At 45.6% G+C, this 72,089-nt stretch overlaps 1 protein-coding gene across 1 annotated transcript; it reads right to left on the bottom strand.

The window, feature by feature from the left end:
* Positions 1–12,929: 12,929 nt before the first annotated feature.
* On the bottom strand, positions 12,930–22,137 carry LOC105059350 (probable 6-phosphogluconolactonase 4, chloroplastic). The gene is made up of 3 exons (XM_010942615.3): positions 21,614–22,137; positions 21,395–21,530; positions 12,930–13,632 (listed from the first exon to the last, which is right to left on the bottom strand). The coding sequence occupies exons 1-3, from the start codon at positions 21,988–21,990 to the stop codon at positions 13,144–13,146; spliced, it is 1,002 nt and encodes a 333-aa protein (XP_010940917.1). The 5' UTR covers positions 21,991–22,137; the 3' UTR covers positions 12,930–13,143.
* Between the last annotated feature and the right edge of the window lie 49,952 nt (positions 22,138–72,089).

The following is a 72,089-nucleotide window of genomic DNA, read 5'->3' as shown; positions in this document are numbered from 1 at the left end:
TAGTATGTATGTATGTATGTATGTATGAATATATATATTATATATGTATGTATGTATATATATATGTTTGTATATATATGTATGTATATATGTATGTATGTATATATGTATGTATGTATGTGTATGTGTATATATATATATATATATATATATATATATATATATATATATATATATATATATATATATATATTATATATATATATGTATGTATGTATGTATGTATATTTAATATTTAAAATATTTTTCTGTGACGTGTGTAAAATAATATATTGATGTGATAAATAAAAAAAATAGAACCCGACTAAGAAAGCAGTTAAATCATTGTCCTAAAGAAGATTTCAGCTCCTTCTCATGTGAAGATTTGGGCCGCACATCCTTCTCCAAGGTACAATCCAAAAGTTAAGTACTCCAACATCTGTCGGTGGCATGATCTCGATTGGACGCCGATCAAATTCGTCCTCAGCCCAAATGATCAAATAAAGAAAGAAAAAACAATGAGAGAGAGTATGTATTTGATAGAATTTAGAAAGAGAAAGGAAGAACTCTCGACTGTATAAAAGGAGAACTCTCAGGTTGGATAAAAAGAGAACTAAGAAAAGGTTCTTTTATAGGCTTAAACCGGCCGCTTGCAAATGAAACGCTTATGGAACGTCCGTCTGCATACGGAGTGCTTGCAAAACGGCAGCGGAATGACTGCGCAAGCGGAGCTCATGCGGAATAGCCACGGAGCAGTCACTCGAGTCTCGAAAAGGAGTATTTGAAACTCTCAAAAAATCAACAAAAATTAACCATCAAAAAAAGAATAAGTAAAGATATACCAACCAAATCATATTTATATATATGATTTGATTTAAAATAATAACAAAGTATGAAGCACCCTAATTGACATTCTCTTTTTTTCTTTCTTAAATTTTTTTTATAATTTTAAAATAATTATTTAAAAATTTAAATATATCTACCTCTTCTTTCTCCTTTCAATTTCAGATATAATCTGAATCGGATATGAGTTAAAATAGGTCATAGTTGGATAGACCGGTATCTGTATCTGTTGTGTATTTGCCTGGGCAGGATGGGGCAGATCAAAGTTTTGGAGCAAGATTGTACGGATAGAGTTAAACCGGGATGGAAATGATTGTCGGCTGTGTGTTTGTCAAAGTAATAAACCAAACATTGACCTCTTCCGTCGGTCTCCCCCTTCCCCTTCCAGTAAAATAAAATCCTAAATGGTTAGGTTTCGTGTGTATCATTTTGTGTGGGCACCGAGTGACCAACCTCCTGCTCTTTTTTGGATTGGGACCATCGTCCTTCTCTGGACCTGAAAAAAGGGCCTTGGAAGTTGGAATTCTACTTGTTGGGAATACAGCGCGCCAAATGTACTCTGATGACTGGGGAATTGTTGGAAACGATATGATGGTCTCCATAGGTGAAGTTGGTGGGCCTACCTGGCTACGGCCATAGATTTGGCCGGACCCACCCACCCGCCGACCATCAGAAACCATACAACTGGATCTCCACCAGCATGCCAGAGTGTGCACGTCTGAAGGCTTCCATGTGCAAGCCTTCCTTTGATTTCTCATTTAATTCCACAATTTCCTGCCAAAATGGTTTAATTTGGCTGCATCCTAAAGCTGCTATGCACATGGGATTTGATTTAGTTTGGGCAATCGTTTGACAGGTGAAAGATTAACTACCACCAACTACTTAATTATGTTGGCGAGTTTTTATTGAAAATTTGAAAAATATCTTCAGCACGACAACGAATTGAAAGCAAGGATCATCATCAATAAGATTTTTTTGTATTAATTTGATTTGAAATGACAACAAAATGACGTATATTGTTGAAAAAGGGACCATATGACAATGCCAATTGTTGGGGGATACCGACCGACCGACCGACCGACTATCGGAGACCCGACCGGCTGGCGGCCCGACCACCGACCGGCTGGCGGCCCGATCGCCGACCGGACATCGACCGACCGGCTGGCGGCCACCGACCCCGACTAACCGACGGCCCGACGAACGACTCTGACTGGCCGATCGTAGTCGGGCGACAGGCCGACGACGCCATCAGCGGCTAACCGCGGCCATTCCACGGTCCATTCCCGACCGACTGAACCCAGAGGTCCGGTAGCCGACCCACTTGAAGCTCGCCGACCGACGGAGGAGTCCGACGCCACTCTGCTGGCCACCGACCTTGGGTCGGCCGACTCCACCAACCGCCGTACGGCCGCCAGACGTTGTCAGCTCTGACACGGACATGCGGCACAGTTACCTAGGGGCATTGTCCCGCCGAGAGCCGGGTCAACCCTGGTGATTAGACGGCTACACGGCGACATGACGTTTTCACGGCGGCTCTGACAGCCTACAGTGAGTTGACAGTTCCTCACTTGTCCGCGCCATTAATGATGGCGCCATACCGCGCTCCACTATATATACCGGGGAAGGCAACAGTGCAAAGGGTCGATCCGCCCGTCTCTCCCACATACGCAGGCTCGCTCCTTCTCTCTCTCTCTCTCTTCTCAGAGCTCTCTGTCTGCATTTCACTGTTGCCCAGTCACCTCTCTGACTTGACCGTCGGAGGGTCCCCGCCGGAGCCGCCTCCGGTCAGTGCGGACTTCCTTTTGCAGGTGCACGCTTCCCGGCGATCGGGCGACGAGGCGATTGGCCGCAACAGATTGGCGCGCCAGGTAGGGGAAGCATGACAAAGACAAGAGCTCAACGATCGAGAGTCACTGGGTCGGCAAGGCGCTCTTCCCGCCGGGAAGAGGCCTCTCCACCACCACCGACGGCGGAGCCTAGCTCTCCGCATCCTGCAGTGACCACGGAGGCCCAGATTGCGGCCATCGTACGGCAGATGACCGTACTGACCGACGCAGTCAAAAGCCTCCAGCAACAACCGGCGGCCCGACCTATGCCTTCCAGGAGCAGCCGCCGACGGCCGCGCCGACCCCTGTCGCCTCCAAGCGAGCGCTCTCAACAGCGCTCCCACGGAGAGGAGGAGGGGCGACCACGGCGCGACGACCGACGTCTCAACGGCCCTCTCCTTCCCCGTTGGAAACGGGCGAGGAAGGAAAAGCGGCCGCGCACACCGTCGGCCTCTCTTTCAGAATCCTCCGGAGGCTCCACTCCTGGGGTCTCCCAGCATCGACGAGCGGACGACTACGAGCGACGGTTCGAGGAGATCGACCGCCGGCTCGCCCAACTGCAGATGGACGGCCAGAAGTCTTCGAACGACGTCGACTTCCAGACCGCCCAGCCTCTCTCTCGACTGGTCCTCGATGAGCCGATTCCCAGTCGGTTCAAAATGCCGAACGTGGAGCCATACGACGGCTCCACCGACCCAGTCGACCACCTCGAGAGCTATAAAGCTCTCATGACAATTCAAGGGGCAACCGACGCTCTTTTTTGCATCGGCTTCCCCGCCACACTTCGCAAGGCTGCCAGGGCTTGGTACTCCGGTCTTCGATCGGGCAGTATCCATTCCTTCGCGCAGCTCGAGCACTCGTTCGTGGCCCATTTCAGCACCAGCCGAAAGCCGCCGCGAACGTCGGATAGCCTTTTCTCCCTCAAGCAGGGGGAAAACGAGACGCTCCGACACTTCGTGGCGCGATTCAACGCGGCCACGCTCGAGGTCCGGGACCTCAACGAAGACATGGCGGTTTCAGCCATGAAGCGGGGCCTGAGGTCGTCCCGATTTACTTATTCTCTGGACAAGACCCTCCCCCGAACGTACGCCGAGCTACTGGAGCGCGCATACAAGTATATGCGCGCGGACGAAGGAGCGTCCGACCGACGCTGGTCGAGCCCAGGGGTCCGAAGGAGAAGCGAAGAAAAGGTCGGGAGCCCGCCGAACCAAGCAGGCCCCCGGCCGATAGTCGGCTTTCTCCACCCCGACAGATCCAAAAATCACCCCGCCGACAGACTCCGAGGTCGGTGCGTCCCAGGTATGACTCCTACACTCCTCTCTCCGCTCCCCGTGCGCAGATCTTGATGGAGATCGAAGGGAAGAATACCTGCGACGGCCTCCGCCTCTGAAGGCAAAGGGCCTCGACCATCGGAAGTACTGCCGGTTCCATCGGAGCCACGGCCACGACACCGAGCGATGCATCCAGTTGAAGGATGAGATCGAAAATCTCATCCGCCGGGGGTATCTCGGCAAGTTTCGAAAGGGTCCGCCGACCCGACCGACTGCCGATCGACGCCCCCAGCCGACTGAAGAGGCACCGACTAACCAGCCGACGGCTGGAGTCATCAACATGATCTCCAAGCGGCTGGGCCGGGGACGTCTGCAGGAGGGGAGCCGACGAAAAAGCCACGCCCGGACGACGTGATTACCTTCTCGGAAGACGACGTTCGGGGCATCCAGACTCCCCACGACGACGCTGTTGTTGTGTCGGCGACAATAGCCAATTATGATGTAAAATGAATTTTTGTTGATAATGGAAGTTCGACAAATGTTTTGTTTTACTCGACCTTCTCCCGAATGCGACTACCGACTGATCGACTTAGTGGGGTCTCCACGCCCTTGATCGGCTTTGCCGGAGACACCGTCACGACAGAAGGAGAAATCACCCTGCCCGTGACGGTCGGTACCGAACCACGGCAAAGCACGGTCTCCCTCATTTTCGCGGTCGTCCAAGTTCCTTCAGCCTACAATGCCATACTCGGGCGACCCGGACTGAACGCCCTCAGGGCGATCGTCTCGACGTACCATCTCCTTGTTCGATTCCCGACCAAAAACGGAGTCGGGAAGATGCGCGGAGATCAACAGCTCGCCCGACGATGCTTCCAAATCTCCGCCCAAAGCGACGAGACGAAGGATCCCCTGACAATCGACAAACTGGATCAACGGGAGGAGGAAGAGCGGGGTTCGCCGGCCGAGCAGCTCGAGGCGATCCCGATAGGAGAAAATCCCGACAGAAAAGTTTGGATCGGGTCTCAATTGCCCGACACCGAACGCCACCGACTGGCGGAGTTGCTGACGGCCAATGCCGAGTATTCGCATGGTCGGCAGCGGATATGTCGGGCATCCCTCCAGAAACAATTACTCACCGACTCAACATCGACCCGACAATGAAGCCGGTGAGGCAGAAGAAAAGGTCCTTCGCCCCAGAAAGGCAGAAGGCCATTGATGAAGAAGTGGACAAGCTGCTCGAAGCAGGCTTCATTCGGGAATCCACATATCCCGATTGGCTCGCCAATGTCGTCATGGTCAAGAAAGCCAACGGGAAATGGAGGATCTGCATCGACTATACCGACCTCAACCGAGCATGCCCGAAGGATAGCTTTCCACTCCCGAAGATCGACCAGCTGGTGGATGCGACGTCCGGATTTCGACTGCTCAGCTTCATGGACGCCTTCGCCGGGTACAATCAGATCCGGATGGCGCCTGAAGACGAGGAGCACACCGCGTTCGTGACCCCCAAGGGCCTCTACTGTTATCGAGTGATGCCCTTCGGATTGAAGAATGCCGGTGCCACCTACCAGCGACTCGTCAATAAGGTCTTCAAAGACCAGATCGGGCGTAACATGGAGGTGTACGTGGACGACATGCTGGTAAAGAGCACGCAGATCCCGGACCATGTTCAGGATCTCGAGGAGACCTTCCGCACCCTTCGACGACACCGAATGAAGCTCAACCCGACCAAATGCGCCTTCGGGGTGACCTCGGGGAAGTTCCTCGGATTCCTCGTTTCTCAGAGAGGGATCGAGGCCAACCCCGAGAAGATTAAGGCGATCCTCGACATGCGTCATCCGAACACCAAGAAGGAGGTCCAACAGCTGAACGGAAGAATCGTCGCTCTTAGCCGATTCATTTCCCGATCAGCTGAAAGGTCCCTCCCGTTCTTCAAGACCCTGCGCCAGGCGAATGGTTTCTCTTGGTCGGATGAGTGCGAACAGGCCTTTAAAGACCTGAAAAGGTACTTGGCTTCCCCGCCGCTGCTCGTGAAGCCGCAGGTCGGGGAGACCTTGTATCTCTACTTGGCCACATCTTCTGAGGCGATCAGCTCGGTGCTCGTTCAGGGAAAACGAGTGCCGAACCCATCAGCCCATCTACTACACCAGCAAAGTGCTCCACGGCGCCGAAGCAAGATACTCGGAGACGGAAAAGATGGTTTTCGCCCTGACCGTCTCCGCGCAACGGCTCCGACCATACTTCCAGGCCCACGCCATCGTGGTACTCACCAACCAGCCCCTGAGGGCCGTACTGCGCCGACCCGACACATCCGGACGACTCGCTAAGTGGGCAATGAAGCTTAGCGAGTTCGACATTCAGTACCGACCGAGGCCTGCCTTGAAGGCTCAGGTCTTGGCCGACTTCATCGCCGAATGCCCGACGACCGACCAAAGGTCGGGAGCTGAAGGCCCGGGACGAGATTCGGTCTCTGAGCCGGACCCGATCTCCACCTGGGTACTTCACATCGACGGAGCCTCCAACGCTCAGGGAAGCGGGGCCGGGCTCCTGCTCACGAATTCGGATGGGGTAGTCACCGAATACGCCCTCCGGTTCGACTTCAAGGCCTCCAACAATCAAGCCGAATACGAGGCACTCCTCGCGGGCTTGAGGATGGCGAGGGAACTGGGCGTCGACAGCCTCCGGGCATTCTCCGACTCTCAGCTGATCGTGGGGCAGGTCAAGGGCGACTTCGAGGCGCGAGATCCGACCATGATCAAGTATCTTCAGAAGGTAAAGGATCTCGTGGCCCGCCTCGGGCATTTCGAGATCTCCCACATCCCCAGGACGGAGAACGCCCGTGCCGACGCTCTCTCCAGATTGGCAACGTCGGCCTATGATTCTTTGGGTCGGACGTTTGTCGAAAACCTCCAGCAGCCGAGCATCGATCGGGTCGAAGAAGTGCAGCAGCTAACGTCCGACCCAAGTTGGATGGACCCGATCGTCCGGTACTTGTCCGACGGGACCAGTCCCGAAGACCCCACGGAGGCCAAGCGACTTCGATGGTCGGCGTCGCAATATGTGATCATGGACGGCCGACTCTACAAGAGGTCGTTCTCCCTCCCTCTGCTCAGGTGCTTGGGACCGACCGACGCTGACTACGCCCTCCGAGAGGTTCACGAAGGAATTTGTGGGAATCACTTGGGGGGCAAGTCCTTAGCCTTCAAGGTCTTACGACAGGGCTACTACTGGCCGACCATGAGGAAGGATGCGGCAGAGTTGGTCCGAAGGTGCGAGCCATGTCAGAAGTATGCCAATATTCAGCACCAACCGGCCAGCCAAATCACTCCCATTGTCGCTCCATGGCCCTTCGCTCAGTGGGGAGTCGATATTCTCGGCCCCTTCCCACCGGCGTCGGGCCAAAGGAAGTTCATCGTTGTCGCCATCGACTGCTTCACAAAGTGGGTCGAGGCCGAGCCCTTGGCACAGATTACCGAGCGGAAGATGGAGGACTTCGTCCAAAAGTCCATCATCTTCAGGTTCGGATTGCCGCACACCATCATCACCGACAATGGACGGCAATTCGACAACCAAGACTTCAAGGACTTCTGCGCCAGGTTCCACATTCGTCATCGACTAACTTCAGTCGGGCACCCACAATCCAACGGCGAGGTTGAGGTGACGAACCGAACCCTGCTCCATGGACTCAAGACCCGACTGAACGAAGCCAAAGGCCTCTGGGTCGACGAGCTGGGCTCCGTCCTGTGGGCTTACCGAACGACCCCCCGCGTCCCAACCGGAGAGTTGCCGTTCAGTTTGGCCTACGGGACAGAAGCCATGATCCCGCTCGAGATTGGCCTGCCATCTTCAAGGGTCGAGCAGTATCGCGAGCCGGACAACTCCGAAAGCCGGAGAGCCGACCTAGATCTTCTCCCCGAACTGCGAGATGAGGCTCAAATTCGAATGGCCTCCTACCGACAGAGGGTCGCCCGGTACTACAACGCCAAGGTCAGACCGAAGCTCTTTAAACCTGGCGACCTAGTCTTAAGGAAGGCGGAGGTGTCAAAGCCCTTGGACCAAGGGAAGTTGGCTCCCAACTGGGAAGGACCCTACAAGGTTGCTGACACCTTCGGGCCGAGGGCCTACCGACTGGAGACCCTTGAGGGGAAACCCATTCCCTGGACTTGGAACGCCGACAACTTGAAGCTGTATTACCAGTGAATTCTGTAATTCAATCGTTGGAATACAAGTTCAGTTTGAAAAATCGGAGTTCTAACCCTTCGACTACTGATCGGCGCTCAGCCCCGACGCATCGACGCGGACCTGGCACCGACGACACATCGGCCCCTTACACGGACCGATGCATCTACGATGACGGGGGTTCATACTCCTTCTACGGTCGAATTTTCGGGCAGAATCCATCGACCGACTGGCCGATCGGGCCCCGACCGAAGAAAGGCTAAAAGCCCACGCGGCTGTTGCCGCGACTTCCGACCAGGCTACGGCCGGTCGAGGGATATTCGGCTTACCACCGTCTATCATATGACGCGACCTTAGTCGCACCTACTACTCGCCGACCGACCTACGGGCGGCTGAACGACACTCGGCTTGCCACCGTCTGTCAAAAGACACGAAACCCGACACAAGAGCATGGGGACCCGACTTACTATCATGCCCCCGACACTGCACCGGATGATGACCGACTAAGTGCATCTACGGAGGTCCGGCCGCCGAACCTTCACTAGGTTCGGTCGGCTCCCTACTTGACAGATGCGCCCGAATGGCGACTACAATTATTGGAAACCGACCTAAAGTCGGGACACAAGCTACTTCGGAGCTGTGCAAGCCGGTTGAGTCCTACCGACTTACCCGAGTTGGCGACTTCTCTAAGTTGGCAACTAGGGTTCGACATTACAGCGATAAGAAACATTGCAAACAAGAAGCAAAAGAGAAGACAATTTCATTCATTGATCAAAAAACATTACAAAGTCGGGCCGAAGCCCGAGTACATGTATTTTCAAGAAGAGACAAAAGGAAGACGGTCGGCTGGACCGATCATTCGTCCTGATTAATCTCTTCGACCGACGGAGGATCGGGAAGGATCGGCGTCTCGACCATGAGCGGCGCTGGGTCGACGGCAGAAGGATGTCCTTCAGTCAGCAAGGGACCTCCGGTCGGCTCCTGCTCCGGGACGGCTTCCTCCGTTGGGATGATGCCTCCCGACAGATGGTCGGCCTCCTCTTCGGTTCCCTCCTCTTCGGCGAGTAGCGGGGCGACTCGGCTGACGTCCACCTCCGGGTACAAGGCATGGACGGCATCCCGACCGTCCTCAAACCCGACCCGGTAGGAGGCGAAGCCCGACTCGAGCATCTCCTCCTTGTACCGATCGGAGGCCCGGAAGTCCTCAACCGCACGATCGGCCGACTCCCTCGCCGACCGTACTTCGTCCTCAGTATGGGCCAGCTCCTCCCTCGCCAACTCCGCCTCGGCCCTGGCAATTTCGGCGTCGATTTGGGCGATGGACAAATCCTCTTCGGTTTCCGCGAGCTTCCCCAAGCTGGCCCGAAGTTGCTCGCGTTCCCCTTGGAGTTCGGAGGTGGCACCGTCCCGTTCGCGTCGAAGACGACGCACGACCCGACCTTTGTGCTTGGCCTCCTTCTTGGCCGACTTCAGTTCGGCCATGAGCCGGGAGACCTCGTCCGTCAACTTGGCCTCCCGGTCGACCGACTCCTGCAGTTGGTCGACTAGCATCGTTCTTTCGGCCTCGGCCGCCGCCGACCTTTCCTTGAAGGCTGCCCGAATGTCGCCGAACCTTCGGTATCCGGCCTCCAACTCGGACATGGTGAAGATCAACTGCCGACGGGAAAAAGCTTTGTCAGAATTATGTGGCAAGCGAAAATTCTTCTAAGGAAAAAGGTGACGCGAAGCTTACCTCCACCATCGACGGGTAGAACCGCGACAGCATCTCGGTCACCTGCCGAGACCGCAACGACTGAACGTCGGTAGGGAGGAGGATCCCCTGGCACAACCTCCTCGCAAGGTTGTGGTCGGCCAAGGCCGACGCACCCTCAGGGTAGTATGCACTGGGGGGCATTGATCTCTCCTCCTCCGAGGGCTCCATCGGGGCTTTCCCCCGATCAGCTGCCCCGACCGACGGGGCTGGCAGCGATGGGACGCTGGAGTTCGACCCGGCGCCCCCCGTTGCGCCAGCGGACGCCTCCGGACGCTGTTCGGCTTCCCGAACGACATCCGGCTCCACCCGCGGCGGCGAAACCGCCGACACTCCTTCGGCCACTTCCTCGGTCGGCCTCTCCTCGACTCGGACGGTCGGAGCCGCGAGGGCTATGATCGGCTCCGACCCCTCGGTCGCCGACGCCTCCACGGTCGGCGGGACTGGGGCTGGTCTCTTGGAAGGGCGCGAAGGGCCAGCCCCCGACGCTGGCCTCTTCCTCGCGGCGGCAAACTGACGAATTTCGGCGTCGGTCGGCCTCATTCTCGGCGGTGTCCCTGCAAAACCCACCAATGTCAAAGGCCGGACCGAAACTACCCTAAAGCCGAACAAAAAGAAAAGCTGGGGGATCGGGCGATACCTATTCGGGGGACCAGACTCAGGCCGGCATCATAGAGAGCTTGCTCGGTAACAAGCTCCCTCTGCTTCGGGACCGACATGTCTTTGAGTCGGTGGAAGTCCTCCCGGTCGTCCACGTCGACCCGACTGTTGTCGTTGGCCTCAGTTCGGGGTACACCCCAGCGAGAAGGAAAGCCCCAAGAGGAGGAAGTGGAAACAAAGAAGAACTGGTTCTTCCATCCATGAATGGACGATGGAAGACCGGTTATGAAGGCAAGACCCTTCCGGGGGTTGAAGAGCCACCACCCTCGGGCTTTAGGGTGGGGTCGGAGCACAAAGAAGGCCCGGAAGAGGGAAACGCGAGGGTTGGTCGGCAAGAGCTGACACAACAGCGCGAAAGAAATGATTAGCCGGACAGAGTTCGGCGCCAGTTGCGCCGGACAGAGTCCGTAGTAATCAAGCAGATTCCGGACGAACTCCGGAATCGGAAGTCGAAGACCCGCACGAAGGTCCTCAACATACAGCGCCAGGTCGCCAGGCGGAGGGTTGTTGACCCGACCGCCGGCCCCTGGAGCAGAGAGCCGAAACTGCTCCGGGATGCGATAGTGCTCCCGAAGCTGATCGACGTTCGGCCCCGAAAGCGAGGAGGCCTCATCTTCCGGAGCCGATCGGGTGTCGTCGGTCGGGTTCCCCGACCGAGCTCCCTGAGTCGGTTTCCTGGTCATTGTGCAGGAACCGAAAGAAGAGAAAGAAGAGAAAGAAGAGAAGAAAGCAAGAAGGGGAAGGAGGACCACGAACCCGATGGACCCTCCGGAAGTAGAGAAGAGCTCTGCCCGCGACGACCGAGAAATCGCCCGGACAGAGTTTCCCCAGCAAATGGCAAATGTGGGTCAGGGTCCGGGAGGTCCTATATATATAGGGCCGACCGACGGCCGAGATGCTCCCGCGCCGACCAAGGTCCTCCAGATGCGCGACGCGTGGCGCCCGCCGGTTGGCTAAGGATTCGGCGCGCTTCGTCCCGGGACGCCCGCACCGCCCGCATTAAATGCCGGAGCGGGCGCCAGCCAACCACCTTGACACGCGGCGCGCGGGGATTGGCTCCGCAGTCGGCCGCCCGCGCCGGTCCGCGTTCCCGATGGGACGCCTCACCCGCGATCGGCGCCGAATACCCGATCGACTGGCGCCGTATCGTCCGGCGCCCGATCTTCTGACGCCAACGTGACGACTGACGACGACAAGACGCGGCGTCTGACACCGGACGCCGGCGCGACTTCTGGCATCGACTAGACGTTCGGATCACTTGGGATTCGTGAGGTGTCAGACAACGGATCAGACGGCGGTACGGTCGGATCTGCACATGCGACAAATCCACTCCCAGTCGCCCGGTCTTGCTACCCGAATGAAGGCATCGGCCAGCTCTCCACCCGACTTAGGAGTGGAGGGGGGCAACTGTTGGGGGATACCCACCGACCGACCGACCGACTATCGGAGGGCCCGACCGGCTGGCGGCCCGACCAACCGACCGACTATCGGAGGGCCCGACCGGCTGGCGGCCCGACCGACCGACCGACTGACGGCCCGACGAACGACTCTGACTGGCCGATCGTGAGTCGGGCGACAGGCCAACGGACGTTGGCAGCGGCTAACTGCGGCCATTCCACGGTCCATTCCCGACCGACTAAACCCAGAGGTCCGGTAGCCGACCCACACGAAGCTCGCCGACCGACGGAGGAGTCCGACGCCACTCTGCTGGCCACCGACCTTGGGTCGGCCGGCTCCACCAACCGCCGTACGGCCGCCAGACGTTGTCAGTTCTGACACGGACATGCGGCACAGTTACCTAGGGGCATTGTCCCGCCGAGAGCCGGGTCAACCCTGGTGATTAGACGGCTACACGGCGACATGACGTTTTCACGGCGGCTCTGACAGCCTACAGTGAGTTGACAGTTCCTCACTTGTCCGCGCCATTAATGACGGCGCCATACCGTGCTCCACTATATATACCGGGGAAGGCAACAGTGCAAAGGATCGATCCGCCCGTCTCTCCCACATACGCAGGCTCGCTCCTCTCTCTCTCTCTCTCTCCCTCTCAGAGCTCTCTGTCTGCATTTCACTGTTGCCCAGTCACCTCTCTGACTTGACCGTCGGAGGGTCCCCACCGGAGCCGCCTCCGGTCAGTGCGGACTTCCTTTTGCAGGTGCACGCTTCCCGGCGATCGGGCGACGAGGCGATTGGCCGCAACACATCTACTTAAATCCACATTTATATTTATACTTTCAAAATCCTATATGCATCAATACCAAATATGCATTTGTAATTTATATCCATTTAAAACAAATATTTTGTATAAATTTTTGCATCCAGTTGTATCCATATCAGTGTCTGTATTTGCCTAATATAAACAAATACAAAAAGGGAATACTGATATCCAATTCACATTCAATCCATTTCGACCCTGCTAACTAGCCATAAGTGCAAATTGTGGTTTCTTATGCAGAGAATGCCAAATAAACATCATTTGAAACAAAACAAGGCAAAGTTAAACATTTATATTCTCCGCACATGAACTACAGTCGTAATATGCCAAGGCATATTTCAGAGCATTTGAATAAAACTGGCCTGCAGAAATTTTACTGAGTATAACTACTATCATAGAACTTATCCTTGATTGACATAATCACAGACTCGCTCTATCCTGCAACAATGAAACAGCAGCTTTGTCTGTAAACCAACTGAATTTACCATCCTTAAGTGAAACCATCTCAACAGGCAGCATATCTGATGAACTTTGTCCACTCCCTAGAGCCTTATGTACCGCACCAGCTTTACCAGCTCCAGTGACCACAAGTGCAACATATGCCGATGAGTTAATTACTGGGAAAGTGAAGGTTATTCTCTCTGGCGGTGGCTTCGGGGAGTGTTTTATGAAAGTAACCCATCGCTGGTTCTCATTAAGAAGAGGGTGCCCCGGAAAAAGAGAAGCTACATGACCATCAGGGCCCATCCCCAACAACATGAGATCAAATTTCGGAAACCCAGTTGTTGAGGATACTGCAACTACCCCCGTCTTAACCAGTTGCTTCAGACAGGTCTCGTAGTCACCAGCAGCACCCTCAGCTGATAAGGAGTCATTGATAGCATAAACCTGACCTGGTGGAATTGGGACCTATCATTTGAGAAATAAAACAGTGAATCACAATGCAGTTCTCAACTACCATTTTGTAGAAACACAAAAAGTGAAATGACGCACTGAGAAAAATTTAAAATTGCAGATTTGTAAATTGAATGTATCCCTCATCACTTTGGTATTCGCCACGCAATAGAAAATGATTTCAAATCACAACTAAAAAATAAAGTAGAAAAACTGGAATAAAGAAGTCGAAACTATACAAGCTAGCTAAATCAACAAAATATTGAACCAATAGATGAAATTTATCAGCAGATCAATCAACTTCATATGAATACTGAATTTCAAATCAATAATTATTTTCACCAATCTAAGATTCTAAATATTCGATTTATGACCATCTTCTAAAACTTCATCAGAAATTCTACCTCTATTTCATACCTCAGCTGATGGAATAAACCAGTAATTGAACTGATCGAGGCAAAAAGCACAAAATATAAATATGAAATGTAACATGGTGAACAAAGTCTGATAAACTTCTGACACTACTTATCATCTTTATTTTCCATTTCTATTTGAATCAGTCAAGTTATCAAATGGAGTAGTATGTTTCAGTTGTTTGGTGAACCAAATAGTTTTGATCTGAATTCAGCAGGGTCAGATGGTTCTGAGTATTCTCAAAGGGTCCTTAAGGGGTTTCACTTGGATCTGTTAAGAATTTGAATGACTTCACCTGGTAGAAATTGAGCCAAAGCAGAAGTATATAGGGTAATGTTGTTAAGAAAAGGGAATGGGCTATTTATTTGTATGTAACCACTGTTCAGTATGGGACTACCCCAAGGTGAGAAGTTAACTTAATTTCCTGTTGTTCATCTAGCAACACTATTTCACTTTATATGGGACCTGGATGCTTCAAGCTTAAACTGAAAATAAAGCTATTGTGAAGGATGATACTTGGCAGCACCAAACTGAGAGGATGGAAGCCAAGATCAAGTAGATTCAAGAAACAGCTGAATAGGACCGTCAAATGGGTGCACCATTCATGAGTAGCTTGTGTTCAGCTTCTATTCAACATCAGCTCACTTGGATTTGGAGCTTGATATACCTCGAACTATAAACTAAAAGAAATGATTATATTACTAATCTTCAAAAATAAATTTTTTAACATTATTGAAGCTTTGCCTGAAAAGGATGAACTCGGCCAATAGACAAATATCTACTGGCTCAAGCAATGAATTTAGGGGAAAGACATAAGTTGAATATATGTACAAGCCCTCTCCATTATCCTCTCTTGCTCTCTCAGCAATGGCAGTGCCATCATCTTCTACTCTTTTTCCTCTGCCTCTCTCTAGGTCTCATTTCTAGTGGCTGTCGAGAAAGGCATACCATCTCCAAACAACAACTGGCTTGATTTAGAAAGGATGAAACACCAGCAAGAAAGGATGGATATGGTGTCTGGAAGAGGAAGCACGCATTCTTGCAAACTAGTCATTGGCTCAATAACCTACTATGCCTTCTCTCTCCTTCCTACTTCCTGGAAGTCTGATGAAAATCTTACATCCTCTTAATTATTTTTTATTGGTGATTGAGAATCACATAAAGCCATCGGCCCTTGCCCAACAGTTGCCCCTTCCCCTTTTCTCCGATCTTTTAATGCCTCCACTACTCCTCACAGTGCATCTGACCCTAGATGGAAGCAAGTTAAGCATGCACAAGCACATTTAACATGAAAGTTTGAACATAGGAAAGCAAGCTTGAGTTGGCTCAGGATTAAATGAGCATAGTTCAAGCCAAGTATTTCTAGCTTGTCTCAATCTCAATCTGTGTATAGTTTAATTTTGAGCCAAACAGAGCTAGGCCCAACTCGCTCATGTTTAGCTAGTTTATACCCTTCAGTCAAGCAGTATTTTGAGGTCCTACAATACAATCCAGCTGATGCCTGAAGCAGGTTTGAAACATGATAAAATTTTAAACACATTTGCTGATCTGTGTAATGACATGCCATTATTCATAGCATGGACAGCTACTCAAAATACCTGGTATGTAAGGTGGAATCCTATGTTTAAAAAAGAAAGATTAGCAAGGGTAAGCAAGGGTAGCAGTTCTTCACCTCTAACCAAAATTTAGAGGAACCTACCATTCTCTTGGCATCCTTGCGCATGGACAAGAATGCTCTTTCATGATAACATTGAGAAGTCTCATGGTTTATTTGTTGTGAAAAGAGTTCGCTAAAGGTTGTGATTTAGTTCTAAAATAGAATCTACCCAGGGTCTGGACCAAATTCCATCAATCAGTTTTAGCGAACAACTATGAAAAGAGATCTTAAACTCTTAGCAAGCAAAACTAATGGATTGGATCGCCTTTTTTGGAGTTGATGTCCCTTGGCCTAAGGATGAGATCAAGGCCAGGTTATAAATCTCTTAATTGTCCATAATGCCAAAAGTTATTAAGCTACTAAGTGCTACAAGGAGAACAAGTTGACATGTTGGCAAACAGAGTTAAAAGTGGCACCTTCATATCTACAATGTCAAGTATAGTTGCCACCAAATCTTCATATGAAACCAATATATTAACAATATAGTAGTTGACACAACAGTGATGATGAAATGACACAATCAGGTCATTTGTTATTACCATCACTCGAAGCCTACACATTTGGTCACATTTGCTACCACCATCACAAGAAATATTCCAGTTCAATGATAAGCCTGAGAACATTGCCCTCCGGAAATGGAGAATTTCTCAAAGCCTATACACCCCAAAATTTGTTCATGATTTGATTGTATTGAAGAAATCAAGGATATGCTAAACACAGGCTTGTGCTTTCTTGACAGATTCAAAATGGATAGTCCAATAGTAGCTAAAACTCAAGATGTATAATTTGCAGGTAAAGGAAATGGCAAGTCACAGTGGACAAAAGGTGCCAAGGTTATGATGAGTGCTATGGTGTGTAGGGACCTCTGTTGGCATTACTATAGAACACCATTACAGGCTTGTTAGGATGTCTGGAAATCCCAATGGTAGGATCTCCTTCCTGTTGAAGAAAGCTAATAAAGGAGGGAAGCTATCAAAGGGGTTTAAGGTTGTGGGATACAATGGATTATTATCCCTAAACTAGAGAAATAAGAAAAATCACCTTTCTGATTGAATGGGATATTCAAGGTTAATCGATTCCCAGCATCACACCTACTCTAGGAACTTTGAAGAGGGGATATGTCATCACTGGATAACATGATCCCACATCCAACAGGACCCTAAAGGTTTACTTTAGCCTATTCAGATAGCAGTTAAATATTGATATATTTAACAGCATGATTGGTGCACTGTAGGTGGTTGGAAGTAAAGGTTATGAGTTGCCAAAAGTGACTTTTGGACCACCCTTAGCAAACTCACTGTGACGCTTGGGAAATCCAGGCATAAATTATGCATTTTGCAGACCACTTCCACCAAACCAAACACACGGAAGTTATTTTTCTGATTTGACTTTCTTTCACTTTTGGCCACCTACAGCAAGCCATATATGCCCTAAAAGATTGCAATAATTTACTTACTCATGCTGCTAGTCTATAAGCCTATAGATTGTAATTGCCCCTGATCCCAAACTATCAGCAAAATTTGCTTGAGCATTTCTGTAGTTTTGGAGGTTTGATAGCCTCAAAGTAGTTGATTTTTCCTTTGGCTATGGCAACACAGTGTCATGAATTAGTTTAGAAGTCTATAAGGAATAAATATGCGTTCTTCCCTGGAGTGAAAGAAGAGGGAACAAACTTTGCTTTTGAAGCAAAGCATTGTTGTGTGGGGAATTCCCCAAAGAAGAGGAAAATTTACTTAGCTTATTGCTGTTCGTCTACCAAGACTGTTTCAAGATCACAATAAATCAAATGCTGATAGGATGGTAGCAAATCTATACTATATTACAAAAAAGCACAAAGTATTCTGTAATTAATCAACCGCAACCATGGGAATAACTCAAATCAGTTTCCATCAAGAACCATATTAACTAGATCATAACAGCACGACCTCCTTATCTGGCATGGAAATATGACCAAATGCTACCTGACGTGTATTTAGATTTCCCACAATGCTATAAAATTTGTCCATCACAAGTTCCAATGAATTTTCCACAATGTGCATCTAAATTTTCCACAAGTCCCTCTCACATCAAATATCTTTCTCTAAGAACTATGATGGAAGAAATCTCAGCCAAAATCCAGGGAAGGACAAGGCTCAAGCTTGAGTCTTTGGTATCAACATCCAAAGACCTTACCATTTGAACCAGATAGCATCCTCTTTCCCCTTCTATATCAACTCCTTTTTTTTTCCCACATTTGAAATTCCACATAAATTTATGTCATCCTCATCATTATCGACATTTAATATCTTATCCATATCTGTTTGTAATGAACAGTCTTATCCCTTTGAAATGAACAAATCTTAAAACCTATTACTCTTGGTTTCCCTTGGTTTTCCTAGGTGGTCACGGTTGTCTTGTTGGCCTCTTCTTAAAACACATGTATGCCTTTCATACAAAACTTTCCACCCCCGATCCACAATTTTTCAGCATCACAATGGTTAAGGGTGATAGAGATTTTGGACCCCACCTAAAACCAAACTAGATGATTTGGACTCTAATTGTTCCACAGCATTGACAATTTAGTCCATCCAAGGTAAGTGTTCATTTCAAGGTCCATCTAAGGTGCTTGATATACCCATTCTTTTGACATTTTAACTTGCTGGATTCTACTCAATTTAAGGACAATTGTCGAGTCTGACAGCAAGTCAAAGACAAGCTTGTCAGGTATAAACTTGTTAAGCTCCATCAGGGACTTCATGAGCTTCACTTCCGATACCATCCTTCCCTCCCTTACCAACCCAGTAACCTGTCTTCACCACAACCTTGCCTGAACTCTGAAGTGCCATGCATGAGCTAATAATATGATTTTTAGAGGGACAACATGTACACCATATTTGATTTTAGGAGGAACCAAACATAGATTACTAAATGCATAATTCATAGCTCAGATTCCAATTGAAATTACATAAGTAACAAAAGCTTCATTGGAACAACTTGCATTTTTGGGGAAAGGAAAATCTTCACAAGATTCCAACATCCAATCTCTAGGTTTCAGAAGCAAGTGCAACTCTTGATGAATTTAAGCCCAATTATTTCACATAATAGCTTATAGCATGACTTTGAATCATTTTAGCATGATTTGTATATGTTATAATGAGTATGTTTGAGTTGGGTCCAAGTTCTAGAATCAAAGTACAAATCTCGTCTTAATCAAATTGGGTGTTTTGTTAAGTCTAAATCTTACTTAACCTACTAATGCAGCCACAACAAAAAAATTCAAACAAAATCATAATTCTCGACACACATGTGCGCATCTTTTCTACTAATTCTGATGGAATAAATGACCGTATTTAAACATTGGGCTGGCCCATTTGACGACAAGCCCAAAATGGGCCCAATAGAACCGCTAGTTTCATGTAGGATAAGCTGGTGTAGTGGAATAGTTCCTCAGAAAACAAGGATGCAGTTTCCTAAAAAACAATGATAAAATGGTTAGCGGAGGATAGGAACGGTCATTAGCTTTTGGTTTGAAAAGATATGGCCTTTGGTCAAAGCGGTGCATGCTTGCCTTTATAAAGCATAAATGGCCCATTACTCTTGTCAAACAAGACAAAAGTAATAGCAACCCCTTCAAACCTTTTTTTGTGGTTACTCTATTTAGGAAGTAATTTGCAGTACTTAAAGCCTCTCTTCGAAAATTAAGAGATAAATCTGCATAAGCCATCATAGATCTAGTCATATCCATATATATTCTATTTCTTCTTTCCTCCACGCCATTTTGTTCCCAAGTATATCGCATAGTATTTAAATAGTGAATCCCATTTCTTTTTGCTTCCATGTACTGACCAATTCTATCATTGTTAATTCCCTCTATAGGTCTCCTTAATTGGGTCTCAACTTCTTTCTTGTATTCCTTGAACTTTTCTAGTGCTTCAAACTAATGTCTAATTAAACATATATATCCAAATCTTGAAAAGTCATCAACAAAGGCAATGAAATATTGCATTCCCTTGTGTCTTAACCCTCATAAATCCACACCCATCGGAATGGATAACTTCTAACAATTCTTTAGCATGCCAATTTTTCTTACACGGCCTCTTAGTCATTTTACCAAGAATGCAAGGTTCACATATGCCATAGTCCACTTTTCCAAGGTTAGGCAATAATCCTATATACTCATTCTTAACATTTTATTCTTATAAACATATTCTAATCTTAAATGCCATGTATAAGGACCAATAAAAGTAGACTCAAACAAGTAAGAAGAAATACATGCGTTGTTATTATTAATCATAGTTAGATACAGGCCATCGACCTTCTTCGCTCTTATAATAACATGACCATCCTTCCTAATGGTCACACAATTGAAGGCAAACCTCACTTCACATCCCTTCTCATCAAGTACATCCACTGATATGAAGTTCCTTCTAATACTAGGTGCACACAAAACATCAGGAAGAATAAAACTAACACCATCACATGATTCTACAATCACCAACCCCAAGTACATCACAGTAGGTGTTATCACCCATAAACAATCTATGCTCTCCTAGGATAATGAATATATGTTAACAAAATTGTCCCGTGACTTGCACGTGTACCTTGTTGCCAGGGAGTTGATCCACCAATCAACTATGGCTTTTGACATAGTGAGTACCATTTCCTTAGAGTCATCCTTCAGATTTTACTGTGTCATCCTAGTTCTTTTCGTGTTTTGGAGAAACCGCCTAGTTCTCACGACAACTGAAGCATGCTCCTTTCATGTCCTTTTTCTTTCCATACTTGAATTGCTGTCCTTTGCCTTTCTATGGCTTTTTTGGTTTCTTATTGTGTCCCCCACTTTCTTCTACAACCATAGGGTTTATGCGCTTGCAACACTTCTTTCTTTCCTCAAGTGCTAGCACAACTGGTAAAGTGTCTATGGTCAAATTTTGACCAGAACAATTTATCATCGTGACAATGGAATCCCAAGATAGAGGAAGATTGTTAAGTATAGTGGACACTTGCATTTTGTCAGACATAGGATTTGCTACAGTCAATAAATCCTTAGCAACAAGGGCCATATGATTCACATGATCCACCACACTTGAGTCTCCGACATGGTTAGGCCATTAGATTTTTTCAAGTAAAAGTTGTATATAAGTTTCAGGTTTTCCTCCATACTTCTTCTCCAAGGCACTAGGAATTTCCTTAGCCATCTTTGTGTCTTCAAAGAAGAGAATTAAAGCATCCTGCATGTGGCTCCAAAGAACAGCCTTAGCAAACTCATTGTTCTCCTCTCATTTTTCAATTTGTTTCTTGGGGATTTCATCTGAAGGTTCTTCAATGACAATGACATAATATGTTTTATCATGTATTGGTAAATAAGACACTCTTCTTTTCCAAATGAAATAGCTAACCCCATTTAGTTCCTCTACTTTAGAACCATCAACAGAAACTACTTTTGTGGCCATTGCACAAAAATAGACTTCTCAAAATTAAATGAACTGATCGGAATAAAAGAATGCAATTTGATGTGCACTATCTTCTTCCAGCCCCACTTTGATACCAATGCTGGTCCTAGTTGTATTTGGGGTCAGGCAGAACCCTTGCCGTGAGACTGGTGATCACGCAGGATATGTTTATGGTTGGTGCCTTTCAAATACCATCATAAGCTAGCAATTCAAAATACATCCTTTGAAAAGAACAGGGGAAAAGAAAAAATCAAAATTGTAGGGTTTTATATACCTTACAAAGAAACCCATCGTAAGCTAGTTTATAGTTGCTATCAGCATGGTCCTTCGGCACCACCCTCTCATCCACCCAGAAGACATGCCACTTTGTCCAATCCACCGATTCCAGATACGGAGGCTCAACCAATTTCCTATAATTTCAGAGGTTTTTCACATACCAGATCGAAGAAAACCCTAAAAATTTCCCAAGAAAACGACGATCCAAGCTCGATACCTGAGGGATTTGATGAGAGACCCACCGGAAAGGACGACGGTGAAGGCCCCTCTCTCCCGGGCGAACTTCTCCGACAGCTCCGCCGTGTACTTCGCCAGAGACACGGCGAGCTCCTCCTCGCTCTCGAAGACCAGAAGCTCCTGCTTCCCCTTCGCCACCGCGGTTGTGGAGATGGCTTCGGACGCCATGGCCGAGATCGGTCTCCGGCAGGGTCGGAGGGGTTTCGGAGCGAGGAGGGAGATCTTTCTCACCGCCAAAAGGGACCTCGCCGGAACCAGCGGCCGGAGGATCGCCGGAAGGCGACGGGCTGGCGGCAGGCGCGGCCAGCGGTGGGAGGGGAGAACAGCGGGACAGGGGGAGACGGCGGAAGAGCGCATGCTACAGGGTGCTGTTGGATGCTGTTATATTTATATCCGTTGCGATCTTGATCGACGGCAGGTGACGCGGCTCTGACGGGAAAACTAGAGACAGCTTATCGCTGGTGAAGGACGAGCAGGTAGCCGTCCACACACCAGTGCAGTAAGTACGCGATTGGCTGCTGATTCTATACAAACAGGATATCCCAGGCGTCAAAAACTCAGCTAATAAAATAAACAAATAAATAAATCATTTAATTTTAAATTTATATTAATTAAAAATAATTTAAAATTATGAGGGATATTTGAAGGCCTTAGCCAATAAATTGGGTTGTACCACTCAAAATCACGGGATATATTGGCTTAGCATGAAGGCTTAAAAATTTAGTATTTGAAGCCGGTGTTTGGGTAGGGTCATCCTAGTTAGATCAGTACTTAGTTTGATTTCTATCTATATAATGTCTAACATCATTATTCTGAAAATAGTGACGATGAAGATAAGCAATAATTCAGGTACTTTCTATGAAGATCACACTAGTATGGTGGTAGAATCCACCTTCCAATATGGAATGTGGTCTGCGAGTTGATTGGAGAGGAGGGGATTGGGCATTCAATCTCTTGTGGCAAGACGTAAGTCTTTGATTGTTTGGCATGTGATCTTCAGTTGATTTACATTTAGAGTGAGGTGATCAAAGCTTAGTATGGCTCCTAGAGTACTGACATTGATACCCATGCTAGTCAAAAAGACTCCTTTATATGGAAGGAGATTTATCTGTGGGTCCTGACGATTTATGATTGTGTCAAATAAATTATGAGGGATGGGTGAGATATCAACCTTACTCATAATCCTTAGATTACTGACATGTCCATTGATTGCTAGCCAATTTACATCAATATGGAGACTTTAGACTTGATGCAGGTAGTGGATCTCCTCCAGTTGGGGGGATATGCATGGCGGGTTGATGTGGTATCTCAGCTCTTTAGGTCGGCACCTGCGAAGAGAGTATTGACCATTGCTGTCCTGTCTTCGGTGGTTTATATATTAGAGTCTAGAGTTCTGCTTGCACATCAAGGATAGTGACAAGAGACCTCTATGAGATGTTCAAAGGAAAGACAGTCAGAAGGATGGATGGAGCATGTATCTGAAGGCTTCGTGTCCACCCGAGGGTCCATCTCCTTCTTTGAAAAGTGGCCTAGCACCGACTTCCAACCAAGGCAATTTTGCATAATAGAGTATGGACATTCCTTTGTCTTGCTCGAGCGGCTATAGTGATGATGAGATGGTGGACCATGTTTTATTTTTGTGCCCCAAGGCCTGGCATGTATAGACATTAGTGGGGCTCTCCCAGGTGGCGAGTGCTTTTACGAAGCCAGCCTAGCTTTTTTGGAGGGACTGCGATGGAGCTTGCAGAGTGACTCATCCAGAGGATTGGAAATTAGAGTGACGTACATCGCTTATCACATTTGGTTTATTAGGAATATGGGCACCTTTGAGGTGTTTTGGTAGCCTGCGAGATTTAGCTGGGAGAAGGCATTGGTGCAAGTTGGGGAGATTATAGATGTATTATTGATAGATTTGACCTCTGTTACTTGGGACTTTTTGGCTACTCAGACAGCGACCCATGTGATGTCTGTTACTCGGAAGCCCCCACTCCCGAGTTTCTCTAAGGTCAACTTCAATGGCAGTGTCAGAGGCTCTGAGGTGGTGTAAGTTTCATCATTGATGGTCCTGACTCCAGACTTGTGATAGCCGATGGATGTCACCTCCTTGACAATACCGTCCCTGCAGCGGAGTTGCGGGCTGCATGGGCTGGTATATCATTTGCAAGGCAGCGGCTACAGATAAAGAGGCAGGTTGTGGAGGTCGATTTGGCTACCATTATTGGTTGGTTGCAAAAGTAGCAGAGGGTCGGTGCTGCTCACCCCCTCCTTAGTAATACTTGGCACCTCATTTGGAGATGCTTCTCAATCGAGATTAGATATGTCTATTGTGAGGCTAATAGTGCGGTCAATTGGATAGTCTCTTTTGCTGTCGAGCATGTCGGAGGGGTTGTATGGACTGAGATGATCGAAATGTCACATATATTTGGGGATGTTCTTCTTTTTGACTTTTTTGGCTATGTTCATATTTGCTATGCATGAGTACTTTGTCTGTCCAAAAAAAAAGTAAAAAATGAAATGGGTGTTTGATATCAATATAGACTAGATTAGATGCTAATATAGATTAAATTCAATTTCATTAATAGTATAAGTCCAAAATTATTGCTTTAAATAGTACATGCTTGAACTATTAAACTGTGGTGAATGGGTCAAGTTTGTAAAATTGTAGTTCTCCATGTATTATAAGTAGCTCATATCAACATGTACTTTATCTGTTATTGTAAATTTTGAAAAGTATTTCAAACTATAGAAAGCCTAAGTACATTGCAATAATAGAAAACATGTGACTCTTTATATGCTGCCATATAGCGGTGTCTTTTTAACCATCCTACTTCATATACTGCACTTCTCTTAAAGGATATAATAGCATTTCGATTATATTAAACACATCTTTAAACCTTTTTAATTTGAAAACTAAAATAGTTATGGTAGTATACTTTTAGTAGTGTGAAGATAAGCTGGCAAGGGGAAATAAGGAAAAAAATCATTTCCTAAAAATATCAAGTTTCTAACAATCAAGTTAACTCAAATAATAGAAAAAAAGATATTCATCACTCGGAAGACAACATAAGAGACTAAATGCACAAAAAGTTCCTGATGTCAGTACGGTGCCGACATGCCATAATAATTCAGTATCATTTTATAAACAAAAAAAAAAATTTATGTGTGCATCATTCTCATTCTCCTCCTTTTTGTCCTCCTCAAGTTTGGAATCCCAGGTCACCATAATTAGATAGCAGAAATTTCAGTTCAATTGACTTGTTCTTCTCCCGCTTGAAAGCTCCAGCGTACTGTTCTCTTGGAAGATGTACTCTGCCTAAATAACTTTTTCGCCATAAACTCTTCCTTTTCATATCTTCTTTCGTTTTTTCCCAAATCACTCTGCATAAAATCTTAATTTTGTTGGTCCGAAATTCCACTCTTATTTTGTTGAAGCTTCACCTTCCATTTCCCCATGTTTTCTTTATTCTATATTACTACTAAGCTCCATCTGGCCCTCATTCCAATGTGGATGTGCTGAGACATTATTTAGATGATTATTGAACAATGGATAAAGTAAAAATATTGAATATTGGACTAAGTGTTTAGATCATATCTAGATCATTGCTTAAATGGATGAGCAAATTAGAAAGTTTGGATGATTAAGATGATGTTTAAAAAACTAAGATAGATTACACGGCTGCTCAGCATGATTTAGACATATACTATGTAAACAATATTATTTGTATCCACATCGAAACCTAATAAACTAATGGTACATATTGCAGTAAATTTCCAACTCTGATCGAAATTACTGGAGCGAGGTGAAGTCCGACAAGGATGACAGCAACTAAACCTACAAAATAAGTCTCTGATCGGAAGTAGTTCCAACGAGACCCTCCGATGCTCAAATCAAAAATCTTGAACAGATGAAGAGAGCATACAAGAGTGTTGTATACCTTTGAGGTCTGTTGGTTATCCCTATTTATAGGACAAGGTTGGGATCATAAGGGGGAAAAGCAATGGGAGACCTCTCTGTCTCCATCGAGCACATCCTCAAAATTCTCATTCTGATTTTTAGGGATTTAGTGGATGGCATCACCTCATCCAATATGTGACCAGCTGCTTCTATTAATAATCGCAGTCAGAGTCTCTGGGACCTGATGGTTGATGTGACTTAGAATTTGGCTTGAGTACCTGGAATTTGGAGATTGATATGATCTTTTTTTGTACGTGGCCAGCTGCTTTCTTTAATGACTATGATTTGAGTGCCTAGGATTCAGAGATTAACGTGACCTTTTTTGACGCATAGCCAGTTGCTTTTCTTAATAGCTTAATTTGAAAGGGCCGTGTGGAAGCTTGCTTCCGACTTTTTCGAGCTTGATGACCTAAGTAGTTAGCAGAGGGAGTGTGGCTTGACAGCTTGCCATATATCCTATTGGAGGTGCGGTGGATGCCAAGGTCGAAGCTGATATAGGGGTCGGCACTCAAAAATCTGGATCAATGTCCGATGTTCGGATATCACTCTAATGATGAATGAGATGTTAGATACGTAGATCGACAATTTGACATGCCTGAAGATGAGTTTGGCTATCGATGCTGGGGCTGGCGACTCAAGTGCAGATCGGTGGCTTATGAATGAACGAAAATACTAGTGAGAAGTTGGAAACCCATGTACAGGTTGGTAGTTGATATGAGGGTCGGTGGCTGATGCATAAATCGATGGTCGATGCATGGGTCGGCCACGACTAGAGTTCGTCTGTATCTTCGAATCAGGTACTAGAGTTCTATTCATAATATATGACCTCCTACTCCCTAGTGTGAGTTGGGATCAGGCGTAGGGTGTATGAATTACTGTGTACACCAAAGACACATGTCAAGCCTCCATTTTTTGGGCAGAATGGTGCATTTGTAGCCCTCGAACTGTCACGTCTGGAAGTTAGTAGGATTTGTGAAGAGATATCAAGTAAAAGGATGTCAGTCGGTAGTTATTAAAGATTTGGCTAGATTCAAGACATCACATATGCCTTTAAAAATGTGCCCATAAAAATGCCTCCAGGAGAAATCATTCTAGCTGATTCGATTTCGCTATGTGGTGGTCATCTAGCAGTTTGAGTCCAATCAATGTGGGATCAAGGGATGTCCGTAGCTTTTATAAATAGAGGTGTCCTCTTCATCCTTCTCTTTTCTTTATTGTTCTTCTTGTGTCTTCTTCTTCCTTGGGATGACAATGCTCTTCCAAGAGAGTCCAAAGCTCCATTAGCAAGTCTACTCCCGGACATGCAGGTTAGTTTCTTAAAGTCCTTCCTCAGCCATTTTTTAGCCTATCCTTGCGTTCTTCATGCTCGCTCACCCTTTAGCGTTAAGGTAGGTAAACCAGGGACAGAAATAGTGGTTATGTATGTTGGAAAATATATCCCAAAGTCAATCGTTAGCTTGTTGACGGTTGTACTATTTGATGTAATTATATATAAATTAATTAATAAAATTTTTATTTGATAATTTTCACCATAAGCTTGTACATCTTCAACATCGAATTTCTGTGTTATGATGAAAGTTCTTAGGACTATTTTAAATCGATAAAGGAGGATTTATCGTTTAGTCCTTAAATGAGTTCATGATCAAATAATATGCTATTACTAGGATGATAGATATATCAAGTGTAAATCGTTGTGTGCCATATAGGTTGGTTGGCCTCTTAAATAAGGAGCATGAAGATACTGGTATGGCATGTAGGTAAAATATAGGAGTATATTTTACTAAACGTGATCAATTTTGGAGCACTCTGCTGTCAAGAGTCACTTCAAAAGGATATGGATATAAGTGTTCCTCCGATCTGAGATCACCATGGAGACTTGCAAGCAACTCACCGTGCTTTGGTGCCGGATTACCTGAATTTCTAATTCAGGATCGGAAGATTTCTGGGCATAGTCAAGTACTTGTGAAGTCGGTGTGTGAGTTAAGATAAAATTGACCACTTCAAGAGATTGGAGAGAATGCTTTATGTTTCAATTTAGTAAGATCTTGATCAGAGCAATCTTTGTGAGGAGTCACAAGATTTATCAGGTTGAAAAACATAATGGATGTACTGTTAAGAGTTGACAGTTTAAACTCTAAGTCATTTTGGCATCAAGGGTCAAAGGGATGAATTATATGGTAACTATATTCAAATAGGTTCTTGAGTGTTGCTTTGCATACATTCGACCTATCTGGACGTCGGATACTATTGCTAGATGGTTACTCCGATTGGTACAGGAATCAGTTTTTGTGCTACCGGCTTAGGTTCGAACTTATGGAGTCACACACATTAGAAGTTTTTCTTCGATCACATGACTAATCTGAAGAGTCTCAATGGATAGAGACTCTAGTGAAGAGTCTCACTGGATGGAGACTCTGCTGAAGAGTCCTACTGGACGGAGACTCTAGAGAAGAGTCCCACTAGACTTGGACTTTATCATTAATGGAGGATTAATTAGTGATTAGATCACTAATTAGCTTAATTTAATTGAGCATTAAAGTTTAGATCAAGTTTGATTGAATTAGATTCAATCAGATTAAGTCTGATTAGGTTATGAGATGACTTAATCGATAAGAGAGAAATGATCCTGATTTGATCGGATCTATAGCTCAATTAATTTATTGATTTGATCAAATTTAATTAAAGTTATAGGAACCTAATTAGACTAGATTTATTATATTTTATTTGGATCTAATTGAATTAGGTTTGAAAGAAATCTAATTGGTTAAACCTTAGGGTCCCAAATGAGTGGGATTCTCTCCCTTGCGCTACCCAAATTGTCTCACACCTTTTCTTACCGCACAAAATTAGTTTGTATGTGAAAAAATTAAAAAATAATCTTTATTTTGTTGTCCATTAATGATAAAAATTTATTAGTTTTGATTTAAATTCAAATTGATTTGAATTTCAACTTAAAATCTTATCCATATCCTTCTACACGTTGGCAGCTTCTGAAGGTGCCCATTGTGTATGAGAAAAAAAATCTTTTCAATTGATTTTTATGCCCAATTTTTTTTGATAAATTCTTCTTTAAGTTAGATAAGGGTGATAAAAAGTTAGAGTTAAATTAAAATTTAAAATAATTTGAATTGCAATAAACTCCAGCCCTTATCCTGTCTTATCTGGTTTGTGCGACAATTATAAAAAGGCCATATTTTTATGTGCCAAACTAAGAGAGTTTTTTACTATAAGATACTAGAGAGAAAGTGGGGTGAAAATCCTTCTTTGGGATATGAGCTTTGGATGGGTTTCATTCTTGCTTGGCATGAACAAAAGAGGAGACCGTTCTCCTCTCGAGTGAAGATCTAGAACTGTTCTAGATTTTTGGGTGAAAAAAAAATTAAAGAGAACAGAGTTTTCATCTAATTTTTTTTCACCATCCAGTATTATCCTCTGATCCATCTTTAACATCAAAAAGATTTGAGGCAATCGAAGAAGGAGATCAAGTTAGATTTACCATTAGAAGCCGACTGCGCGAGCTAGCACTCCCGTAGAGGACTGATCGATTCGAGGGGCTTCGTGTGGATCATCCATAGAGGTTGGATGCTTGTACGATTGCGAACGACCAGAGAAGACTTTCAAATCTATATTTTTGATCGTAGAGTTTGACTACCTATGCTCAGGTATTGGGTTCAGAATCATAGAAGTGGTAGATTAGATCTATTACTAAATACTGTTTTTGGTTCACATGCTGGTCATTTTAGATTCAAATTTTTATGCATATAAATTTATATCATCGATCTATTTGTAGGAGCTTTAAGATCAGATCTTATATATATATATATTTATAGATTAAATAGTTTAATGTAATATTTTTTCACTGAAAATTTTTTGAAATGCATGTATGAAACCCCTGTGCATCCCATATCAAAGCCATGGTTCGATATGACATGATATTATATATATTTAGATCTATAATTTAATTTTAATTAGATCTAATATATAATATTTAGATCTAAAATTAGTTATAGATCTGATCGCACAAATTGATATAAGGTTATCCTGCTGTAAGGTTTACCCCTTACAGTGTAATGTTTATCCTAATTTGTGCTGATCTTCATAAAGTTTGATTTTAATTTAAAGTATATAAAATTTATTTATGATAATTATTATCTAATTTTGATATGATCAAAATATAATAATCAGATTTAAAATAATTTAGATTAGATCTAAATTATTTAAATTAGATGATCTGAGTAGCAAAGTAATCAGATCAGGTTTATCACCAGACCGTCCGATCATAAGAGATAATAGAGATTAGATTTCTCTTTTTTCATTCAATTAGGTCCTCTTATGATGTGTAGGAGTGCCATTGTGACTATATCCCATGAAGATGAATACAAAAAAAAACTTTACTTTTCTTAAAATCCTAAGATTGTGTATATGATACATTGTATGAAAAGTAGTTGCATCTAATCTTTGCAAATAAAATCTAGAATCATGAACATGTTTAGAATAGTTCTAAAATAATTTATGATTGATTTTATTACTATTTATATAAAATTTTTTTGATATAAAATTAATGTAATTGTTGTAGTTCGCCTGTTGAGTCGACTCAGTATTATTTGGATCGATCTAGAATCCTGATTCCTCAGCTCAATTTCTATTGAGCTGACTCATTATTACAGACTAAAAATTATGATTAATAATTTATCGTCAATAAGTCAACTAAGTCTCAAAACTTAGTCGATCCATTGTGATGAGTAGGCTCAATCCAAGGGTGAGCCGATTCAAGTTTCAGATCTAAATAATTATGCATAAAATTAATTATAAAAATATTTTATAAAATTTGAAATTATTTTCAAATGTCGAACTCCTACTCATAGTCTCAAACTTAATTAAGAATTAAGTTAAATCTATTAGATCTAGAATTATGAATTAAAGATCTGATGTCATTCGCATAAAATATGGGTGATGGGTTTATGGGTTAGCTTGATCAGTTTCTCCTAATTGGGTTAGACCTAGGGTTAGAATCAAAGATCAAATAAACTAAGAAGAAAAATTACATTAAATCAAATTTTCTCTAGAGCCAACATAATTATTATAGTTGGTCGAGTCCATGTCTTTGATTAGACCCAAATGGACTTTGATCTTGAGCTCAGCAGTCGAACCCAAATCCATAAGTAGATCTAATTGAAATTGATTAACCAGTTAGTGTCTAAGATAAATTTGACAGTCTTGATCGGTGGTCATTAATTGAGAGCTACTCATATAGATTGAGTCTATGATGAGTTAATAGCATATCCCTCTCACCGATCTCACTTACCTGACCAACATGGTGAATCAAATTTTGATCAGATTGCTTAATGATTAGGGTTGACCCATGTTTACTAAAAAATCAATTTGACTGATTTAGGTGCCCCTAGTTTGACTTGTCTTTATCCTCGACATAACTTGATGAAGTCAGTGGAAGGATTGATGACTTGTCAGTTGGATCGATTTGTTTCTAGTCCACCCTGATCTGACTTGGTGAAGTCAGTGGGAAGATTGAGATTAGTTGGTCTACGTATTTAATTCTGATAAATTATGTTAACCAAATCTTCTAAATTATTAGATCCATAAAATGAGCTAGTTATGGTGATAACTAGGTCATAGCCTCCCATTAAGATGAATGATAATGGGTCCATTATTTCTGATTGACATTGTAGACGCCATCTGTCTGGTGTTTCTCTGAATGATGAAATTATTATTCATCATATAATGACTCTATTATACTATCTGATGAATGGTTGGGTTGGCCGAGCCATACTCGGATCCGATTATTCATTAGTTAGAATCATTGAATAGATTCATGTTAATGGTTGGACCTAACCAGGACTTTCAGTAGAGGCCCATCGCCTACTGAAACAAAATCTAGAGCAAAACTAATTACTAAAAATTATTTAAAAAAATAATTAGTTGAGAACCTACCCATAGATTCATATAAGTTGGTCGAGCCATACTCGAATCTGTATGCAGTCTGTGTGGATTTTAGTATCCGCTAAGGAATTAGGGTAATTCTTCGAATTAGAGATAGAGGCTACCAATTCGTATAAAATAATGAGAAAATCTTTAGACTAAAGTCTATATCTTTAGGTTTGATTAATTCATATACTAATTAGGTCTGTGTTTTTCTTTCTTTTCAGAAATGGCTAGTAATTTATCGCTCCACTCACTGTTTGACAGTGATGAGCTTATTGGACCCAACTTCAATAGCTAGTATCGGAAGTTGAATAATGGTCTTGAGTCCAATCTAGCTAAAATGTTTAGAGCTGAATTGAGTCAAGCAGATTATGACCCAAATAGGCTAAAGAGAAATGAGCAATTAGTTGCTGATCAAGGTACTTATATGATAATACCTTATAATTTCTTCATATATGACACTACTACCTGGATATTGGATATCGAAAATTCAGTTCACATATGCAATTCATTGCAAGGATTTTAAGTTAGTAAAAAATTTAAGAATGACGAGAGATTCCTAAATATGGGAGATGAAAGTCAAATTTCAATCCGGACTTTAGGAGTCGTCGAGCTTATTTTCAAGTCTAATAGTATCATTTTAAGTGATTGTCACTATTATCGATCTTTCTTGATGAATATAATCTCTGTTGGTTTTTTGACCAAAGATGGTTATAATTTATCAATAAAGAATTATTATTGTAATATTACTATGAATGATGTTACAATAATGCGAGAACAATTAAAAAATGGCATCTATATATTGTCACAGCCTATGAGTGTAATGTACACTCCAAATAAATATTCAAAGTTAGATAATGTCACTGATGCCTACCTTTGGTATTGTAGGCTTGGTCATATTAACAAAAGTAGGATAAGTAGGTTAGCACAAGAGGGTATCCTCAATATCAATGATTGTAAATCATTGCCGACCTGTGAGTCTTATCTTCTTGAAAAGATGACTAAGTCACATTTTACTGAAAAAGATGAATGAGCTAGTGAAGTTCTAGGTCTAATACATAGTGATGTTTGTGGACCTATGAATATTAATGCCAAAGGAGGATATAGCTATTTCATTCCATTCACAGACGACTTATCTAGGTATGGGTATGTCTACTTGATGAAACATAAGTTTGAATCATTTAAAATGTTCAAATGATTTCGTAATGAAGTAGAGAAACAAACTAAAAAATATATTAAGACTCTTCGATCTGACTGAGGGGATGAATACCTTTCCAGTGAGTTTCTGACATATCTTAGAAAGAATGAAATTCTCTCACAATGGACTCCTCCAAGGACACCACAGCATAATAATGTCTAAGAAAGAAGGAATCAAACCTTGTTGGATACGGTTCAGTCCATGATGGGATTTGCAAGTCTACCGATCTTCTTTTGGGGATATGCACTTGAGACAGCATGTTTTGTACTCAATAATGTTTCGAGCAAGTCAGTTAGTAAAACACCATATGAGATATGGTTAGGGCGTAGGTCGAACCTCACTTACCTTAAGGTCTGGGGGTGTCCGATTTATGTCAAATGATTACAAATCGACAAGCTCGGACCTAGATCCAATAAGTGTAATTTTGTAGGGTACCCCAAGAAAACGAGTGGATACTACTTTTACCTCTCCGTTGAACAAAAGGTATTTGTCAGTAGTAAGACATACTTTTTGAAAAAAGAGTTTCTTAGTGAAGGAACAAGTGTCTCTAAAGTCGAGCTTGACGAAGTTCGATAGGTAGAAGAACCGATACCAGTAACTGAATCTGAACCAAATTTGATAAGATCAAATCCGGAGCCCAATATACAAACATCCTTAAAGCGATCCGGTAGAGTACCACATCAGTCGGACAGATACCTAAGTTTCTTGGTCTGGGATGGAGATCCTATTGAGCTCGATGAGAACAATGAGGATCCAGTCACCTATATGGATGCAATACAGAGGTCCAACTCTGAGAAATAACTTAAAGCCATAAAATCCAAAATAAAATCTATGAAGATCAACAATGTGTGGATATTGGTTGATCCACCTGAAGGGATAAAATCCATAGAGTATAAGTGGATCTTCAAAAGAAAAAGAGATGCAGATGGGAAGGTTGAGACCTATAAAGTCTGTCTGGTTGCCAAGAAATATCGTCAATATTATGGTATTGACTATGACGAGACGTTCTCTCCTATGGCAATGCTCAAGTCTATTCGGATCATGCTTGCGATAGCGGCATACTTGGACTATGAAGTCTAGCAAATGGATGTGAAGATAGCTTTTCTAAATGGAGAGTTGAATGAAGAGGTGCATATGATGCAACCTGAAGGGATCACATCTACAGACGAGTCCAAAGTGTGCAAGCTTCAAAGATCCATTTATGGATTGAAGCAAGCATCTCAGAGTTAGAACATATATTTTGATAAGGTGATCAAAACGTATGGCTTCGTTAAGAATGGACAGGAACCCTGTATATATAAGTGGGCTAATTATTCAGTAATTATATTTTTTGTTTTGTATGTGGACGATATTCTCTTAATCGAGAATGATGTCCCTGCATTACAGAAAATAAAAGTGTGGCTGTCGTCATAATTCTCTATGAAAGATCTGGAAGAAGCAGCTTACATCCTAGGGATGAAGATCTATAGAGATAGATCTAAGAGGCTACTCGGACTCTCCCAATCAACGTACATAGATACCATGGTGAAATGGTTTAGTATGGAGAATTTTAAGAAAGGCTATCTTTCGATAGGTCATGAAATTTCTCTCTCGAAGAAAGATTATCCAACAACCCTTCAAGAGAGAGAGCGTATGAGTAGAATTTCATATGCCTCGACAGTGGATTTTATAATATACATCATGACATGTACAAAATTGGATATGGCATGCTCACTAAGAGTAGTGAGCATATACCAATCAGATCCAGGTGAGAACTATTGGACGGTTGCAAAAATCATCCTTAAGTATTTGAGAAATACTAAGGATCAGTGGCTCATTTATGGAGAATCTGATTTGAAACTCATGGGATACACTAATTTCAATTTTCAGTTAGATTGTGATGATAGCAAAAGCATGTCTGGATACATCTTTACCCTTAATAGTGGAGCTGTCTACTGAAAAAGTTTCAAGCAATACATTGTAGCCGATTCTGTTTGTGAGGCAGAGTACATCACGACATCCGATGCAGCAAAGAAAGCTGTATGGCTAAGAAAGTTCATCACCGAGCTTGGAGTGGCACCTTCTATCGATAGTCCAGTTCTGCTTTATTACAATAGTACTAGAGCCATAGCTCAGGCAAAGGAGCTGAAGATACATCAGCAGACAAAGCATATTTTGCATCGCTACCATCTTGTCCTAGAGATCATGGATCGAGGTGACGTCGACCTTCAGAAGATCGATGGAAAGGATAATCTGACCGATCCATTAATTAAAGTCTTTACGATAAAGAAGTTCGAAGATCACAAAATGAAGATGGATATACGATATTGTATCGATTGGCTTTAATATAAGTGGAAGTTGTTGAAAAATATGTCCCAAAGCCAATTGTTAGCCTGTTGATGGTTGTACTATTTGATATAATTATATATAAATTAATTAATAAAATATTTATTTGATAATATTTGTCATAAGCTTGTACATCTTTTACATCGAACTTCTGTATTATGATGAAAGTCCTTAGGACTATTTTAAATCGATAAAGGAAGATTTATTATTTAGTTCTTAAATGAGTTTACGACCAAATGATATGCTATTACTAGGACGATAGACATATCAAGTGTAAGTCATTGTGTGCCATATAGGTTGGTTGGCCTCTTAACCAAGAAGCATGGAGACACTGGTATGGCATGCAGATGAAATATAGGAGTACATTTTACTGAACATGACCAACTTCGAAGTACTCTGCTGTCAAGAGTCACTCCAAAAAGATATAGGTATAAGTATCCCTCCCACCTGAGATCACCATGGTGACTTGCAAGCAACTCACTGTACTTTGGTGCTGGACTACCTGAATTTTTAATTTAGGATTGAAAGATTTCTGAGCACAGTCAAGTACTTGTGAAGTCGATGCATGAGTCAAGATGGAATTGATCACTCCAAGAGATTGAAGAGAATGCTTTGTGTTTCAATTTAGTAAGACCTTGGTTAGGGCAATCTTTGTGAGGAGTCACAGGACTTATCAGGTTGAGATACATAATGGATGTACTGTTAAGAGTTGACAGTTTAAACTCTAAGTCATCCTGACATCAAGGGTCAAAGGGATGAATTATATGGTAACTATATCTAAATAGATTTTTGAGTGTTGCTTTGCATACATTCGACCTATCCAGATATTAGGTACCATTGCTAGATGGTTACTCCAATTGGTACAGAAATCAGTTCATGTGCTACCAGCTTAGGTTCGAACTTATAAGGTCACACACATTAAAAATTTTTCTTCGATCATATGGCTAATCTAAAGAGTCCTAGTGGATGGAGACTCTGGTGAAGAGTCCTACTAGATGAAGACTCTGTTGAAGAGTCCCACTGGACGGGAACTCTAGAGAAGAGTCTCACTAGACTTGGACTCTATCATTAATAGAGGATTAATTAGTGATTAGATAATTAATTAGCTCAATTTGATTGAGCATTAAAGTTTGAATCAAGTTTGATTGAATTAGATTCAATCTGATCAAGTCTGATTAGGTTATGAGATGACCTAATCAGTAAGGGAGAAATGATCATGATTTGATCGGATCTATGGCTAAATTAATTTATTGATTTAATCAAATTTAATTGAGATTGTAGGAATCTAATTAGATTAGGTTCTTCATATTTTATTTGGATCTAATTGGATTGAGTTTGAAAGAAATTCAATTGGTTAAACCCTAGAGTCCCAAATGAGTGAGATTCTCTCTCTTGCGCCACACAAATTATCTCACACCTTTTCTCACTACACAAAATCAGTTTGTATGTAAAAAAATTAGAAAATAATCTTTCTTTTATCTTTCATTAAGGATAGGAATTGGTTAGTTTTGATTTGAATTTAAATTAGTTTAAATTTCAACTTAAAACCTTATCCATATCTTTCCACACGTTGGTAGCTTCTGAAGGTGCCCATTGTGTACAAGAAAAGGAAGTCTTTCCAATTGATTTTCAAGCCTAATTTTTTTTTGGTTAGTCCTTCTTTAAGTTAGATAAGGGTGATAAAAAGTTAGAGTTAAATTAAAATTTAAAATAATTTGAATTGCAGCAAACTCTAGCCCTTATCCTATCTTATTTGGTTTTTGTGACAATCATAAAAAAGCCATATTTTTGTGTGCCAAACTAAGAAAGATTTTTACTGTGAGATATCAGAGAGAAAGTGGGGTAAAAATTCTTCTTTGAGACATGAGCTTTGGATGGGTTTCATTCTTCCTTGGCATGAACAAAAGAGGAGACTGTTCTCCTCTCGGGTGAGAGATCTAGAACTGTTCTAGGTTTTTGGATGAGAAAAAAATCAAAGAAAAAAAAATCTTCATCTAATTTTTCTCTACCATCCAACATCTTTCTCTGATCCATCTTCGATATCAGAAAGATTCAAGATAACCAAAGAAGGAGATCAAGTCAGATCTGCCATCAGAAGCCGACTGCACGAGCTAGCACTCCTATGGAGGGCTGATCGGTTCGAGGAGATTCATGTAGACCATCCGTAAAGATTGGATGCTTGTACGGTTGTGAACGACTAGAGAGGACTTTCATATCTATATTTTTGATCATGAAGTTTGACTATCTATGCTCAGATATTGGGTTCGGAGTCTTAGAAGTGGTAGATTAGATCTATTACTAACTGTTTTTGGTTCACATGCTTGTCATTTTAGATTCAGATTTTTATGCATATAAATTTATATCATCAATCTATTTATTGAAGTTTTAAGATTAGATCTTATACATATATTTATAGATTAAATAGTTTAATCTAATATTCTTTCACTGAAAATTTTTTGAAATGCATGCATGAAATCCCTGTGCATCCCAACAATGTAGCCTTCCAATCCTTCTTCGGGAGGTGACACTAGGGGCCTGTTCTTTTGCAGATAAAAGATTTATCTAAGAATCCATACTTTTTTAGGTAAATATTTTTCAAAAAATATTTAGATAGAAAAATAATTTATCTATATTTTTGAAAGTCCATGGTTGGGGTTGGGGCTAAAGCCACTTTCCTATGTATAAAAAGACATAGATAAATTATTTTTCTATCTAAATATTTTTTGAAAAATATTTATTTAGAAAAGTATGGATTCTCAGGTAAATCTTTTACCTGCAAAAGAATGGGCCCCTAGTGTCACCTCCCGAAGGAGAATTGGAAGGCTACATAACCACTATTTCTTTCCCTAGTCTACCTATCTTAAGGCGAAAGGATGAGCGAGCATGAAGAATGCAAGGATAGGCAAAAAAATGGTTGAGGAAGGACTTTAAGAAACTAACCTGCACATCTAGGAGTAGACTTGTTAATGGAGCTTTGGACTCTCTTGAAAGAGCATTGTTATCCCAAGGAAGAAGAAAACACAAGAAGAATAGTAAAGAAAAGAGAAGGATAAAGAGGATACCTCTATTTATAAAATCTACGGATGTCCCTTGATCCTGCATTTGTTGGAGCACGATCCCGGCTCCTCCCACAGACCTTGGGTGTAGCGAAACTAGCAACGAATAAATTTGGAGACTTCTGGACTCGATCTAAGGCCCTTGACGAAATCAGCCTGGTTGCTGTCTTCTTCGTCAGCCTTTCATTCCAGATGAAGAACGCCTCTAAGATCACCTTTAAAAAATCCAAGATCTGGTACCCAACCAGATCAGGCCTGGACTGAGGTCTTTCAATTTATAGATCTCAAATCAGGGTATTCTAAATAGGAAAGAAGGTAGATAGAACCAGGCCTTGCAGATCTGTTCTGCTGCAGCCTTTCCTGTAGATCTGTTGATGGAGATCTCATCCGTGCCTCAAACGACCTCAGATCAACTCCAGATCTAAGAGAAATTTGTACCAACCTCTTCTCAAGAGATTTTAGATCCTAGACCTGATGTTTGGGCGGCTGCAAGAGAGGGAGAGAGGAAATGGTTGGCGGCACAAAGGGGGAGGGGCTAGCGCCTCCCCTTGTTTCCTGCCTTTTTGGGACCTGGCGGCAAGAAACCCTAGGGTTTCTTGCTCCTGGGGCATGAAGAATAGCTGGAGAGAGAGGGAGAAGAGAGAGAGAGATTTAGGAGAAAGAGTTATTGTATTCCTTGGCTTAATCAAACCTATACAGTACATGTATATATAAACACAGGGTCAAGTGACCCAAACCCAAAACTCTCTTGACCAACTCTATGGGAGATTAGGTTAACCCAAGCCCATGTACACCCATGACTCGACCTAATCTCACCTATTCTGGGCCCAGACCTGGCCCATAAAGAGTTGGTCCCTTGAGGCCCCACATAACCTAGACCTCAAGAACCCGAAAGGCCCACAGCCTTTCAACCTAGGGCCCAACTAGCCCTAGAGCCTCCATGAAGCCCTCATGAATGATGGACCTTGGCCTTAGTCTTGATCCCCTAAGCCTTGGGCACACCACCTTGATTGCAACAATCTCTACCTTGGTGTCCCAAGGCCTCAACCAGCTCCACTCTGTCCATCAGTCGAATCAGCTCAACACATCTCTGAAAGCTGTCCCGTGAAAGTACCTTCGTAAGTGCATCAGCTGGGTTCTCCTTGGTGTGTACCTTTACCAGCTCCACCTCGCCATCCTCCATAAGCTCCCTGATTCGATGATACCGAATGTCGATGTGCTTTGTCTTTGCATGATAGACTGAGTTCTGTGCTAATAGAAGTGCACTCTGGCTGTCATAGTACACTCTAATGACCTCCTGAGTCAGGCCCATCTCCGTCAACAAACTCTTCAGCCAAATTGTCTCCTTAGCTGCTTCTGTCAGCCCGATGTATTCTGCCTCTGTAGTGGATAGGACCGTGATAGGCTGCAGACTCGATCTTCAAAAAATAAGACCTCCATACAGGCTAAAGATGAAGCCTATCGTAGACCTTTGGGTATCCACATCTCCATCGAAGTTTGCATCTACATAACCGCCAATCAGCCCTTGAGCCTCCCTGGACATGTCAGAGTATCCTACTGCACCTCCTCGCTGTCTGTAGCAGATGCCAACTCCAACTGATCCCACCAAGTATCTGAATATCCACTTCAGAGCTCTCTAGTGCTCCCTGCCAGGCTGCGCTATGAACCTGCTAACCTGACTTACTGCATGAGCGATGTCTAGCCTACAACAGACCATCGCATACATCAAGCTCCCAACTCCTGAAGCATAAGGGATCGTCTCCATCTCCTGAGCCTCCACCTCAGTCTGTGGCACCATGGTCTTCGAGAGTCTGAAGTGACCGGCAAGTGGCAGCTCCGCCGGCTTTGCTCCCTTCATCCCGAACCTCTCTAAGACCTTCTGTATGTAGCCCCCTTGAGATAGATGCAGCACCCTCTGGGCTCGGTCTCTGAAAATCTCCATGCCTAGGATCTTCCTTGCAGGGCCCAAATCCTTTATCTCAAACTCCCGAGATAAGGATGCCTTCAGATCCTGCACAACCTTCTTATTCTTGCATGCTATAAGCATGTCATCCACATATAAGAGTAGGAACACCCTAGAACCATCCTCAAGAGACTGAACATATACACAGGGATCAAACTCGCACCTGGAAAGTCCAATACTGCACACATAGGAGTCGAACCGCTTGTACCATTGCCTCAGCGACTGCTTCAATCCGTACAGCGACTTCTGCAATAAACAAACCTTTCCCTCTGATCCTGGATCCCTGAAACCGGGTGGCTGCTCCATGTAAATCCTCTCCTCCAAATGCCCATGGAGGAATGCCGTCTTGACATCCATCTGCTCCAGCTCTAAATTCTGAGCTGCTACAATGCTCAGCAACACTCTGATGGAAGTATGTCTGACGACGGGAGAGAAGACCTCGCTGAAGTCGATGCCTTCCTTCTGGGAGTATCCCTTGGCCACTAACCTCGCCTTGAATCTGATACCTCCATGCTCTGAAGGCCCTTCCTTACGACTGTAGACCCATTTGCAGCCAATGGACCTCTTCCCCTGTGGCAACTGCACCAATCGCCACGTCTGATTCTGGTGGAGAGACTGCATCTCCTCGGACATCGTCTGGACCCACCACTCTCTGTCCTGACTCTCAATAGCCTCTTGATACGTATATGGGTCTCCATTCTCTATCACCAGGGCATATGATAGCATCTCCTCGAAGCCATATCGGTCTGGTTGCCTGATGGTCCTCTTGGGCTTGTGTAGGGCAACACCGATATCAGTCCTCGGTCCAGCTCGCTCCTGCTGGACCTCTCTGCCTCGATCATCCATCCGAGTCCTCTCCACCTATGGAGACACCTTAGGTAGGTACTCCATCTGAATGTCATGTCCTCCAGTAGTACCTGCAAGAGGCAAAATCAGAGAGGTTAGCTGTCCAGCAGCGTCCTGCTGGACCTCCTCCTGCTCCTGCTGCTCCTCCATGCCTGCTCGCCTCCGTAGGACTGATTTCTCATCAAAAGTCACATCCCAACTAATGATGACCTTCTTTTCTAAGGGATCCCACAGCCTGTATCCCTTGACTCCTCGCGGATAGCCTAGAAACACCACCTTGCGTGATCTGGCGTCTAGCTTGCTCCGCTCACCAGCTCCAATGTGCACATAGGCCATGCACCCAAATACCCATAGATGGCCCAGCCCAACTATCCTCCAAGACCACACCTCCTCTGGAAGCCTGCCATCCAACCTGGTGTGAGGTGACCGATTGACCAAGTAACCCGCTGCGTCTACTGTGTCAACCCAGAACTCCTTTGGAAGCCCTGCCTGCAGCCTCATGCATCGTGCCTTTTCCAGAAGTGTTCTGTTCATCCTCTCGGCCACCCCATTCTGCTGTGGAGTCTCCTTAACTGAGAAGTATCTCCTGATCCCACACTCCTCACAGTAATCCTGGAACTCTCTGCTGGTGTACTCCCCATCATTGTCTGACCTCAGACACTTCACGCTCCTCCCCTGCTCCTTCTCCACCTCAGCTCTCCAGATCTTGAACTTGGTGTAGACCTCTGACTTCTCTCTCATGAAGTAAATCCAGAGTTTCTTTGAGAAATCATCAATCATGGTCATAAAGTATCTGGCCCCATTCCTAGCTGAAACTGGGGCTGGTCCCCACACATCCATGTGTACTAACTCCAGAGGGGCTGCACTGCGGGCTGTACTGATGTTGAACTGAACTCTCCTCTGCTTTCCCATCTGGCAAGGCTCACAGATCTCCCCTGTAGCACCATCCTCCAGATCAGAGATGAGTCCTCTCCTGCTCAACTCCCTTAGCCCCTTGTCACCCATGTGGCCTAGGCGATAGTGCCACATCCTGTAAGCCCCCTGCTGGTCCTGTGCTGCAGCTGCTGCATCAGACTCTCCGGTCACCACAGATCCCTCCATGCGATAGAGGTTATTGTCCAACCTTCTGCCTCTCATCACTATCATAGCTCCATTGGAGATGTTTAATACTCCGCTTCTAGCCCTACTACTGAAGCTGTATCCACTGCGTTTCAAGTAGCCTAGTGACACAAGATTCTTTTCCAGCTTCGGGATGTGCTTTACATTTATCAATGTCCTCACAATCCCATCAAACATCCTCACTCTGACTGTCCCTATCCCAGCCACCTTGCAAGGATGATTGTTGCCTAGAGTCACTGATCCCTCATCTGTCTTGGTGTATGTCGCAAACCAAGACCTGTGTGGTGTGTAGTGATGTGAGCACACAAAGTCTAGTGTCTCCTCCTCTGTGTAATGCCTGTGACCATCTGATACCACAAGTAGATCATCCTCCACCTGCTGCCCAGCAACTGCACTCACTGATTCTGAGCCACTTCTTTCTCCCTTCTTGCTCTTCCATAGTAGACATTCTCGCTTGAAGTGCCCGAACTCGTTGCACTTGAAGCATTTCATCTCTTTCTTTCCCTTCCTGGACTTGGACCGCCCCCTGGACTTGCTTCTGCCTCTGCCTCTACCTGTCCTCTCCCCTACTGTCAAACCCTCCTGGGGAGCCCGATCTCTAGTCAACTTTTTCCTTTGCTCATTAGACCTCAGCACCGAGATCATGTCCTCATATTTCAGAGTCTCCTTGCCGTAGAGCAGTGTAGTCACCAAAGAGTCATATGATCCTGGCAGCGAACACAAAAGCAACAAGGACTTGTCCTCCTCATCCAGCTTCACTCCGATATTCATCAACTCCGTGCACAACTGGTCGAACCTCTGAATGTGGCCAATCACATCAGATCCCTCCTGTATCCGAAGACTGTACAACCTCTTCTTCAGCATTAGCTTGTTGCACATATTCTTCCCCATATACATGGTATGCAACTTCGACCAAAGGCCCTTTGGGATCTTTTCTTCCAGCACCGAATACAACACCGCATCTGCCAAACATCCTTTGATCATTGAGCATGCTTTCTTCTCCAACGATGCCCACTGTCTATCCGTCATTCCCTCAAGCTTCTTATCCAAAGCCTGATCCAGATCTGCTTGCACCAGAAGATCCTTCACCCGGATTTTTCACATGAAAAAATTTTTTTTGCCATCAAACTTCTCGACATCGACCTTCATATTGCTGCCCATGACTGGATCCAAGCCAAACAAGCAATATAAAATCAAGAAGTGTAGAATATACCTTGATGGTACCTTACTGAAAATTTTCAGCACTTGGGATCTTCAACTTCTCGTGCTTGGAACCGCTTCCTCACCATTGTGGCTCTGATACCAACTGTTGGAGCACCATCCTGACTCCTCCCACAGATCTTGGGTGCAGCAGAACCAGCAACGAACAAATCTGGAGACTTCTGGACTCGATCTAAGGTCCTTGATGAAATCAGCCTGGTTGCTGTCTTCTTCGTCAGCCTTTCGTTCCAGATGAAGAATGCCTCTAAGATCACCTCTAAAAAATTCAAGATCTGGTACCCAACCAGATTAGGCCTGGATCGAGGTCTTCTAATTCATAGATCTTGAATCGAGATATTTTAGATAGGAAAGAAGGTAGATAGAACCAGACCTTGCAGATCTGTCCTGCTGCAGCCTTTCCTGTAGATCTGTTGATGGAGATCTCACCCGCACCTCAAACGACCTCAGATCAACTCAAGATCTGAGAGGAACTTGTACCAACCTCTTCTCAAGAGATTTTAGATCCTGGACCTGATGTTTGGGTAGCTACAAGAGAGGAAGAGAAGAAATGGTTGGCGGCACAAAGGGGGAGGGGCTAACGCCTCCCCTTGTTTCCTGCCTTTTTGGGACCTGGCGGCAAGAAACCCTAGGGTTTCTTGCTCCTGGGACATGGAGAATAGCTGGAGAGAGAGGAAGAAGAGAAAGAGACTTAGGAGAAAGAGTTCTTATATTTCTTGGCTTAATCAAACCTATACAGTACATGTATATATAAACACAGGGTCAAGTGACCCAAACCCAAAACTCCCTTGACCAACTCTATGGGAGATTAGGTTAACCCAAGCCCATGTACACCCATGACTCGACCTAATCTTACCTATCCTGGGTCTAGACCTGGCCCATAAAGAGTTGGTCCCTTGAGGCCCACATAACCTAGATCTCAAGAACCCGAAAGGCCCACAGCCTTTCAACCTAGGACCCAACTAGCCCTAGAGCCTCCATGAAGCCCTCATGAATGATGGACCTTGGCCTTAGCCTTGGTCCCCTGGGCCTTGGGCACACCACCTGGATCACAACAGCATCGATTTAACTCAAGCTGCTGGATGACCACCATATAGTGAAATCAAATCAGCTAGAATGATTTCTCCTGGAGGTGTATTTATGGGCACATTTCTAAAGGCATATGTGATGTCTTGAATCTAGCCAAATCTTTAATAACTACCTGCTGACATCCTTTCACTTGATGTCTCTTCATAAATCCTACTATCTTCCAAATGTGATGGTTTGAGGGCTACAGATGCACCATTTTACCCAAAAAATAGAGGCTTGACATGTGTCTTCGGTGTACACAAAGTAATTCATACATCCTATGCCTGATCCCAACTTATACTTGGGAGTAGGAGGGTATATGTTATGAATAGAACTATAGTACCTGATCCGAAGACACAGGCGAACTCTAATCGTGGCTGACCCATGCATCGACCATCGATTTCTTGCATCAGCTACCAACCCTCATATCAGCTGTCGACCTGTACATCAGTTTCCAACTTCTCATTGGCATTTTCGTTCATTCATAAGCCATCGATCTGTACTTGAGGCACTGACCCTAGCATCAACAGCCAAACTCATCTTCAGGCATATCAAATTGTCGATCTACGTATCTAACATCTCACTCATCATTAGAGAGATATCTGGACATCAAACATTGATCCAGATTTTTCAGTACCAACTCCTATGTCAGCTTTGACCTAGGAATCCACCACACCTCCAATAGTATATATGGCAAGCTATCAAGCCACACTCCCTCTACCCACTACTTAGGTCATTAAGCTTGAAAAAGATAGAAACAAGCTCCCCCATGGCCCTTTCAAATTAAGCCATTAAGAAAAGCAATTGGCCACGCATAGGAAAAGATCATGTTAGTCTCCGAATCCTAGGCAATTAAATCATATCCATTAAGAAACGTAGCTGGCCATATACAGAAAAAGATCACGTCAATCTCCAAATTTTTTCAGGTACTCAAGCCAAATCCCAAGTCACATCAACCATCAGGTCCCAGAGACTCCGACTGTGATCATTAATGGAAGCAGCTGGTCACATATTGGATGAGGTGATGCCACCCACCAAATACCTAAAAATCAGAGCGAGAATTTTGAGGATGTGCTCGATGGAGGTCTTTTTGCCCCAATCCTTTACACTTGGGGTTTCGCCAGCTTGGACCGACCTAGAGAGTCTGACCTTCGAGCTTCTGAGTTGGAGATGTAGACTGACAGTGCTTCAGTGTATTGTAGAGCATAAAATTTTAGAACTATCAGAGTTGTTGTCAGAGCAGACTCTCTTTAACATCGGTCTCAGCCCAACTGACCCTCGACGTAAGGATTGGATTACCGAGCCATACTTTTTCAATCTTTCTTCTTCCTCTTTCTCTCTTTTTCCTTTCCTTTTTTTTAATTTTCCTTGGTTTGTCATAGAAATGAGGTCTGAGAAAATTGAGGTGATGAAGAAGTGGGGCTTGAAGAAGAGAAAGGCTCTACATTCGTCCTCTGACACGACTGTGCCAAAAAAGCCACATCAGGCTTCGATTGTCCAGACGAAGCAGCCCACAAGGAAGGGTGCTCCTTCGCTTGCCAAGGTGGTCCAAGCTTCTCTGCTGCAAGCTTAAGTGCCAGTAGCTCATTTGCCATCTCTGACATTGGTGCAAGCTCGGACACCAATAGTTTAACCGCTGGCTTTGATGCCAGACTTTGCCCCTCAGGTCCCAGAACCATCTCTCTGAGCTGAGAGGAACAGCTTGGGATCAGCTCCTCTCCCCAGCCAGGGGTCGAAGGTCATTTTGATCACTCCCTCTTGCTCCATCCTGCGAGATCATAAAGTGGCTCTCGAGTAGCTCTGGAGCTTTCTTCTTCTAGCAGACACCAATCAGCTGGAGGATCATGTCTAAACACCTAGCAAAGAGATGCCATTGATGCTTAGACTCGGGAGAGTTCTTTGATTTTTTCTTCCTTGCTTTGCATCTTCGATAGTTGACTTGGTTATTTTTGTAGCTTGGTCACTACATTGCCTTGTTCACCAGCTCGATGAAGGTAACCAGGTCAGAGAGCTCAGATATTTGTAAGGAGTCCGAGATCTTCCACACAAGAGCCACCGAGGCTGAGGGCAAAGTGAAGCACCTTAAGGAGGCACTGGAGAAGATTGAAGCCACTCAGGCGATGATCGAAGCGGCAAAGATGGCAGCTGAGGTGGCAAAGGTGATGGCCGAGGTGGCAAGGATGGCTGCTAAGGTAGTGTAGGGAGGCTGAATCAGTGCAAAAGAAGACTAAGGTAGTGCTGAAAAAGGTTGAGGTAGAACTTCTAGAGAAGAAGAGGCATCAGGAGGCCAATGAGAAGCTTGCTGAAGCTGATTGGCTGGCGATCGAGACATTCTGGTCCTCTCTAGAGTTCACCCAAGAGAAGGTGAAGTTCTCTGAAGAAGCTTTCTTCCTGGGTCAGGATGTGCTTCAAGAAAGGATAGTCACCCATCTCCCTGACCTTGACCTTTGTTTTTTGGATGAGGATGAGACGGGTGAAGATCAACAACTGATCGAGTCTACTACCGAAGGGAAATCCTAGCTAGAGTCCACACTCATTGAGAGAGACCAGCCTCAGTCAGAGCCTGTGGTCGTGGAGGAGACTTCTAGAGCCGCAATGGAAATTCTTGTAGATTCTTCAAGAGCTCCCCAGATCGAGGTGGTCAATGCCTTCACTTTGACTTTGTAATTTTTTCTTCATTTTTTCTGCATGTAATAATGAACTTCTCACTTAATAAAAGAATCTTTTTACCTCTGAAGTTTTTTGATTTTTGGTCATATGCTTGCTGTGTAGTCCAACCACTAGGTCGTGGCTTTATCGATAAGAGCCTATAACGATGCTCTTGAGAAGGAAGTTTGTAAGACTAAGAAGAAGACCTTCGAGGCAAGTCATGTTGTGCCATGTTCCCAGATGTGAGTACCTCCCACAAGGAGATCAATGAAGAAAACTCTTTGGAAGGAGATGAAACATGTTGAAGAAGAACAGTCTTTCCGATCGTAGAAGCCTTGTAAATCCTGTCGGTAGAATTTCTTTCTTTGATTTGAACCCCTTCTACACCAAATCTGAAATCCACCTTTTGAGACCTGAAAGAACACTTGATGAAGCCTCCAAAATCAAAAAAATTAGGACCTGAAATTTCTCTTGAGCTGCCAAGAGGGGGCACTCAAAACAGGGGCATGCAAAAGAGGTAGCGCTGGTTCCTTTCTTTTCTTTTTGGGTTGGCGGCCAAGAAACCTTAGGTTTCTTGGTTCTAGGGTGTGGAGAAGACCAGAGAGAGGGGGGGAAAGGAAGGAAGAGGGAGAGAGTTCTGAGAAAAAATAAATTGATTGATTGAATCCTTCATACAAACCCTGAATACAAAGATATTTATACAAGGTCAATGTGACCCAACCACAAAACTCTCTTGGCTAACTTGATATGAGATTTATGCTAATCCAAACCCATATACACCCATGATTTGAATAAATCTTATCCATCTAGGACTCAAATCTAGTCCAAAATAAGTTAGCCTCTTAAGGTCTAAAATTTTTGGACCTCAAGATCTGAAAAGTTGACAGCTTTTCATCCTAGGACCCAAACTAGTCCTAGAAACCCCATGAGTACCTCATGGACTTTGAACCTTGACTTTAGCTTTGATCCTTTGAGCCTTGAGAGCACCACATGAGGCCCAACAATCTCCACCTTGGTGCTCCAAGGCCTCAGCCAACTCCATCCTGTCCATCAAGCACATCAGTGTCATACATCTTCTAAAGCTGTTCCGTAGAAGAACCTTCGTCAGTGCATCTGCTGGATTCTCCTTGGTGTGGACCTTCACCAGCTCCACTTCGCTTTCTTCTAAAAGCTCTCTGATCTAGTGATATCTAATGTTAATGTGCTTCATCCTCGTATGGTAGATAGAGTTCTGTATAAGTAACAGTGCACTCTGACTGTCGCAGTGCACCCTGACGGCCTCCTATGCAATGCCCATCTCCAATGCCAAACCCTTCAGCCATAGGACCTCTTTTGCTGCCTCCGTAACACCAATATACTCTACCTCAGTGGTCGATAAGGCCATGATGGGCTGCAAACATGATCTCTATGAAACTGAACCTCCAAACAGACTGAATACAAAACCTATCATAGATCATCGAGTGTCCACATCTCTACCAAAATCAACATCTACAAACCCTCCTATCAGCCCCCGAGCCTTCTTGGATGTGTTGGAGCATCCTTCAGCACCTTCTTATTATCCGTAGCAGATGCCGACTTCAACAGTACCCATCAAGTACCTGAAGATTCTCTTCAGTGCTTGCCAGTGCTTCCTGCCAGGCTGTGCCATGAACCTACTGATTTGGCTCACTGCATGGGCGATATCCGACCTACAACACACCATGACGTACATAAGACTTCCTACACCAGAGGCATGCAGCACTCTCTCCATCTCCTGAGCCTCCACCTCAGTCTGTGGTGACATCATCTTCGAGAGTCTGAAGTGCCCGACAAATGGCAGCTCCATCGGTTTTACTTCCTTCATCCTGAACCTCTCCAAGACCTTCTTGATGTAGCCTCCTTAAGATAAATGCAGCATCTTCTTGGCTCGATCTTTGAAAATTTTCATGCCTAAGATCTTCCTCGCAGGCTCCAAATCCTTTATCTCGAACTCTCGAGACAAGACTACCTTTAGTTCCTGCACAACCTTCCTACTCTTGCATGCTATAAGCATGTCATCCACATACAAGAGTAAAAACACCCTAGACCCATCCTCTAAAGATTGAACATAAACATAAGAGTCATATTCGCACCTGAAAAGCCCGATGCTCCTCACATAGGAATCAAATTGTTTGTACCATTACCTCGATGACTGCTTCAGCCCGTACAGTAATTTCTGCAGTAAATAGATCTTCTCTTTTGCTTCTGGCTCTTGAAACCCTGGTGGCTGCTCCATATAGATGCTCTCCTCTAGATGCCCATGAAGGAATGCCATCTTGACATCCATCTACTCCAGTTTCAAGTCCTGAGCTGCTACGATGCTCAGCAACATCCTGATGGAAGTATGTCTGATAACAGGAGAGAAAATCTCACTGAAGTTGATGCCTTCCTTCTGGGTGTATCCTTTGGCTACTAGCCTCACTTTGTACTTGATATCTCTGTACTCCGAAGGCCTCTCCTTATGTTGGTAAACCCATTTGCAACCAATGGATTTCTTCCCTTGTGGCAACTACACCAATTGCCACGTCTTGTTCTTGTGGAGAGACTGTATCTCCTCGGACATTGTTTGGACCCACCTCTCTCTGTCCTGACACTTGATGACCTCCTCATAGATGTAGAGATCCCCATTCACTATCACCAGGGCATATGACAATGTCTCCTCGAAGCCATATCATTCTGGTTGCCTAACATTCCTTTTGAGCTTGTGCAGTGCAACCCCAATGTCCGTCCTAGGTCCAGCTTACTCCTGTTGGACCTCTTGGCTTCTATCATCTATCCGAACTCTCTCCACCTGTGGAGACACATCTGAAGAGTGCTCCACCTGAATACCAAGTTCTCCTGATGCACCTGCAAGAGGCAAAAAAGAATAGGATGTAAGTTGTCCAGTGCTGCCCTACTGGACCTCCTGCTGCTCCTCCATGCCATCTCGCCTTTGGAGAATTGAATTTTCATCAAAGATGACATCCCTACTGATGACGACCTTCTTCTCCAAGGGATTCCATAGTCGGTATCCCTTAATTTCTCATGGATACCTCAAGAACACCATCTTTTATGACCTGGAATCCAACTTGGTCCGCTCACCAGCACCGATGTGCATATATACCGTGCACCCAATCACCCTTAGATGTTTCAGCTCAATCCTTCTTTCAGATCATTTTTCCTCTGGAATACCATCATCTAATCTTGTGTGAGGTGATCGATTCACCAAATAGCAGGCTGCATCCAATGTATCAACCCAGAATGCTTTAGGAAGCCCTGTCTGCAGCCTCATGCACCATGCCTTTTTCAAAAAGATTCTATTGATCCTCTTGACCACTCCATTTTGCTGAGAAGTCCCTCTCACGGAGAAGTACATTTTGATGTCACACTCCTCACAAAAAATATGAAACTCCCTACTGGTGTACTCTCCGTCATTATCGGATCATAGACACTTCAAGCTCTGACCTGTCTTTTCCTCCACCTTAGTTTTCCACACCTTGAATTTGGTGAAGACTTCTGATTTCTCTTTCATGAAGTAAACCTATACCTTCTTTGAGAAATCATCTATAAAGGTCAAGAAGTATCTTACCCTATTTCTGACTGAAATCAGAGTCGATCCCCATACATCAGTGTGAACTAGTTCTAGTGGAGCTGCACTGCGGGCTAAACTGTTGGTAAACTACACTCTCCTTTACTTTTTCATTTGGCATGATTCACATACCTCTGAAATACCTCTATCCAGATCTAAAATCAGACTATGCTTGCTCAGCTCCTTCATCCCATGATCACCCATGTAGCTTAGGCGGTAGTGCCACAACCGATGAGCCCCCTACTCATCCTGCACTGCAGCTGCTGTATCAGATTCTTCGGTCACCATAGATCCTTCCAATCTGTAGAGGTTATTTTTCATCCTTTTACCTCTCATCACTACCATGGCTCCATTTGAGATGTTCAAGACTTCACTTCTGGCATGACTGCTGAAGCTGAAGTCGCTCCACTCTAAATAGCCCAGTGACACCAGATTCTTCTTCAATTCTAGGATGTGCTTCATATTTATGAGAGTCTGCACCATCCTATCAAATATTCTCATTTGAATACTCCCTATAACAGCAACTTTGCATGGGTGATCATCTCCGAGTATCACGGTCTCCTCATCAATTTTGGTGTATGTCATGAACCAAGATCGGTTTGGGATGTAGTGATACAAACAGACTGAATCTAAGGTCCATACATCTGTATATTGCCTGTGACCATCAAATACCATCAAGAGATCATCGTCCACCTCCTGATCAGCCACCGTACTTAGCGCATCAGATTCTCCCTTGTCTCCCTTCTTGCTCTTCCACTGTGAGCAATCTCGCTTGAAGTGTCTGATCTCATTGCACTTGTAGCACCGAGCCTATTTCTTGCTTTTACTCTTTCAGGATTTTGATCGTCCCTTTGACTTGCCCCTTTCTTTTCCTCTTCCTGACCACTCCCCCACGGCCAAGCCCCTTTCTTTTCCTCTTCCTGACCACTCCCCCACGGCCAAGCCCTTCTGGGGAGCTCCATCCTTGGTCATCTTTTTCCACTATTCATTGGAGTGCAGCATCAAGACCATGTCTTCATACTCTAGAGTCTCCTTGCCATACAACAGCGTCGTCACTAATGGATCATAGGAAGGGGGCAGCGAGCATAGCAATAATAGAGATCTATCTTCCTCCTCTATCTTCATCCCGATGTTCAGCAACTCGTTGCACATCTGGTCAAACCTCTGGATGTGACCCAAGATATCTCCACCCTCTTGCATTCAAAGGCTGTATAGTCTCTTCTTCAATATCAGTTTGTTGCATATTTTTTTTTTCATATACATAGTGTGCAACTTCGACCACAAATCCTTCAGGGTCTTCTCCTTTGACACCGAATAGAGAGCCACACCTGCCAAATATCCTTTAATCACCGAACAAGCCTTCTTCTCCAGGAACATCCATTGACGATTCGATATCCCTTCAGACTTATCCTCCAACGCCTGATTTAAATCTGCCTGAACCAAGAGATCTTCAACCCTAACATTTTACATAGAAAAGTTTTCTTTCCCATCAAATTTCTTAAAATTGACCTTCATGTTGCTTGCCATGGCTGGATCCAAACCAAATCACAACAAAAAACTCTAAGGGATTTGAGAAATATCTTGACAAGGATCTTGCTGAAATTTCAGCCTTTGAAGATCTTTATCTTCTAGCATCTCGTTCTCCCTCCATGCAATACGGGCTCTAATACCACTTATTGTACCATATTTTCAGGTGTGTGGAGTACCTCCCACCAAAAGATCAATGAAAAAACTCTCTGAAAGGGGATGAAACACATTGAAGAAGAACAACCTTTCTGATTGCAGTAGCCTTGTAAATCCTGTCGGTAGAATTTTTTTCTTCGATTTGAACTCCTTGTCCATCAGATCTGAAATTTAGCTTTTGGAATCTGGAAGTATACTTGATGAAACCTTCAAAACCAATAAAAATTAAGATCTGAAATTATTCTTGGGTGGCCAAGAGAGGGTGCTCAAAATAGGGGCGTGCAAAAGAGGCAGTGCTGGTTCCTTTCTTTTCTTTTTGGGTTGGCGACCAAGAAACCCTAAGTTTCTTGATTCTAGAGCATGGAGAAGACCAGAGAGAGAGGAAGAAAGAAAGGAAGAGAGAGAGAGTTCTGAGAGAAAATGATTTGATTGATTGAACCCTTCATACAAACTGTAAATACAAAGATATTTATACAAGATCAATGTGATCTAACCACAAAACTCTCTTGGCTAACTTGATATAAAATTTATGCTAATCCAAACCCATGTACACCCATGATTTGAATAAATCTCATCTATCTAGGACTCAAATCTAGCTCAAAATAAGTTAGCCTTTCAAGGCTCAAAATTTTTGAACCTCAAGACTCGAAAGGCTGACAGCCTTTCGTCCTATGACCCAAACTAGTCCTAGAAATTCCATGAGCACCTCATGGACTTTAGGTCTTGGCTTTAGCCTTGGTCTCCTGAGCCTTGAGAGCACTACATGAGGCCCAACAAGTCAAAGGGCTTTGGAGAAAGAAAAAGCGTGTGTTGAGGCCTTTGCAAAAATAAAGTGCCTTCGAAAAAATACCAAGTAGACAGATAAATACTTTTGGAGAAGAAGCACTTGATTGAAGTATGTTCAAAATTGAACATGGTTGTTGAGGAGGCTAGATGGGGTGTTGCCGAAAGAACTATCCGTCTTCGTAATGAACTGCGTTCAACATAGGATGAGATCTCCTCCCTTGAACATTTGATTGCTTCGGGTAAAGCAGTTGAGGAGGCGAGGTGGGGTAATACCGAAAAGATAGTTCGACTCCAAAATGAGGTTGGTTCAGCATAGGAGCAAGCCACCTCCTTGGAGTGTCAGGTCAGTAAGGAGAAGTCAATGGCAGCAAGACTTTAGATGGAACTAGAGGAGAGCACGGTGGTGGTCCATTCTGTCAAAAGTAAGATCGGATGGTTGGCGGCAAAGCTTGCCACAGACCAGGTCAAGCACATCCATAGGGCACTGAAGTCAGCTTTGATGTTATATAAAGTTGGCTTCACAAAGTGCAAATCACCGATCAAGCATCCGTTCTCGGAGATGGACGCCAAGTTCCTTGAAATGACACCTCCTAATGATTCAGAGCTCCCCATGGTGGTCATTAGCATAGTAGACAGGGGCAATGAGGTGCCTTCTCAAGTGGATAATGATCCAGCTCCTGAAGTCCATGATCAGTTGTAATTTTATGTTTTTTGCTTTGGCGATCTTGCTTGTAAATTTTATCAACTGGTATAAATATAATCAGTTGTCCAACTTTTGAAGTTAATAAAAAGTTACTTTTGTTTTTATGTATTTTTTTTATTTTTCATTCCTGTGGCTAAATTTAATCATCTTTTCGCATCTGTGGTTAATCTTATCATTCTGCACTGTTTAGCATAGCCATTGGGGATGCTTTAGCTTAAGCTTCCGTTTACTTTGTTTACCTTTTAGATCTAGGGTGACTCCAAGACCCAAGGGTCTTTTGCCCGATTCTAGGTTCCCAGGGTTTGGTATGCCCCTTAGTCACTAAGGTCGTTAGGCATTTATCATAGCCATTTAGAGATGAAGTGTTCATCTTGGTGACGATGTGTTCTCTTTGTGGCTACATTCATCTTTGGTGATGAGGTGCTACTACGTTCATCTTTTGTGGCTATATTTGTCAACATAACGAAGCACCTCCGAGGTAGTTATCATGGCTACCTTCGTCGAGGTGACAAAGCATCCGATGGTCATCATGGCTATCTTCATTGAGGTAAGGAAGTACTTAATAGTTATCATGGCTATGCTCATCGGGGTGACGAAGTATCCAAAAGTCATCATGGCTATGTTCATCAAGGTGATGAAGTACCCGAAAATCATTGTGGCTATATTCATCGAGGTGATAAAGTACTCGAAAGTCATTGTGGCTACATTCACTAAGATGATAAAGTGCCTGAAAGTCATTATGGCTACGCTCGTTGAGGTGATGAAATGCCCAAAAGTTATCACGACTACGCTCATCGAGGTGATGATGTGCCCGAAAGTCACTGTGGCTATGCTCGTCAAGGTGATGAAGTGTTCGAAAGTCATCATGGCTCACTCATCGAGGTGATGAAGTGCTTGGAAGTCATCATGTCTACGTTCATCAAGATGACAAAATGCCCGAAAGTCATCGTGGCTATGTTCGTCAAGGTGATGGAGTGCCCAAAAATCTTATCTCTCCAGATGACTTGGTAAGGGGTCTCATTTATTTGCAAAAACTTATGGATAAGGCAAAGAAAAAGCTTTATTAAGAGAGCTTATTTACATTCATTGGTAGTACATCCGCATGTTGCTTGAGTTCCAGGGTCATTACAGTGGAGTTCCATCCAACTACTTCAGACAATGGGTCCCAGGTATAACAACCTCATCCACTTAGTAAGGACCCACTACTCCTTGGATCCGTCAGCTTTGGATAGATCTTCCTTAACTAGCTTGCTCTTCTTGGTACTTTCTTTTAGAATTATACATTCTATGATAAAATCGACTAACACCTGTACCTTGATAGAGGGACAGATTTGGAACTTCACATCAAACTTGATGAGCTTTATTGCCCACTTCACCAGTTGATCCATCATGTTTGATCAATGTAGGACTAACTTGAGGGGTAGATCGATAGGAAGCACTATGGTGTGCATCTGAAAGTAAGGTTAGAGCTTTTGGATTGAGATGATGAGGGCATAAAATAACTTCTCAAACCTCGTATACCTGATCTCCGCATCATGAAGGATTTTATTAATATAATAAATTGATCTTTGAGTTTTTTCTTTTTCACATATGAGCACCGAGCTTATTGCCATTAGAGAGATTGCCAGGTAGAGGTATAGTTCCTCATCCAATTCTGGTTTAGCGACGAGTGGTGATGAGCTGAGATAACTTTTTAAATCTTCAAACGTCCGCTAGCACTCTTCCGTTCACTTAAAGTTGCTAGCTATTTTAAGATTTTAAAGAAAGGGAGGCAGCATTCCATTGATCTAGAGATAAATTGTTTGAGAGCGGCTACCTTTATTATGAGGCGTTGGATATCTTTTATGCACCTTAGGGGGTTCAATTGGGTTCAATTCCTATATGGCCTTGATTTTTTCTGTGTTGGCCTCAGAGCCTCTTTGTGAGACCATGATACTAAGAAACTTTTCGGAGGTGACTCCAAAGATACTTTGCTAGATTCAGCTTCATTCAATACTTTTGGAGGGTATCAAAAGTTCTCTGAGGTCAGCAATGTGGTCTCTCGACATTCGACTTTTGACCGGTATGTTGTCCACATACACCTCTATATTTCGGCTGATCTGTTCTTCAAAAATTTTGGTTTACCAACCATTGGTAGGTGGCACCTACATTTTTCAATCTAAAGAGTATAACCTTGTAATAGAAAAGACTATGATTAGTAATAAAAGTAATTTTCTCCTCATCTTTAAATATCATTTGGATTTAGTTATAGCCGAAGAAGGCATCTATGAAAGTGAAGAGCTCATGATCTGACATGACATCTACTAGTTGATCAATCAGAGGTAGGGGATAGCTATCCTTCGGATAGGTTTTATTAAGGTTGGGGCAGTTTATGTAGATTCAATATTTTTTATTAGTCTTTTTTACGAGGATCACATTCGCAAACCATTCTGGGTAGAGCACCTCTCTGATGAAGCCAATATTGATCAACTTGTCCATCTCTTTGGTAATGACTTTTTGCTGCTTGGATGTGAAGCTTTGCTTCTTCTATTTGATGGGTCGGTGTAGATGATCCATATTCAGTCGATGCACCATTACTTCTGAATTAATTTCAGGCATATCTGCTACTGGCCAAGCAAAGATGTCTGCATTCTTCTATAAAAAGGATGTTAGTTAGTCTCGAATTACCTCATTTAGATGTGATCCTATCTGAACCATATGCCATTTTCTTTCCATTATTTAGGAGGATCATCACGAAGTCCTCCATAGGTTCCTATCGCTCTTCAATCAATTCGTTGCGAGTGTCTAGCCCTTTGATAGGTAGATTGATTGGTGATCTCACCCCTTGAAAGGTGATTGTATAGTAGTGTTAAGCCAATGCCCAATCTCCATGGGCCTCTCCAATTCCATATCTGGTTAGAAACTTCATTAGTAGATGATAGATCGACACCACAGCTCTAAGGCATTTAGTCATGGCTGTCCCAGGATAGCATTATATACAGAGGGTGCTCTAACGATCAAGAAGTCAATGTTTACAGTGAATTATCGAGGCTCTTGCCCAACCATGAATGGTAGGATAATGATCCCTTCGATCGGTATTGTATCTTCAGTAAAGACTATAAGGGAGGAATCAAGCCTACTTAATTAATCTAAAGAAATGCTCATTTTGAAAAATACATCATAAAATAAATGACGATCAAGCTTTTATTATTAATTAAGATGCAGCATACATCATAATTTATTATATTTAAAGATACAACTACTACATTATTGTATAGGAATTGGACCCTCTTTGCATCCTCCTCGGAGAAAGTAATAGCTTCGTTCGACTTCTACCTCTTGGCAGTTCTCCAGGCTCCTACCCACCATGCTCCATGGTGATGGTGTTAATTAGGCCAGCTGTAGGTCGATTTTCTGTTAGCCGCTTCTACCATAGTTGCTCTGGATGCGGAGGTGCTCTTGGCGGTTTTGCGGGCTCTTCACTTATGCGGCAGATGAAGCAGTCCAGTCGGCCCCATCAAATGAGTTCCTCAATCTAATCTTTGAGCTAGATGTAGTCCTCAATATCATGGCCATGATTGTGATGGTAGAGGCAATACTCTTTCTTGTGTGATTTTCCAATCAAGACTTCATTCTTTTCGACCTGGGCAACTGCTCTGTGATCTCCATGAGCACCTAGACTTTGGAGGTATTCAGGAGAGTATAGTTAGTGATCCTCCTCTGGAGGGGTCGATGCCTTGGTGACTAGCAATGTTATCTTTAGGGGCTTCTAGGTTGTTAGCCTTGAGGAGGGATTCTAGATCTTCAGCATCAAGGCGGGGTTCTAGACCGTTGCCAATCCTTTGGGGGATTCTCGTGGATCAGAGAGAGCTTGTGATCTTTCTTTTTTTCTTCGACCATAGGATCGATCAAGGTGCCATACTTTTCGAAGGCTTCGTCAGCTCAGGCATACTTCTCAGCCTGATCTAGCATCTTTGTGAAGTCCTTCAGATACTTCTTCTCTAATGAATAGAGGAGGATATTCTTCTAAAGTCTACTTTTAAAGGCGGTCATAGCGATCGAATGGTCCAGGTCATGCATCCCAAGGGCGGCTGTATTAAAGCAGTTTATGAAGTCACGGGGGAGCTCTCTTTTCCTCTGCTTGATATTCACCAAGGAGTTGGATTGTCGGTGTCACCTTTTGCTAGTCATGAAGTGGGTAACAAACGATTGACTCATCTAGTCAAACAAATAAATAGAGCCTAACTTTAGAGTCGAGTATCAATCCCGAGTCATCTTTTTAAGGATAGAGAAAAATGCTCGGTACAGAATCCCATCGCTTGCTCTTTGAAGGAGCATGAGGGCCTTGAAGCTCTTTAGGTGGTTCATTGGGTCGGTTGATCCATCGTAGCCTTTCAACTGAGGCATTTTAAAGTTGCTAGATAGTGGTTCCCACATAATTATATCATCGAAAGGTGGGTCGATGCAAAAGCCAACTTGATCACTCCGATCTGTGGCTTGATGTTGCAGTACCTCAATCTGTTGGTTCATCTTGTTGAGTTTACGGTTAATGTCAAGATCATGGATTGTATTGATCTCTTTGCAGCATGACAAGGACTAGCCCAGAGTGGATCCCTTGCCAGAGAGAGAGGTTGGTGAGCATCTCCTCTACTCGAGACTTCGGAGCCACCTCAACCACATTTGCCTATCTCGATCCGGACTTCACGATGGTGATCGAGGAGGTTATTATTGGGGTACCTCTTGCACTAGATTCGATTGTTGCATGGCATTGACTGCATTGTCAATGCCTGCACCTAGATGATCAAAGTGTTAAACTGATCCTGATTTACCCCTACAACTAATGGAGGGGCTTGTGGAGGTGCCTTCGGCTATTGAGGTGGTGTATAATTCTCTACCGACCAGCATGCCATGGTGCTTGAACGCCTCGAGGATGTTCTTCACAACGATATTGTGATGGATTGCGTACTCCTTCTCAGAGAACAAGCTTGAGAGATCCTTCTTTTAGTACCAATCTATTGTGGCAGATTGCTGACTTTGGTCAGAGCTGTTGGAGCAAGATGAAGTCCGACAAAGATGATAATGATCGGACCTACAAAAGAAGTCCCTAGCCTGGGGTGGTTCCGATGGAGACCCTCTAATGCTTAAGTCAGAAATTTGAAACAAATAGGAGGAAGCATGTGAGAGTGTTGCGTACCTTTGAAATCCCTTGATTATCCCTATTTATGGGATAGGATTGGAGTTGTAAGAGAGAAAAGCGGTGGGTGTCGAACACATCCTCAAAATTATCGCTCTAATTTTTAGGAATTTGGTGGGTGGAGTCACCTCATCCAGTATGTGACCAACCACTTCCATTAATGACCCTAATCGGAGTCCCTGGGACCTGGCGGTCGACATGATCTTATCCCACACGTGGCTGACTATTTTTCTTAAGGGTTTTGCTATAGTGCTCTAAAAGGTAGTTTAGTCATTTTATAATTAATTTATTTTTACCATCGGATTAAAGATGGATGGTTTAGATTTCTCCATCAACTATCAGTTGGAGCATCATATGTGCATGGCTAGTGTAATAAATACCCCAAATATTATGATTAAATTGAATGTCAGTTTTTTTTCCAAAAGCTTTGGTGAGGTGGTGGAGTTGGGGAAGGCCCAAGGAGGAGTTGGGGGAGGTGTGAATGAAGGGCAGAGGAGGAGGGGTGAGGTGGTGGTGTCGTCACCAAAGACTGAGGGGGTGCAGCAGAGAAGAAGAAAGGAGAGAGTCGGAGGGGTGCAGGGGGAGGGGGTTGCGGCAGAGAAGAAGAAGGGAGAGAAGGTGGGGGGGCACGTAGGCCTGTGGTGGAGAAGAAGAAGGGAGAGAGGGTGGTGGGGGGGAGGGGTGGCCTACAGTGAAGAAGAAGAAGGGAGAGAGGGTGGTAGGAGAAACAAGCAGGAGGCGGCATGCTCGTGGGAGGGGAGGCGGCCTGTTGTGGGGAAGAAGAAAGTGTTATGGATATGGTACCACCTTATTGCAGAAGAAAAAAAATAAAATAAGAAACAATCAAATACATGAATCAGTCAAAGACTCACCTCCATGGGGCATGCAAGCTTCACTATAAGAAAAGAAAAAAATTATAAGACGAGATTACACCCTCAATCATTGTACACCAATCTCTCTCTCTCAACAAGTACCATTCTCTCACAAAGTGCTCTCTCTCTAGGAGACCCCCTGTAGCTCTGATCGCTGTCACTGCCTGGTAGTCTACTCGAATCCTTTCTTCTACTCTCTGTCGGTACCTCTCTGTGGTCTCTACCTGCTGTTGCCGAGCTACCACACATTTTGCTGACCACAAGTGCTCTCTACCGACTTCTAGTCGTCAACAAGCCTTAGAAAAGCCTAAATCACTTCTTCAACTCGTATTAGGACTTCAGGATCGCACCCGCAGCCACCTGATCATGCCTGCATCGCTTCTCAGCCAATGGATCTTGCATAAAGCCCATAAACCCTATAAATAGACTAGCTACAGTACCCATGGATCGGGTCAATAGTGTTGTGGACTGTCAGTCCATAGGAAATCCATGAGCCACGTCAAAATCTTCCATGGGCCATGCGCCCACGCGCTGGACTATGCACCGTCATGCCTACGCCCGTGCACCTGGGCCATGCCCTATTGCAGGCCATCGGGCTGTGGGTTGCCTTTCTATGGACTCTTTCGTCATGGGCTTGTTATGGATCGAATTCGAGATATTTTTCTTAATAATTCTTCACTTCAACTTGACATTCGGCCTCCACCTAACCTTAAGAGCTTTCTGGATAATCTCGGCCCCATGTCTTGGGGCAAATATGTCTGATGATTATGGATGGGCAAACATGAAAGTCAAGCCAGATGCTCGATTCCATCTTCGTTATGTGCTGTGTCCTTCCTGACCTAAAATCTATTCGGGATAACCTCCTACGGTAATAGAAACTTTACCTTGCGATATCGTTTGTCATCCTCTCAAGTCTCCTGCCTTGTGCCCGATCCATCTGTTTCTGGAGCTCTATCTCATACTGGGCTCCTACTGGCTTCTGAAGCTCCACCTCGCGCTGAGCTTTCTACCAAAAGATAACATCCTCCATACTTTCTTCCCCTCATCACAATTCTACTACCACACAAGATCTTTAGGATTCCTCCATTAGCTCTCCACCTGTAGCTAGTCGAATCCAATCTGCTCAGTGAGATCAGATTTCTTCTGAAATTGGATATATATCAGAGCTCACCCAATTTTCTGACTGTTCCATCATGTACCTTCATACTGACGGTCTCGATGCCTTTGATCGTATAGCTTGATCCATCCAACAAGTGAACAGTATCCTTATTGCTCTTCAAGGAGTCAAACAGCTCCTCTCTACAATACACATCTTATGAAATGCAGAATCTATAATTCACTGATGGAAAGTGTTAGGTACAAAATACCCCCTCAGTCGAAGTTTGCGCCAGGAGTGACCCTCCGGGAATTCTGCCAACTTCCGACCTCTGACGATATCTTTCCGAACCTCTCTGACGGTCGGGCCTCCGCAGCATTCTCGAGCTCCGCCAATGGATAAACCTCCACCAGCGTCGACCAGATTCTTCACGACAGACGGACTCGTACGGGAGCCAGACTCCGCCCATGACTCCAATCACAGGTAGACTTCGTCCGGACTCCTACGGGAGCCGGACCTCGTCCCCGACTTCATTTGCAGGAAGACTTCGCCCAGACTCCTACGGGAGCCGGACTTCGCCCCCAACTTTAATTGCAGGCAGACTTCGTCCGGACTCCTACGGGAGCCGGACTCCATCCACGACTCCAATCATAGGTAGACTTCGTCCGGACTCCTACGAGAGCCGGACCTCGTCCCCAACTTCATTTGCAGGAAGACTTCCTCCGGACTCCTACGGGAGCTGGACCTCGTCTCCGACTTCACTTGCAGGAAGACTTCATCCGAACTCCTACGGGAGCCGGACTTCGCCCCCAACTTCAATTGCAGGCAGACTTCGTCCGGACTCCTACGGGAGCCGGACTCCGCCCACGACTTCAATCACAGGTAGACTTCGTCCGGACTCCTACGGGAGCCGGACCTCGTCCCCGACTTCACTTGCAGGAAGACTTCGTCCGGACTCCTATGGGAGCCGAACCTCATCCCCGACTTCACTTGCAGGAAGACTTCGGTCGGACTCCTACGGGAGCCGGACTTCGCCCCCAACTTCAATTGCAGGCAGACTTCGTCCGGACTCCTACGAGAGCCGGACTCCACCCACGACTCCAATCACAAGTAGACTTCGTTCGGACTCCTACGGGAGCCGGACTTTGCCCCCAACTTCAATTGTAGGCAGACTTCGTCCGGACTCCTACGGGAGTCGGACTCCGCCCATGACTCCAATCACAGATAGACTTCGTCCGGACTCCTATGGGAGTTGGACCTCGTCCCCGACTTCACTTGCAGGAAGACTTCATCCGGACTCCTACGGGAGCCGGACCTCGTCCCCGACTTCACTTGCAGGAAGACTTCGTCCAGACTCCTACAGGAGCCGGACTTCACCTCCAACTTCAATTGCAGGTAGACTTCATCCGGACTCCTACGGGAGCCAGACTCCGCCCACGACTCCAATCACAAGTAGACTTCATTCGGACTCCTATGGGAGTCGGACCTCATCCCCGACTTCACTTGCAGGAAGACTTCGCCCGGACTCCTACGGGAGCCGGACCTCATCCCCGACTCCGACTGCAGGAAGACTTTGTCCGGACTCCTATGGGAGCCGGACCTCATTCCCGACTCCGACTGCAGGAAGACTTCGTCCGGATTCCTATGGGAGCCGGACCTCGTCCCCGACTCCGGCTGCAGGAAGACTTCGCTCGGACTCCTACGGGAGCTGGACCTCGTCCCCGACTTCACTTGCAGGAAGACTTCGCCCGGACTCCTATGGGAGCCAGACCTCATCCCCGACTCCGACTGCAGGAAGACTTCGCTCGGACTCCTACGGGAGTCGGACCTCATCCCCGACTTCACTTGCAGGAAGACTTCACCCGGACTCCTACGGGAGCCGGACCTCGTCCCTGACTCCGGCTCCAGGAAGACTTCGCCCGGACTCCTATGGGAGCCGGACCTCGTCCCTGACTCCGACTGCAGGGAGACTTCATCCGGACTCCCACGGGAGCCGGACTTCATCCCCGACCTCTACTGCAGGTAAACTTCATCCGGACTCCTACGGGAGCCAGACTTCATCCCCGACTTCAATAGCAGATGGCCCTCTCCTATAGTACAAATGCTCAAGGCACCCAACGGTGGACGGCCCGCAAGCAACATCCGAGCTCCTTCCAGATGGATAGCAGCCTCTCTCTACCAGGTGCTTCAACCGAGCTTCGGCTGACAGGTTTGGACTCCGTCGTAGGCCACAGTAACGGCCACGACTCTGCTCCACCTCCTGCGATGGATTCTGTGCGGCTCCACCACTCCTCGCAACAGGCTCCATGCGGCAGGCTGTAGTAATGGCCACGAATCTGCTCCACTCCCTGCGGCAGATGCTGCACGGCTCCACTACTCCCTGGTGAGTCGCGACAATGGACGCCGCTCCACTTTCTGCAACAGATTCCACGTGGCGAGCCATGGTGACAGCCACGACTCCACCCCATTACTCTTCATGATAAATTCCTTCTGGCCCCGTGCGGCCCGCGACGAGGCGGTTACAAACAATCGCTATCAATCCGTTGCTCCTCCCGCCTATAAAAAGGGGGCCCAGATACGTTATTCTCTAAGCTCTCATTTCTTACCTAAAAACTCCGCTAAAATTTTTTTTCAAGCACTCCATTCTTGTTGAGGCAGAGAACTGACTTGAGCATCGGAGGATCTTGTTGGAGCAACCCCACCTCCATTTTAGACTTCTTTTGCAGGTCTCAATGGCGACCGCGACTCCCTCGACTCCAGCTTCTCCGACGTAGGTAGATTTTTGCACCAACAGGATTGGCGCTAGAGGAAGGGCCCTGTATCTTCGCAGTACCCTTATTCTTAAAGGAGCGCTCAACGGGACCACCTTCGGTCATCTTTTCCGACATCCACTCCTCCTTCCCCCACTAGGTCTTTGCCCGATGCCTCCCGCAAAGCATCCACGTGATGATCCACGACCTCTGCGGCCAGATCCCAGGCTCCGACCTCACCTCCAGTTTTCCAGCCTTCTTCTCCTCCTCCGGCAATGGCCGTCGGCATGGGGCGGTCAGACAATTGGCCTCCGACGGATTTCGCCAACACCATCTCGGAAGAATCCCGACGGGGAGCGGCCGGCGTATTGGCCGGACCTCCCAAGCGGCAAAAGATTGAGGAATCCATAACTTTCACTGAAGAAGATGCTCGAGGAGTTCAATTTCCTCATAATGACGCAGTTGTGATTTCCTTGAATATAGCTAATTACGATGTCCGCCGCATTCTTGTCGATAATGGGAGTTCGGTCGATATTTTATTTTACGATGCCTTCTCAAGAATGTCCATCCTTGACGGCCATTTGGGACCAATTAGCTCCCCTCTGGTAGGATTTACCAGCGATGCTGTCCCGGTGGAGGGAGTGATAACTTTGACTGTAGCTGCGGGTCGATATCCAAGACAATCCAGGGCTCTGGTGAATTTTCTGGTGGTGAAGGCGCCATCAGCCTACAACGCAATCTTCGGTCGATCTGGCCTTAACGCTCTTCGGGCCGTCGTGTCAACCTACCATTTGAAATTGAAATTTCCTACCAACCAGGGGATCGGAGAAGTCAGGGGAGACCAAGCCCTGGCCAGACACTGCTACAACATAGCCTTGCAAAAAAGTGACCAATCCGACCTCTGTCCAGTTGATGGGCTGGACGCCCGCGACGACCTCGCTGAGGAGAGGGGCGGTCCAATCGAAGATCTGGTTTCGATCCCTTTGAACGACGGAAATGTGGAGCATATGGTGAAGATCGGCTCCAACTTGGGGGAAGAGGTACGGACGCATCTCATCGATTTTCAACGAAAGAACGCAGACTTTTTCGCTTGGATTCTAGCAGACATGTCGGAGATTGACACGGAAGTCATGGAGCACCGTCTGACCGTCGATCCCAAGTATCGACCGACGAAAGAGAAAATCCGAGGTCATGCACTAGAGAGGCAGAAAGCGATAGCCGAGGAAGTGGACAAACTCCAGAAAGCCGGATTCATTAGAGAAGTCAATTATCCTGACTGAATTTCCAACGTTGTCCTAGTCAAAAAGGCAAACGACAAGTGGAGGATGTGTATAGACTTCAAAAAGCTGAATAAAGCCTGCCCAAAGGACAGCTACCCTCTGTCCAGAATTGATCAACTGGTTGATGCGACCTCGAGCCATGAGCTGCTCACCTTTATGGATGCATTCTCCGGCTATAACCAAATCAGGATGGCATCGAAAGATGAAGGAAAGACTGCTTTCATTACTAACCGTGGCCTTTACTGTTACAGGGTCATGCCTTTTGGCCTAAAAAATACAGGTGCGACCTATCAGCGGCTGGTGAACAAAATCTTCAAGGAGCAGATCGACCGCAACATGGAGGTCTACGTGGATGACATGCTCATGAAAAGCAAATCTTCCATGAACCACGTCGTCGACCTCGAAGAGACCTTCAGCGCCCTCCAGAAATATAAGATGAAGCTAAACCCGACTAAATATACTTTCGGAGTGACCTCGGAGAAATTCTTGGACTTTATGGTGTCAGGGTGCGGGATTGAAGCCAACCCAGAGAAAATTTGTGCCATCCAGGAGATGGCCATCCTGAAGTCGATAAAAGAGGTTCAACGCCTTACGGGGATGGTAGCAGCCCTGAATCGCTTCGTCGTGAGGTCGACCGAACAGTGCCTATCCTTCTTCCAAACCCTCAAGCGACCAAAGAACTTCTGCTGGACCCCTGAGTGCCAATAGGCATTAGAAGAGCTGAAGAGCTACCTCGGCTCGCCTCCGTTGCTGGCGAAGCCCGAACCTGGAGAGGAGCTATTTTTGTACCTGGCGATCTCCCCTATGGCTCTCACAGCAGTCCTTGTTAAGGAAGAGGTAAAAATTCAACGGTCGATCTACTACGTCAGTCGTGCATTGAGAGATGCCGAAACCAGATATACTAAATTAGAGAAACTAACTTATGCCCTGTTGATTACAATCCGGAGGCTCTGACCCTACTTCCAAGGGCACACCGTAACGTTACTCACCGACCAGCCGATCAAGGCTATTCTACACTGGGTAGATGCCTCCGGGAGGATGGCGAAATGGACGATCGAGCTCACCGAATTCGACATCAACTATCGACCCAGACCGATGATAAAAGTCCAAATATTGACAGATTTTATAGTAGAGTATACAATCTCGGAGGAGGCCGAACCGGAACAGGATGAAATGGACGACCTTGAGCCCCGACTGAACTCCCCTGAAGAAGAAGCCGACCTTCCTGGTTGCTTTTGGGCCCTCTACGTGGATGGGTCTTCCAACATGTCGGGTGCAGGTGCGGGCCTGATCTTGATCAGTCCAGAGAGGATCGTCGTGGAGTACGCTCTGCGCTTCGAGTTCCCCGCAACAAATAATGGAGCTGAATATGAAGCTCTGATCGCAGGGTTAAAGATCGCCAAAGAATTAGGAGTAGATCGGCTCCAAGTCCACAGTGATTCCCAATTGGTAGTGGGACAAGTCAACGGAAACTACGAAGCGTGGGAGGACAGCATGGCTAAGTATCTTGAAAGGATAAAGGAGCTCGTCCCCGCCTTTAGTAGCTTCCACATCAGGCAGATTCCAAGAATAGAAAATACCAGGGCCGATCTTCTCTCCAAGCTAGCTACACTGGCTCCAGCCAAGTTGCCCAAAGGTGTTCTTTTTGAAGTTCTGGAGTGCCCAAGTATGGAGGAATCGCGATCCACGATGGAAATTGATCATGAGTCCAGTTGGATCGACCCGCTTGGGCATATCTCAGGGATGGGGTTCTCCCTCATGATGCAAAAGAAGCCCGGAAGCTCAGAAATCAAGCCTCCCGGTACATCCTCTATGAGGACAAGCTGTACAAGAGATCATACTCTTTGTCCCTCTTAAAATGTCTCTGACCTTTAGAAGCCGACTACGCCTTGTGGGAGGTGCATGAAGGAATCTGCAGAAGCCATCTGGGGGCTAGATCCTTATCCCACAAGTTGCTCCGTCAAGGATATTACTGGCCGACTATGCATCGTGACTCAATAGAGTACGTCAGAAAGTGCGATCGATGTCAGAGATATGCCACATCCAGAGACAGCCCACCACCGAGCTTACCCCCTTGAGTGCCCCATGGCCGTTTGCGCAATGGGAGATGGATATCCTTGGACCCTTTCCCGTGACGTCGGGGCAGAGAAAGTTCTTCCTGGTAGCAATTGACTATTTCACCAAGTGGGTCGAGGCCGAACTGCTGGCGAAGATCACAGAAGCTAAAGTGCAAGACTTCATCTGGAAGTCAATCATTTGCAGGTTCGGCCTGTTGAGAACCTTAATTACTGATAATGGGCGGCAATTCACGGGAGCGAGATTCGCCAAATTTTGCGAAGACCTAAACATCTCCCACAACTTCACATCAGTAGCCCATCCTCAGGCGAACGGCGAAGCTGAAGTGACCAACAGAACCCTACTGCAGGGGATCAAGACAAGGCTCGAAAAGGCGAAAGAAACTTGGGCAGATGAACTCTACCATATGCTGTGGGCGTACCAAACTATCGAAAGACTACCCACGGGAGAGACCCCCTTCGCTCTAGCCTTCGGAACGGAGGCTGTTATCCCAATTAAGCTTAAACTCCCGTCGGCACGAGTCGTGGCATTCAACGAACATCGCAATTCACAATGTCTTAAAGCCAACCTCGACTTACTGGAAGAAAAGCGGAAGGTAGCTCAAGTTCGGATGGCAGTCTATAGACAGAAAGTCGCCCGCTATTACAATTCCCGGGTCAAGAATAAAGTCTTTAGAGCAGGAGATCTAGTGCTTCGACGAGCCGCTGTCTCGCAACCTCAGGATCGAGGGAAGCTCGCCCCAAATTGGGAAGGCCCATACGAAGTCAAAGAAATAGTTTGGCCCGAAACTTATTACCTCAAGGAGCTTGGAGGAGCAGACCTCCCGCGACCATAGAGCTCGAAAAACTTACGAATGTATTATCGATAACTTTATTTTAAATAAAAGTTTCATATCTACATATCTCCTCTCTTGGCACGAGCCTATATCGACAGGACAGTCAAAACGAACCGTGTCGGGAGCAAGAGGAGAACTTCATCCCAACAAAATCGAAGGCCCGGTTCTCCTTGGACCGGACGGGGGGAGAGGCCCTGCAACGCCCACATGTGCCCCCACAGCCATGCTAGGGACAGGAGGAGAACCTCACCCTAACATGAGCAAAGTCGAAGGCCCGGTTCCTCTTAGACTGGATGGGGAGAGAGGCCAAACAGCGCCCACATGCGCCCCCACAGCCATGTTAGGGACAGGAGGAGAACCTCGCCTTAACATGAGCAAAGTCGAAGGCCCGGTTCCTCTTAGATCGGATGGGGGGAGAGACCAAACAGCGCCCACATGCGCCCCCACAGCCATGTTAGGGACAGGAGGAGAACCTCGCCCTAACATGAGCAAAGTCGAAGGCCCGGTTCTCCTTAGACCGGATGGGGGGAGAGGCCCTACAACGCCCACATGTGCCTCCACAGCCATATTAGGGACAGGAGGAGAACTTCGTCCTAACATGAGCAAAATCGAAGGCCCGGTTACACTCAGACTGGATGGGGGGAGAGGCCCCGCAGCACCCATATGTGCCCCCATAGCCTTGTTAGTGACAAGAGAAGGACCTCGTTCTAATCTGAGCTAAAATCGATTATGCCAGAAATAGGAGAAGAACCCCGTCCTGATGCCAGTCAAGCTCTGGTCATTTAAGATCAGATAGGAAGAAGAGAACCTTCCCAGCGACCCCTTCACGCTCCTGCGACCCCGTCAAGAGTAGAGAGAAAACCCTCACTCAGAAAAGGAAAAAGAAAAAGGGGAGGGGAGTTGAAAAGGAAAGCGACGGACTGCATCAGTGACGAATGAAAAGCAAATTGCATCAAAGATGCAAGGAACCTCATCTCAGCAAGGATTGGGGTTCTTATCAAAATTCCCAACCTTCAAGAAAGCTCTCAATGCGAGCCAAAGATAAGGCGGCTTTCTCAGGGCGACGATAAGCCCAGACCTCCCAGCTTGAACTCTAAAAGGAGGTGACAAACCTGAGTGGCCCCAGACAAATCAGCGGCCATAAATAAAAGGATGGGTCAATGCGTTGGCAATCGGGTACCTCCGAACGGCATCGATTTCAAGCAAGACAAAAGCCGAAAGAAGCTCGGCAAGCGACAATTCAACACATGGGTAAAAGAGGTAGCGAAAAATTCCCTTCTCATGTTATTTATTAAATATGCATTACAGAGCCATTAAGGCTGAAGAAGAGGGATGACTGGAAAGGCGAGCCGACGCGACAATGACCAATGACCTCTGGATGACGTCAAAAAAAAAAAAAAAAGAGAAGAAGAAGAAAAGAAGGGAATACAACAATAACAATGATAAATGAAAGAAGTCCGACAGGCAGCAATTCGACGTAAAGCGCAGACGAAGTAACAAAATCTCTTTCTCATTCTTGATTAACAGAGGTGTACGTTACAAGGCCCTGGGGGTCGGAAAAAAAAATATGACTACAAGACTCAAAAGGAACACGTTGAAGACCATTTCAAGCTCCCAACTTCTCCTTCCGGTTCCGTCCGTCTCGGCAGCATTTTCCAGTGCGTGTGATAAATCCCTCAGCTCTTGCCCCCCGCCTTGTTCCACTCCATCGTCGAAACCCCAGCCCTAGGGCGAAAAGGGTGGGATAGAATTCAAGGAGCAGCGACGGCAACGGCAGCGGCGACGACGATCTGTATCAAGAAGAACCAGAGGTACCCTGGAGGCCGCGATGACGTCGGAGGCGTGCACCACCACCGTCCTAGGTACTTCGGCAAAGTCAGCATGCGCTACTTCCACTGTCCCCGCAATAAGTTCTACTGCCCCACCGTCGGTGCCGGCTGCTTTCGGTCCCTCGACCCCGACGACGTCAAGAATCTCGCCACAGCTTGTGACGTCAACTCTGCCCTCTTGATCGGTGTCGCCCCGTTCAGCTACTCCAAAATTCTCGGGCGGAACGCGCTCACCGATTGTCTCCGTTATTAAATCCCTGTTGTTGAAGGAATTCTCCCTCGAGCCCCCTTTGAGGCAATGGGAACCCTCAGTAACTGTTTGACAGTCGGAGAACTCGCAGGCCGCTGTTTTCCTCCTCACACTCCTCTTGGTTCGTGGCATCCTCTCGAGGTTGGCCTCTGGGGTAGAAGCCCAGACAGGAGAACCCCTCGAAGGGGCTCGAAAAATTGAAGGTGGTGGAGAGCCGGTGGGGATGGCAAAGACTGGTGCGAAGAGTGTTTGGAGTCAACAAGGGCGTCGATGGGGGTGGCTAAACTCTCAGGCGAAGTGAAGCCCCTGGAAGGAAGGAGGAGGTTTAAATAGGCGACGGGGCCTGGCACAGTTATGGTGGCAGATATCCCCAGATCAACCAGTGCCCGCCACGTGTCCCACTCACCGCAGCATGGGGCTGACCGTTGGCGGGACCATTATGGTGTGGCGCTTGGGACTACGCTTCGGTGGGAATTTCGAAAGGACCCTTCTGATCGCCCTGGTTGGAAAAAGGCTCCGGCACGCACGTATTAAATGCCAAAATATCTGAGGGCGATCGTGCACGAGACTCAAGGGGACAACTTCGGCTGTGAAATTCCTTGGTACTTCCTTCATTCGAAACTCGAACTCGAAAGTAGGGGGACTGGTGTTGGGTACAAAATATCCCCTCAGCCGAAGTTTGCGCCAGGAGTGACCCTCCGGGAATTCTGCCAACTTCCAACCTCCGGCGACATCTTTCCGAACCTCTCTGGCGGCCGGGCCTCCACAGCATTTCTGAGCTCCGCCGATGGATAAACCCCCATTCTTCACGACAGACGGACTCCTACGGGAGCCGGACTCCGCCCACGACTCCAATCACAGGTAGACTTCGTCCGGACTCCTACGGGAGCCGGACCTCATCCCCAACTTCACTTGCAGGAAGACTTCGTCAGGACTCCTACGGGAGCCGGACTTCGCCCCCAACTTCAATTGCAGGCAGACTTCGTCCGGACTCCGCCCACGACTCCAATCACAGGTAGACTTCGTCCGGACTCCTACGGGAGCCGGACCTCATCCCCGACTTCACTTGTAGGAAGACTTCGTCCGGACTCCTACGGGAGCCGGACCTCGTCCCCGACTTCACTTGCAGGAAGACTTCGCCCGGACTCCTACGGGAGCCGAACTTCGCCCCCAACTTCAATTACAGGTAGACTTCGTCCGGACTCCTACGGGAGACGGACTCCGCCCACGACTCCAATCATAGGTAGACTTCGTCCAGACTCCTACGGGAGCCGGACCTCATCCCCGACTTCACTTATAGGAAGACTTCGTCCGGACTCCTACGGGAGCCGGACCTCGTCCCCGACTTCACTTGCAGGAAGACTTCGTCCGGACTCCTACGGGAGCCGGACTTCGCCCCCAACTTCAATTGCAGGCAGACTTTGTCCAGACTCCTACGGGAGCCGGACTCCGCCCACGACTCCAATCACAGGTAGACTTCGTCCGGACTCCTACGGGAGTCAGACTTCGCCCCCAACTTCAATTGCAGGCAGACTTCGTCCGGACTCCTACGGGAGCCGGACTCCACCCACGACTCCAATCATAGGTAGACTTCGTCCGGACTCCTACGGGAGTCGGACCTCGTCCCCGACTTCACTTGCAGGAAGACTTCGTCCGGACTCCTACGGGAGCCGGACCTCGTCCCCAACTTCACTTGCAGGAAGACTTCGCCTGGACTCCTACGGGAGCCGGACTTCGCCCCCAACTTCAATTGCAGGCAGACTTCGTCCGGACTCCTACGGGAGCCGGACTCTGCCCACGACTCCAATCACAGGTAGACTTCGTCCGGACTCCTACGGGAGCCGGACCTCGTCCCCGACTTCACTTGCAGGAAGACTTCGCCCGAACTCCTATGGGAGCCAGACCTCGTCCCCGACTCCAGCTGCAGGAAGACTTCGCCCGGACTCCTATGGGAGCCGGACCTCGTCCCCGACTCCGGCTGTAGGAAGATTTCGCCCGGACTCCTACGGGAGCCGGACCTCATCCCCGACTTCACTTGCAGGAAGACTTCGCCCGAACTCCTATGGGAGCTGGACCTCGTCCCCGACTCCGGCTGCAGGAAGACTTCGCCCAGACTCCTACGGGAGCCGGACCTCATCCCCAACTTCACTTGCAGGAAGACTTCACTCGGACTCCTACGGGAGTCGGACCTCATCCCCGA

Source organism: Elaeis guineensis, chromosome 16, assembly GCF_000442705.2.
Source record: "Elaeis guineensis isolate ETL-2024a chromosome 16, EG11, whole genome shotgun sequence".
NCBI lineage: Eukaryota > Viridiplantae > Streptophyta > Magnoliopsida > Arecales > Arecaceae > Elaeis > Elaeis guineensis.
Note: the sequence above shows the minus strand (reverse complement) of the source record. Positions and strands in the feature narration are given on the sequence as shown.

Bases quoted from the DNA above. Each gene is read 5' to 3' on its own strand.
- LOC105059350 (XM_010942615.3), bottom strand. From the start codon at position 21,990: ATGCGCTCTTCCGCCGTCTCCCCCTGTCCCGCTGTTCTCCCCTCCCAC. The intron at 21,531-21,613 runs GTATCGAGCTTG...CTGAAATTATAG, and splicing joins TCTCTCATCAAATCCCTCAG to GAAATTGGTTGAGCCTCCGT. The intron at 13,633-21,394 runs GTATATAAAACC...CTCAAATGATAG, and splicing joins ACGATGGGTTTCTTTGTAAG to GTCCCAATTCCACCAGGTCA.